General features: G+C 49.9%; 1 protein-coding gene and 1 long non-coding RNA gene across 2 annotated transcripts; both read left to right on the top strand.

The window, feature by feature from the left end:
- The first annotated feature begins 37899 nt into the window (after positions 1-37899).
- Positions 37900-38902, top strand: LOC134413880 (uncharacterized). The gene is made up of 3 exons (XR_010026606.1): positions 37900-38033; positions 38331-38411; positions 38846-38902. It is a non-coding gene; the product is annotated as an uncharacterized LOC134413880 (long non-coding RNA).
- An 18382-nt stretch (positions 38903-57284) lies between these two features.
- On the top strand, positions 57285-58217 carry LOC134413890 (olfactory receptor 14A16-like). The gene has a single exon (XM_063147918.1). It carries the CDS (start codon positions 57285-57287, stop codon positions 58215-58217), a length of 933 nt encoding a protein of 310 aa, XP_063003988.1.
- The last annotated feature ends 13142 nt before the right edge of the window (positions 58218-71359 follow it).

The following is a 71359-nucleotide window of genomic DNA, read 5'->3' as shown; positions in this document are numbered from 1 at the left end:
CCTGGGCTGCAGGACCCTGCTCTGCACGACAGCCCTGGGCACCCCTGGCTGCTCTGCACAAGAGACAATCAGAGAAGGTACTCACAGGGTCATTAGGCATTGGGATGTTCCAGCTTTAGGAGATCTGTCCAGGAGCTGCAGCTGCATTGTCCTGCAGCCAGAGGTTCCTGTGCCAAGAGCTGGCAGTGATTGTGCCCCAGGCACTTCTCAGCCCCTTCCCAGCCCTGACTGATTGAAGCTCTCTGTGCCTCTGTTCTGTTCCTGCAGTGGCTGCAGGCAGTGCCCCAGCCCTGCTGGGCTGGCAGAAGAGCTTCTCATCAAGAGAAATGTGCTTTTGAAGCTCTGCTTGGTTTCCAGGAGCTGCCTCTGTGCCACGAGCCCAGCCCAGCTCATCAGCACAGACACAGCACCAGGACTTTAATGAGCCTCTGGGGCTTTGTGCTCAGGCCCTGAACATCAGTCCCTGAGAGGGAGCTGAAGAAACCTCTCCAGAACTCCAAGTCAGAATCCAATTCCAAACTTTCTTGGACTTTTAATGGGTCCCAGAGAGGGACACGACTGAGAAAGTGTCCCCAGGCCCCAGGCAGAGCAGAGAACTGGAGGCAGTGATGACAGGTGGGGACAAAGAGAAGCCAAGTCTTGGTGCCCTGGAGCACAGCAGCAGGGTCTGTGCTACCAAGGGCTGTGAGGAGACACCTTGTCCTGAGACCCTGGAGCCTCCTGGCACAGCCCCAGCCAGGCTGAGCACTGTCAGCCCCTTGTCCTGCGCTCAGCATCCCCCCCTAGCCCACATCCCAGTGGCTTCAAGGATCTGCTGGAAGGAGTCCCTGGGGAGCCTTGCTCAGCAATGGCCCTGGGGCCTCCTTAATGCTCCCTGCAGGGACTGCAGGTTTTTCAAAGGACTTTGGGTTTTGCTTTTGCCTTGGAGTCTCTGAGAGGTTTATGCAATCCTGGCCTGCAATTATCTGCTGTAATTAGTCCCTGGAGAGGCTTTGTCAGGAACAACATTCATTGTGGCTCATTAATGCTTCAAGGTACTTCAGTTGTTTGAAGGTACTTGGTGTTTCCCTTTTGATACAGACTCTGTGAGAGGTTTGTGCACTCAAGGCCCCAGTTATCTGCTTTAATGAATCCCTTTAGAGCTTTGTACTGACACTCAGTGGGGCTCATTAATGCCTTGAGATACTCAAGGTTTTTAAGATATTTATGTATTTTAGAATACTTTTAGGTACTTTTAAGAATTTTCCTTCCCACGCTGAGTCTCTGAGAGGTATTTGTGCCGTCCTGGTCTCCAATTCTCTCCTCCAAAGGGTCCATGAGGAGCTTGTGTTGGGTATCTTCCCCTTTCTGTTTTACAACCAAGATGGAACTGAAATAATTTTGTAAGACTTTCTAAAAGCATCCAAACAAGCATAGGACAATTAACAATAAAGCAACAATCAGTAAGAAAATTAATAGTCCTGTTTTAGCAAGACATCATCCAATCCTTTAGTCCCTTGGATTGGAAGAGTTTATTGACCCAGTCTTTGTTTTCTACTTAAAGCTTCTTGAACCCTTCCTTCAGTACCTGAATGCTCTTGTGGATTGACTCACTGTGGATGGAGAGGTTCATGCAACACATGCCCTCAGAGTCTATATGGCCATGCCCCATGTGCCCACAGTAAAAACTCTGTCACTGTTCTGCAAGGTGGCCTGTCTGATGGTCTCTATGTCTGAGAGCAGGCCACTCAATATGAGGGAGGCAGCATTGTTTTGCTTACTTAACAGGCACCCAAGATGGTCTAATTGTCCTAAAGCTTTAGCTGCAGCCACCCAAGGTAGTCCATATTGAGGGTGCTACCATCCGATACCTGGATTAAAGCTTGCAAAGCCATCTCTTTGATATCATCCAACACTTCTCAGGGGATACCTGCTGCTTAATCATCTGGTAGGCTGTGTTGTCCTTCTCCAGCTAGATGGTTGATTGTCAATTCAGATCTTGCCTCATTATTGGCATAGTCTGCTATTAATTTATTTAGTAAACACTTCCATCCCCCTTCCCACAGGGTGTATTCTGTAGGTGACAGCAACATGGTCATAATACATTTTAAATCATAGGGGGTTAAGACATGTGCTGTAAACATGGCCCTAATTAGGCCATTAAAAAACAGTAAGTCCTTCCTATGGTCTTTAGGTGCCCTACACAGATCCTTGATTTCCCCGTAAACCAATGGCTGATACCTGGGATTCTGCCCCCTTCTTTTATAACATACGGGGGCAATGAGGAATTTTGAGACTATATGCCAGTCTTCTTACTTTCCCAGGGATCTTCTGGGGTTGAGGGGCAAGGTGGCTCTGAGGAGTCCAAACTGTCTTCTGGGGAGGAAGAATGACTTGGAAGAGAAACATTTGGATTAGAAATAGTGTGGCAGTTGGGCTTAGTACCTTGAACATAGGGTTATATTGTTGCCAGAGGGTGATGCAAAAGGCATCAGGTGTTGGGGAGGAAGGGCCTTGACCTAGGATGGCAGACTTCCAGGCTGGCCTTCTGGAGGCATGGCCCAGGGTAGTGGGGGAATGATTGACCGTGGAGGCATAACCTGTGGTTTTGGGGGTAGAGTCTGGAGGTTCATTCAGGGTGGAAGAGAAGGTTGTGGTAGCAGGAAGTGGAGCAGCCAAGATGGAGGGAAGACAGTCAGGGTCAGGGGCATCTGGAAAATTTTTAATGATCCACTTCATGATTGATTTTAATTTGTTCTTTGAAGATATTTGGTCATGATCAGTGAGAATTAACTTAAAGCATCCATATACGCACCTTTCTACTTTGGACATCCGGCTGCCCATTTTTCTCTTTCTCCGCCTTAGGTGGAACAGCCACTGGAACAGCCTAAATCAGTTTTGAGATGTGGATGCGTATTGTAAAAACACAGGAGCAAAATGGGCATTAATTGTCCTGTATTTCCCCAAACCCGCCTGCAATCCTACGCAGGTGAAACTGTCATTGTCCCTGTGGATCCTGGCTGAGGTCACTCGAAGCATTGATGAATCTGCCCGCCCGGCACAATCCAAAATCCCGGGGAGCACTGGCCTATCCATCAGCTAACCCCAGCTGACATGACTGAATGTCAGGATCCCTGTTTGTGCACCAAATGTCACAATGAGGGTGGCTCTGACAAACCTTTCTGGTTCCCCAACTTCTGGGCAAGGGTGGTGAAAATGAAAAGGAGCAGATGCTGGGGAAGATGAAACAGGAAAGCCTTATAAATATGATTGCCTGGCAAAAGATTTTGAGAATATAGAATCTGTAAGTGAGATTGAAATGAAAGCAAGCTTTTAGATACCAAGCCTTAGTTACTGAACAACTGGAAAACAATGGTATGGCCGGCTAAAGGTAGTCTTCTTTTGATGAAACAATTCCCTCTGCTTGCAGACAGGTCCAAGGGTCAGAGCAGACCCTACTAGCTTGGCAGAAGGGGTCCAAAGAGTACTTTTTAGGATTTAAAATATAACACAGTATGGCAATGTAAAGTTTCTTATAGGCTGTATGTAAATGCCATAAGATTTGTATCTTATACTAGAGTGGTTAGTGAAAATTAGAATATGCGTCACAGAAGAAGATTTATTGTATTGTAATGGGAACTCCTCTCCTCTTTTGGACATCCATTTTGGGCGCCTCTTTTGAGCTCCTCTTTTGGGCCTGCTCCAAGCTGTGTCTGGCAGCTCCAAACAAGGCCCCTGCACCCACACCTGTTGGGATCTCTAGCTGGTCAGATTGACCCTGAGAAAAGTTCAAAAGTTTCTTTTCCTAGCCCAGTGCTTGAAGAAGGAGTCAGGGCTCTTCATTTCTCCATCTTAAGGTTGTTTATTTTATGTTATCTGTAAAAACTTTTCTCCTGCCCTGCCGAGGTCAGCTCAGCAACACTGTCCAAGGCATTCTGCCTGCCCCCGGGGTAGTGTTATGTCTTTATACTAAAAACTACATGTACAATGTTTACAATTACTTTCCAAAACCTATCACCTATGTTAGACAGTGAGCTTCTACTCTAAAGCAATCTCTAAGTGCCAAAATCACAGCAGAAGATGGAGGCCAAGAAGAAGAAGGAGAAAGGCTGGATACACCCAGTTCCCTCCATCCTGCCTCCTGAACCCCCATACCAAAAATTCTAAAATCTACTTTTCTCCCCTGTGCTAACTTCACTGATATTCTACTTAACCTCTTGTGCCCTGCTGTCCTTCATACAATGTTGGTAATTTGCTCCATGGGTCATAATCAAAACCACAGGGGCATTCTGGGCTCTGTGCCAGGGTCTCTGAGACCCCTGGCAGGGGTCTTGGTGCTCAGGACAGCCAGAGGGATGTCCTGGGTCCTGACACACACCCTTTGCAATAAACCACAAGTTCAAGACCTGGCTTCAGAGATCTATCATCTCCATCCATCCCAACCGTCCTACCCCCCGATGCTCCTACAAGCAGGATCAATGGAGTTACCAAAAAAAACTTTAGTAACAGGGTGAAAAACAATACACATGGAGAAGCTGAGCACAGCACGAGGGGTGTGGGATCCAAATATCTGAGATAAAGGCGAAGCAACAATGTATACACTTGGAGGTAGAACACTCTAGCACAAAAACCAAAGAGGGGAAACAAGTAACAAATAGGGGAGGAAAACTTGGACAACTTAGCATAACAACACTAAAGGCATATGAGGGAACTCTCAAGCTCACCCTAGGTTAAACAGATGATTACCAGGGCTTCAAACTTGCGCCCAGGTCTTCCAGGGTAAAATCTGGCTGACTCTGAGTTACAGCCAGGCTAACTCCCACACCGCTGCTTTGCACTGGCCCCTTGGGACCATGTGGCCCAACAGAGCCACAATAATGTCCTTGGTTCCACGAGGCTCTGCAGTGTCACAATGGTCCCTTGGATCCATGGTGCTCTGCAGTGCCGCAATGGCTCCTTCATTTCACAAGGCTAACAAATGTCACTTTGGTCTCCATGCAAAGGAAACCACAGAGCCCCCATGTTTCAGGAGCTGATGAACAGCAACCACCAGAGGCCAAGGCAAGCCTGACCTGTCTGTCCTGGCAGGTTTGCTTGGAGCAACCCTTGGATATTTGAAATTATGGATGTGGAGTCCTAATTTAAAACATTTGTGCATGGAGAAGAGGGATGGGGTTTTTTCATAAAAAGAAAAGCACAGAGGTCTTTCCAATGTTTGGAAAACAGGTGAGTGGTGCCCCTCAGGAGTCAAAGACCAGCCAGACTTGTCTGTCCTGGCAACTTTTGTCTGGCAGCAATCCTTGGATACACAGATATTTGGAAGTGGAATCCAAATTTTGGCCATGCATGCCTGGAAAAAATGGACAGTTCTTTTCCATAAAAAGAAGAGCCCAGAGCCCCAGTGTTTCAGGGGCAGATGGGAGCGGCCTTCCACATTCCAAGGTCAGCCAGACCTATCAGGTGACCCCTGGGAGACCAAGGCAGCCACACTTATTTCATGTTCCCTTGCTTCCTCAGGGCCCTGCAGTGTCACAATGGCTGCTTGCTTCCATGAGGCCCTAAGGTGTCATAATGGCCCCTTGGCTACACAAGTCCTTAAAGGATCTTATTGGTCTCCATGGTTCCACAAGCCCAAGGCCGCACAGTGCCATAATGGACTTTGGGTGTCCAATGGCCCCTTGGTTCCATTGGGGCCCAGTAGTGCAACAATGATTCCCTTGTTTCCACAACTTCTCATAGTGTCACAATGGCCCCTTCCCTCCTTGAGGTCCTGCAGGGTCACAATGGTCTCCATGATTCCATGGGGCCTTGCAATGCCACAATGCTCTGCATTGATCCACGGTGCCCTGCAGGGTCACAACAGCCCTTTGGCTCCACGAGGCCCTGAAATGCAGCAATGGCCTCTTGGTTCCACAAAGCCCTGCTGCTTCACACTGGTCCCTTGGGACCATGGGGCCCAACAGAGCCACAAAGATATTCTTGGTTCCACAACGCCCCACATTGTCACAGTGCCCCCTTGGATCCGTGGTACCCTGCAGGGTCACAATGTTCCTCTTTGTTCCTTAAGGCCCAACAGTGTAACAGGTTCCAAAAGGGCTTGCAGTGTCACCATGGCCCATTGGATCCACAATGCTCCGCAGTGTCACAATGGTCTCCATAGGAAGGAAACAAGTGAGCCCCAGTGGTGCAGGGGCAGTCACCAAAGAGGCAGTCACCAGAGACCACGTCTAGCCAGCCTGATTTTTAAGATTTTCTAAGTCTTCTGATGCTGACATTCTTGTAGCGAACTTTCTCAACCACTTTCTGTAAATAACTCATTATTTTGCATTCCTTTATGGAGGAGGAGAGCGTTGAAGGGCTGTTATTTTGATCAGTGTCATTGGAGAGGTGGCACTGTCACTTTCCAATCCGCTGTCACTTTTGTAAAACTATAAATGTTAGAGTCAGAAAATAAAATATCCCTTTTTCCTTCACCTTGAGAACAGTGGTGTGTGCTTCTGTTCTTTTGTGTTCTACAGTGAGATCTGGTGACCGCCTAAGTGTACTGCAGCCCAGGCTGAGACAGAGTGCAGATTGTCGGTGAGGTTGTATTGTTCCCCCTCTTTGGTGCTTTGCCTGCTGTTCTTGGGGTAATGGCAACCGCTGTGGGTTTCGACAGGGGTCCTGGAGTGGAAACAGGTTTCTGTTTCCTGGGATGATTTTGAGAGATTGTTTCTGTGGGCCCGAGAGCGAGAGCTCTTTTTGGACCCTGCGAAGGTGTTCTCCAGGGAGGCGCGGTTTCTCATGGGGGTCCGCCTCATGCAGGCCCTCTTTGATGATTGCACTGTAGAAGTGTGAGGAGCTTTGGCAGGGGTCTGGTTCTTGCACCTCTCAGATTTCCCAGGGATGCGCTCCTGTCTCAGACATGGACGAGGGAGAGTTTGAGTTTCTGTGTGATGTGGAGCCCTCCCCCTGGACCTAGGATGGTGTTTTGGGAAACAGGTCCAACTGGGGGATGGCTCTGTGGATTTGGCAGGTCATCCTTGCCTCGCCCTGTGTGGGCGGCAGGGCGGAGGGCGTGCTGTCCTCTCTTTGTGCCTTCCGGCCTTTGAGGATCAGCCTCTGCCTCGGATTGAGTCTGATTTGGTGACAACTCTTTGTCCAAACTGCGGTGTTTCCACGACGTTCCCCCTGAGCACGGCAGGAGCAGGTCCAACCGCCTTCGAGTTGGGCTCATTGGTGGGGAGGGTGGCTTAACCCATCTCTGAGTCGGTGCAGTCTGCCAGGGATGCGCAGTCAGTGGAAGCTGTGGGTGTGTGGGGCCATGGACAGTGTTCTGTCTGGCCCCACTCTGGTAGGCAGGCAGCCCGCCCCACTCCACTCGGCCGGGGCAGTGCCCACTGTGGAGTCTTGCGGCTCAGGATGGATGCTCATAGGGGCTGTGCCAGTCTCCCTTGTGCTGCTCTGCAGTGATGTGGCTCCGCGGGTCCCGCCTCTTACGGCATCCCCCTCCTCTCCCATGTTGGGGGCTGGGAGCCCCGCGCCGGTCTCGTCCCAGTCCACACTGGGTTTGGGCCGTGCTGGCACCTGTGCCTGCCAAGGCACCCCCTGCTGCATCTGCGGTGCGACAGGGTGCTGAGGTATTTACCTTTAGTGCGAATGCTGACACGGCCAGCGGGAGGCTGGTGGGTTCCCGGGGCCGTGGCGCCTCCTCGTTGAATTTGTGGATGTTTCCCTCATGCCAGGTGACTGTGTGTCTGAGGAACCCTGTGTGTTTCTGGCGAGAAGCCAATACTAAAACCGACGAGATGTCTGAGCCTGCCTCCTCACGGCATCCGCAGGGTTGCAGAGTGGGGTCCTCTGGTTCTGCCGGTGCTGCAGGGAGTGCAGGGGTGAGTGGTGTTGACCTGCCTCCCAGTCGATCATCTACCCTTGTCCCTCTGGAGCCCAAGGACTGGGACACAGCAGGTGCTGTGGCTTTGCCAGGGGCTTCCCAGGCTTTCCCTGTGCTCAGGGGTGTTACTCATAACACCCATCAACCCCTTTCGTATAAGCTGGAGGGGGAAGTCCGTGATGCGGTTGCTCAGCATGGTTTGGGGTCTGCTGAGGTTATGTAGACTCTCCGGAGGGTTGCTATGGACGTGCTGACGCCTCATGACCTCTGTCATGTGGCGTCCTGTCTTTTTGACCCTGGGCAGTTTGATGTTTTTGAGACCAAGTGGGCTCATTTGGCAGCCAATGCGGTGGTGCAAAATGTTGTGCTGGGGCCACAGGACCCCAGGCGTGTGGATGTCGCTGACATGCTGTTGGGAACAGGGATTTATGAAAATACTCAGGGGCAGAGTGGATTCGATCCCCTTGTGCTTGACCAGTGCCACACACTGGACATGGCAGCGATTGTTCAGACCCTGGAAATGGCTGCTCCGAGGCAGCCATTTGCAACCATCGTCCAGGAGGATGTTGAGCCTTTCATGGCATTTGCAGCAAGGCTGGCTGCCTCTGTGGAGAGGCAGGTGCCTGATCCTGGATCAGGATTGTGATTGCAGACCTTGTGAGGTGTAATTGCAATGATGCTTGTAGGAGGGTCATAGCGGCTGTGCCTGGTTTTCCTGCTGTCTCCCAGATGGCAGAGGCCTGTGCGGACATCATCCCCTCGGGTTGGAAGTTGGCTGCCGTGGCTGCCGCTGTGCAGCCAGTCTGGGCAGCACCGCAGGGCAGGCGGCCACAGCAGGGGACTGCACAGGCTGGCAAGAAGCAGGGGAAGAAAGCACAGAAGGTCAAATTCCCCATGTTCTTCCACGGTCAGTGTGGTAGGTCGAATCACATGTCCATTATCTGCAAGGCCACTGTTCATGTTAATGGCCAGGGTTTACCGGACTCGGGAAACGTGAAGCGGAGCGTGCAGCAGGGACATGTCCAGACACAAGCTTCTCTCCAGACCCCGGAGCCGATGGAGGTCTCCTTTGCCAGCTTGCAGCCAGCACCCGCCGATCAGCAGGTGTGGATGTCTGCACCACAGCAACAGTTGTCTCAGAATCTTGTAAAATACACAAGGGTCTCCTGGATGCCTTTGATCCCTTGGGTGGGGGCATGAGTGCTCTCCTGATGGGGAGGTCTAGTGCCACCCTTCAGGGCATCATTGTGCACCTGGGGCTCATTGATGCAGATTTCACAGGGCAGATTTGTGCCATGGTCTCCACACCCACCTCCTCCCGTCACGATCTCGAAAGGGACACGACTTGCTCAACTTGTGCCTTTTAAGTCCTCTGTTCGCAGGACAGCTGACCAGTTGTGTGGAGCTGGTGGCTTTGGATCCACTGGGCTGCCTCAAGTTCACTGGACTGCGGTCCTGACCAAGGACCGTTCCTAGATGCTGTGTACCCTGTCCGTTCCTGGTGCGACGCCGTCGGAGATCCACCTCTGCAGGCTTCTTGACAGCGGTGCTGACATCCTGGTTCTCTCACTTGCTGCCTGGCCCTCAGAGTGGCCCCTGGATCTGGTGGAGACGTCTGTTGTGGGCCTGGGAGGGACGGCACAATGCTACGTGAGCCTGCAGCCCGTGCTGCTCATGAACCCAGAGGGACAGACAGCCTTGGTTAGGCCTCATGTTACTTCAACTCCTCCCAACCTCTGGGGGAGGGATGTTTTGTCTGTCTGGGGAGTGCACATCGAGACAGATTTTTGATGTGGGCCACTGCGATGAAGGACGCAGAGAGTCCTGCGCCTCCTATACGGTGGCTGCTGGACAAGCCTGTCTGGGAGAAGCAGTGGCCCCTCCCTCAAGATAAATTGGTCGCCCTTCAGAATCTGGTGCAGGAACAGTTGGACCAGGGTCATCTGGAGCCTTCTACCATTCCCTGGAATACCCCGTTCTTCTGCATGAAAAGGAAATCTGGGAAATGGAGGTTGTTGCAAGACCTCCATAAGGTTAATGCCGTGATGGAAAGCATGGGAACATTGCAGGCGGGCATGCCATTGCCTACCATGCTTACCGCAGACTGGCCGGTCCTCATTGTGGATCTGAAGGATTGTTTCTTTACGATTCCTTTGCATCCCGATGACAGATCGAAGTTTGCCTTCTCAGTGCCAGCGATTAACGAGGCTGAACCTGCACAGAGATATCAATGGAGGACATTGCCCCAGGGCACGCACAATTCTCCTGCATATGCCAGTGGTATGTGGCCTGTGCCTTGTGTGGAGTTGGCAAGCAGTTTCCTGATGCGCATCTGTATCATTATATGGACAACATTTTGGTGGCCGTGTCCACTCAGGATGAGCTGCTGAGGATTCAGCCTCGGTTGCTCGATGCTTTGCATGCTCATGGACTGCAGGTGGCTCCAGAAAATATTCAAAAACAACCACCTTGGAAGAACTTGGAGGTCAAAATTCTGGAATGGACAATCTGTCACCAGGAGGTGCAATTTGTGCATTCTGTGAAGACACTGAATGATGCTCAGAAATTGGTAGGTGTCATCACTTGGTTACGTCCGTACTTGGGGCTAACTGACGCACAGCTGTCTCCTCTGTCTGATTTGTTGAAAGGAGACTCTGATCTAAAGTCGCCTCGCACACTGACCCCTGAGGCACTTAAGGCGTTGGAGGTGGTTCAGCAAGCTGTTTCAATGCTTGCCAAGTTCTTCGCATTGATCCCTCCGTTGATGTCACTGTGTTGATCACCACTCCAGATTCGCATCCCACAGGCATCATTGGCCAATGGAGTGACAAATGGTCTGATTCCTTGCACGTTCTGGAATGGGTTTTCCTGTCCCCTGCCCAGTCCTGTCCCGGCAGTTGCATTGTTTGACCTGATTGCTCGCTTGATAATCAAATGCCGGCAATGGTGTTTGCAATTGATGGGTGTGGATCCTGCAAAGATCATACTCCCGGTGCAATGGGAGGATTTTGACTGGAGCTTTGCAAACAGTGTGTCCCTGCAGAGTGCTCTGGAAAATTTTTCAGGGCAGGTCATTTATCATCTGCCCAGTCATAGGCTACTGCATATGGTGAAATCCACACAAATTTCTTTGCGGCCCAAGAATAGTCAGGAGCCTGTGCAAGGACCCACCATCTTCACTGACGGTTCAGGGAAAACAGGAAAAGCCATTGTTACCTGGAGGGACGGATCTGAGTGGCAGGTTCTGGAAGGCCATGAGGATGGGTCAGCCCAATTGGTTGTAACTGAGGGCTGCTATTATGGCATTTGAGAAATTTTCCCAGGAACCTTTCAACTTGGTCACAGATTCTGCCCATGTGGCTGATATTGCACAGCGGTTGGGTCATTCGGTTTTGAAGGAGGTCGGTAATCCTGCCTTGTTTCATTTACTGAAGACCTTGTGGTGTGCCATTCAGGCCTGGGTTCATCCATTCTGTGTTCTGCATGTGAGGAGTCACACCAATTTGCCAGGCTTTATAGTGAAAGGTAATGTGAGGGCTGACAAGTTGGCTAACCCAGCATGGGTAGCGCCTCAGCCTGATACACTCACGCAAGCCAAGGCATCCCATGGGTTTTTCCACCAGAACACACATACCCTGCAGAAGCAGTTTCAGCTGACGCCAGCTGAGGCTCGTGACATTGTCGAGTCATGTGATGACTGCCATGCACTTGCTCCGCCTCTGCCAGCAGGGGTAAATCCCAGAGGCCTTAGGGCCTTGGAGCTTTGGCAGACCGATGTCACGCAGATTGCCGAGTTTGGCTGGCTCAAGTATGTGCATGTCACTGTGGACACGTTCTCCTCTGCTGTGTGGGCTTCTGCTCACACTGTGGAGAAGGCCAGTGATGTTCTTGCCCACTGGAGGCAGGCTTTTGCCGTTCTGGGCATACTTTCTGCTGTGAAAACCGACAATGGTCCTGCTTACGCATTGCAAAAGGTGCGGCAGTTCCTGCAGTTGTGGGGTGTCTCGCACAAGTTTGGTATCCCTCATTCTCCGACTGGTCAAGGTATTGTAGAAGGCACTCATGGTACTCTGAAGCAGGTTCTTCAAAAACAAAAATGGGGAATGCAGAGTGAAACCCCGCACAGTCAGTTGGCAAAAGTTTTGTGCGCAGTCAATCATCTCACAGTGCCACAGAACTCAAATAACCCTGTCATTTTGAATCACCATCTCTCGTTGCAGGCTGCGGATGAGGCACATCAGCATCGAGTGAAGGTTCGGGTGCGGAATTTAGTCACCAAACAGTGGGAAGGTCCCTATGACCTTATCGCTTTGGGGCGCAGGTATGCTTGTGTATCCACAGATACTGGGGTACGCTGGGTTCCTTAGAAGTGTGTTTGCCCTGACCTGCGACCGCAGAGACAGGATCCAGCCGACGAGCAAGATGGAAACCGTGACCAACCTGAAAGGCATCAAGCGGGTGAATTGTCAGATGCAGATGATGAGAGTGATCACTCTGATGATTCCTCTGCAAGTGGGCACTGAACATTGTTCATGTTTTCTTTTTCATATTGTTCATTTTCTCTTTTTCTTTTTTAAATGGAAAAGGGTGAGATGTCGCCCTGGTATTTTAAGATTTTCTAAGCCTTCTGATGTTGACATTCTTGTAGTGAAATTTCTCACACACTTTCTGTAAATAACTCATTGTTTTGCATTCCTTTATGGAGGAGGAGAGAGTTGATGCACTGTTGGTTTGTCCAGTGTCATTGCAGAGATGGGACAGTGACCCTCCAATCCACTGTCACTTTTGGAAAACTGTAAATGTTGGAGTCAGAAAATAAACTTCCCCTTTTTACTTCACCTTGAGAACAACGAGGTGAGCTTGTGTTCTTTCGTGTCCTATGGTGACACTCCTGGGCTAGCGACTCCCTCTGAGTGGGGCCTCTCCCAGCCAGGAACTCTCCCGTTTGCTGCACTCAGGGATCCTGAACAAGGACGGAGCCTGGGCCAATCCCCCCACTCCTCCAGGCTCAACCCTTCACCCGCTGGGGAGATGCCAAAGCATCCGCAGGGAACATTTCCTGCCTTCAGGGGAATTTCTCACAGGTGCCTTGCACTGAAGGTGAGGGTCTGTCCGAAAATCTTTCATTTTTGCCTCACAACTGTCATGAAGAGAAAAGACACTGAAAGGTTAAAAACTATTGAGTCAGTTGGGAAAGAAAGTCTTATGCTTATTCAGTGTGTTCACAGGTGGTGTTTGCAGAACATGCCATGCTGTACTCGAAAGGGGCATGCTGCCCTTTCTGAACAATAGATCTGGACTTTCTCCCTCCCTCCTGACCTGGCTGGTCTGAGCTCTGGAGTGGTTCCCCCTCTCCAACGGAAGACCCCTTTTGCCTGTCTTCAACCACCATGACAGACAAATAGAGAGGTGAGCCTCTTTATCAAGGAACCAAGACAAGACAAGAAACCCCCTTGGCACCCCCCTGGCACCCCCTTGGCACACCCTGGGACTGAACCTCCCCCCAGCTCGGGGGGGGGGGTGTGCACGAAGAGGGGAATACTGCCCAGAGTAAACGCACATGCAATGCATTTGGCCATGAAAACAATGGAATAAGCACCCCCTCCTTTTGCTCCTATTCTTTTCCCCTCCTTGGAAACCTTATTTCGGCCACCCTTCCCCCAACGAAAAATGGTATATTTTGGGGTGCAATCTGACCATGCTTTGAGATCTCCCTGGGACGTGCACCAGTGAGCTTCGACAGCTGGACCCCCAAACGACAATGACACGTTTCGGTAGCTATACCCCACCTGGCCTTCTTTCCTCCCTCTTCCCTTGTCTTACCCTTTTCTTCCCCAGATTCCCTAATCAAACGCTTATTCAGCTGTGGTTATAATCAATAAAATTGCATTTTGTTGATTTGTTACTGCAAACCCCCTGTGCCTTGTTGGTTATTTTGCACCAAAAAATCATTCGTCACCCGTTCACTCGGGCGGATCTTGACAACTGACTCTTAGTTCCTGTGTGCACACAGGAGTGCCTGTGCTGGAGAAATGTGGCAGAAATGCTGCTCTCTGAGAGGTCTGAGTGCCTTGGATAGCTGAGTCAGTCATGCCTGTAAGTAAGGTCAAGTCACAAGGTCTAAGCTAAGGTAAATGCTGCTAAGAGTTGCTCTTTTGCTAAGTTGTTAGGTTTAAGTTATTAGCTAAGTTAAATACTGTTAAATGTCATTCCTCTGTTGAATTGCAAAGTCATAAGTTAAAAGTTAGGTTAAATACTGTTAAGTGCTGTTCTTTTGTTAAATTGTCAAGTTTAAAGTATCAGTCAAGGTTATGTTAAGTCCTGTTAACTTTGAGCTCTGTTAAGCTTTAAGGCCGTATTTCTTTTATCCTTGCCCTCACTTTCCTTGTGTCACACACACACACACACACACACACACACACACACAGGGACAGTTCTCGGGTAATTTCTGGTTTGATTGCCTGGATTTGGTTTGGTTTTGTTGTTCCTTTGTTTCCTTGGTGTGCCTGAAGTGTCCAGTCAGGAGCAGAGTGATTCTTACTGAGGAACTTTGCCATGCTGTCCCTTAATATTAAATCTGGCTTTTGCTGATCCCTTGCTGGGGACGTTTTCAGCGCTCTCAAGCCCTCGTTCATACCAGGGTGAAGGAGCCTTGGCCCAGGCTCTGGCCCTGGGGGACACGGGGACGGTGCTGGGGGGTCCCTGTCATCCCCCTGTGCCACCCCCAGGGCCCCGTCCCCCCGTCCCCGTGTCAGGCTCTGGGGTTGATCTCGTGGAACATCCTCTGGGGAGGCTGCGGGGCTGGGGGCAGGGGGGACCCGGGGGGACAAGGGACCCCACTGTGCACGAGCAGGGTTGGACTGCTCTGGGGGGGAACTGTGAGGGGGGCCGGGGCAGAGTGACCTCCCCAGTGACCTCATAAAGCCCCTGTGATGTCACACAGCCCCTGTGATGTCACACAGCCCTCTGTGATGTCACACAGCCTCCTGTGATGTCACAGAGCCAACTCTGAGGTGTCACCCTGTGATGTGATACTGCTGCTCTGATTTGGTGGTGTTCACAGGTGTCCCAGGACAAGGGAAGAGAAGAGAGTCTTGACTCCATGTTTCAAAAGGCTGATTTATTATTTTATTATATATATTATATTAAAAGAAAATTATATATTAAAACTACACTTAAAGAATAGAAGAAAGTAATTCATCAGAAGGCTAGCAAGGAGTAGAAAGGAATGGAATGATTATAAAATCTTGTGACTGACCAGAGAGTCCGAGAGAGTCCTGTGATTGGCCATTAATTAGAAACAACCACATGAGACCAATCAAAGACGTACCAGTTGCATTGCGCAGCAACAGATAATTATTGTTTACCTTTTGTTTCTAAGGCCGCTCAGCTTCTCAGGAGAAAAATCCTGGCAAAGGATCTTTCATAAGATATGTCTGTGTCACTCTGTGATGTCACAGAAGACTCTGTGATATCACACAGTCACACCGTGACATCATAGTCTGTTTTGTGATGTCACAGCCAGTTCTGTGATGTTACTTAGTCACCCAGTGATGTCACAACCCACTCTCTGGTGTCACAGAGCCACCCTCTATGATGGCAGAGTCTGCACTGTGGCATCACATCCTACTCCATGACATCACAGCCAGTTCTGTGATGTAACAATCCCTTCAGTGATGTCACAAAACCCTCTCTGTGATTTCATACTGCCACTCTGTAATGTCACAACACACACTTTGACATCACAGCCTGCTCCATGATGCCATACAGCCATGCCATGGTGTCACAGCTTGCTCTATGATGTCCCACGATCACCTCCATGTTGCTGTATCTGCACAATGACCTCACACAACAAACTCTGTGATGTCAGAGCCCAATCTGTGACCTCACACATCCCACTGTGCGCTGTCACACAGCCCCTTGCTGACATCACAGCTGCTCTGTGCCTCTATGACACAGCCACAGAGGTGCTGCTGTGACACAGCCCTCTCTGGGACATGCCACAGCCCCTGCCAGTGCTGAGCCCCTGTGAGCTCTGTCTGTGCCCTGCTGCTGTCCCTGAGGGGCCCTGGCAGTGCCCCACCCCTGCTGGGCTGTGCACAGGAGCTGCTCCTGGCCAGAGCTGTCTCTCTGCAGAGCTGCCCTTGCCAGGAGCTGCCTCTGGGCCAGGAGCCCGGCCCAGTTCAGCAGCACAGACACAGCACAGGGACTTTAATGAGCCTCTGGGGCTTTGCTGCTCTTTGCATCAGACTCAGTCCCTCAGAGAGGGCTCAAAAAACTTCTCAAGGACTCAAAAAGAGAGTGAAACACTGAAGTTTCTCATACTTTAAATAGATCCATCTGAGGGACAGGACTGAGAAAGTCTCCCCAGGTTCCAGGTAGAGCAGAACACAAGTGGCAGTGATGACAGGTGGGGACAAGCATGGAAAAGGTGTCTCTGATGCTGAGCAAACCTGTGTCTCTGTCCCTGCAGGCTGTCGGCATCCCCGGCTGCCCCACCTGGCTGGGCCCTTCCTTTGCTGACAGCTCTGCCTCCTGCCTGCGCACACAAAGCCTTGGGCCTCTCCAGGCTCATTCTGGGGGATGTGTTGCACCACAGCCCTGCCCTGGCAGGGAAATTCCTTTCTCCTGGTATCCAGTCTGGGTCTTCCCCGCTGCTCTTGGAATTATTTTTTTCTTTCTCTGGCTCTTCTCTACTATGTGAAAAGGATCCACCATCTCTGAAAATGATAGTGGAGCCCTGTAAAAGGTTAAAGATAGAATCTAAAATGTTAAGTTTTGTGCTTTCCCAGATCAACTGCACCTGCGTAAGCAGTATGATAAGTTATATAATTGTTAGATGTGATGATTGTTTAGTAATTAAATATAATTATCATATAACCATAAGAAGAATAATGAGAAACTATTTTGGAAATTCAGAGAGGGGCTAAATTTCTGTATACAATAGAACAATATAAGTTTAATATTTAACATGAAAGTTATGTAATGATAGAGTATAAAACATGATCATTTTGTATGTATGGTCGGAGTCAGATTTGGGTTGAATATACCCCTGACACTCAGAGCTCTTAATAAAAAGCACTGCATAAAATCCCCCGTGATTATGTTTTTGAACATTAACATTTTGGGACCCCCAGATTGGACACTTGTGGGTGCTGCTGAGCGAGCTCGCGACTCGATCACGCTCCAGCCGGCACCGAGGGATTCTCGGGGAGCCCATCGGCTGTGACCGCTTCCGCCACTCACAAACGTCCCCGGGAGAAAGGTAAGGTGCTTTTTACTTTGGTTTGGATGCCTGCCAATAAGACGAAACGAAAGCTACGCTTGGTTGGGCTAAAGGAATTCCTGTTGGTGTAAGCCTAGGTGCCGTTCCGTAAGACAATTGTGAAAGTGTTGCGGGTTCGGCATTTGTGGTGTATTTGAAATGGAGAAACTTAAAGGGATTTTGGGCAGTAACACCCCTATCCAGCAAAATTCTCCTTTGGGGTGCTTATTAGCACATTGGAAACAGGGTAATTTTGGGGAAGAACTATGTAAAACTAAGTTGATTGATTATTGTAATTCATGGTGGCCAGAATATGCCTTGGAGAATGGTGAAAAATGGCCAAAATACGGTACTCTGCAATATAACACTATTTCATGGTTAATGTTGCTTTTTAAACAAGAAGGAAAATGGGATGAAGTACCATATGTTGATCTGTTTTTCTATTTACGGGGAAAGCCAGAATGGCAGGATGAATGTGGATTATTAGTTAAATCATCTGCAAATTGTGGGGTTTGTGAGGAACGTTTAGAACACTTGGCGTTAAAAGAAAGCTTGAGTAGGGAAAATTATACAGATATTGATTTACAAGTAGCTCCAATAGGAACAAGAGAACCTAACCTTATCCCACCTGTTTCACCTGTTTCATCTGTCCCTATCCCACTGCCTGCTCCTCACCCACCTAGTCCTGAACCTGTCTCATCTAGTACACCTTTCCCTCTTTATCATCCTCTCCCATCATCACCTGATCCCTCTTCCTCGAAAGATGAGCAAAACCAAACTGTGATAGAAAGGAGAAAGAGGTATGCAAGTGAAAAAGATAGCAATGGTAATGAATCAGTGACCCCAATAGCCCATAGAACCCGGGGTCAGGCAAAGCTTGCTCCAGTTGTGCATAGAGATGGCATAAGGAAACAAAAACGGACTGTGATTGCCCCCTTGCAACAAGGTGTCAGAGTGGAAGGGCCAGTATTTATAAAAGTGCCTTTTTCCCCAGCAGACTTAGTCATTTGGAAACAGTCAGCCGGAACTTATAGAGAAAATCCTGATAAAATGACACGCGTAGTAAAAATGGGTATAAAAACTCAAAATCCTTACTGGGATGACATACAAGTAGTATTAGATACTCTGATGGATTCTACTGAAAAAGAAGTGGTACTTAAGGTGGCCAAAGAGAGGGCAAGACAGGATATTAGAAATAAACTAGTAACAGGGAATTTAGATGTGAATTTCCCAATTGAGGATCCAAATTGGGACCCTAATTTATTATGCGATATGAGGAAATTATGGAAATATCAAGAATGGATCCAAATAGGAGTTCAGAACTCTGTGCCCAAAACCATAAATTAGTCCAAACTATATGAGGTCCGACAGGAAAAGAAGGAATCTCCCACTGCGTTTTTGGAGAGGCTTAAGGAAGGTAGCTTGGAAGGTATATAACAATCGCGAAAGAGAAGTTAGTAAAAAGGAGCAGCAGAATGTTTTGGCAGTAATACATGGAAAAGGGAACCCAAATTTCAGGGGACGTAACAGGAATCGTCAGGGTAGGAAACCAGTTACCCAGGGGTCAAGCCTGAATCAATGTGCATATTGCAAGGGGGTGGGACATTGGAAGCAAGATTGTCCAGAATTGTTTCACCAGGACAATCAGTTCCAGCAGGGAAACACTGCCAAAGCCATGGTGTTAGGAGAATATAACTAACTGAACCTGTGGAACAGGTTCAAGAACTCACCACAAATATACAATAGAATTTAACCCACCAATATTTCCAGTAAAGAAACCAAATAGGTGAATATAGGTTAGCGCAGGATTTGAAAGCAAGAAATAAAAAGGGCATTTATCCAGTGGTAACAAATTCTCACCCATTGCTAACATCCATAAAAGGGATATATAAGTGGTTTACTGTAATTGATTTAAAAGATGCCTTTCTCTGCATACCCTTTGACAAAGAAAGTAGGAAACTGTCTTTGAGTGGAAAAACCCAAGGAACGGAAGAAAGACCCAGCTCACCTGGACATGACAAGAACTCTCCAACCTTATTTGGAAACTAACTGTCAAAGGAACTGGAGATTTGAAGCGAAATTGAGCAAGTACCAAGAGACCAATACTTATTGTTGCAGTATGTTGATGATATACTAATAGCTACAGAAGAAAAAGCAACCTGTATAAAGGTAACCACTGTGATTTAAATTTCACAAGGGCAATGAAAACTAGGCACTAACCATATCCAAGCAATTTGTGCTATTCCAGAGCCCCAGAATTTACATGCTGCGAGTCTTCCTTGGGATGGCAGGATGGTGTCGCTTGTGGATCATGGACTAGGGACTGATTGCGAAACCCCTGTATGAAGCTCAGAAGATGCAGCCATTCACCTGGGGCAAACCACAGAAAGAAGCCTTCCTAAAATTAAAGGAAGCATTGATAACTGCTCCAGCATTAGGGTTACCTGATCTGTCTAAAGATTTTTAGTTGTTTGTACAGGAAAGGCTGTGCCTAGCACTAGGAGTCCTGACCCAACATCTGGGAAGCTGGAAAAGGCTGGTGGGCTACTTTTCCAAACAACTCAACAACATAAGTGCCGGGTGGCCCCCATGTCTGCGGGCAGTCGCAGCTACTGTGATCCTGATACAAGAAGCCAGGAAACTTACTATGGGAAGGCACATAGATGTCTATGTACCACACATGGTAACCACTGTCTTAGAACAAAGGGGGGACATTGGCTATCTCCCAGCAGGATGATGAAATTCCAGGTAGTGCTGACTGAGTAGGATGATGTCACATTTAAAACAACCAACCTTTTGAATCCAGCTTTATTCCTAGGTACCACAACTGAAGAAGGCCCATTAGAACACAACTGTGTAGAAGCAATAGAGTACACCTATTCAGCAAGAGAAGACCTGAAAGACGTTCCACTAGAGCAGCCGGAGTGGGAGCTGTTTACAGATGGAGCAGCTTCATGGAAAACGGAACCAGATACACTGGATATGCGGTAGCAACAGTCAATACAGTAGTGGAGGCAAAGACATTATCACCAAATACATCTGCCCAGAAGGCAGAACTGGTTGCTTTAACCAGGGCACTAGAATTAAGTGAAGGGAAAAAGGTAAATATCTGGACTGACTCAAAATATGCTTTTAGAGTGGTGCATGTACACAGAGCACTGTGGAAAGAAAGAGGACTGTTATCTTCTCAGTGTACACACATTAAACATCAGGATGCAGTTCTGCAATTGATAAAGGCAGTACAAAAACCTGAACAAGAGGCAATCATACATTTCAAAGCACACCAATCAGGAAACTCCAAAATCTGTGAGGGAAATCAAAAGGCAGACTGGGCAGCCCGACCGGTTGCTTGAGAGGTACAAACAACAATGGCATTGATATCTTTGAAGCCTAATGTATCCCAATTCAATTTGCCTCCAAAACCAAAATATTCAGTAGAAGATGAGAGACTGGCACGTTTGCTAAATGCACAAAAGAATTCAGAGGGATGGTATGTGACCACACAAGGAAAAATAGTGGTACCCCCCTTGATAATGAGAGAGGTTCTCCAAATTAAACATAACGAATGTCACTGGGGAGCAGAGGCATTGGTAAAATTGCTAAAGCAGAGTTTCATTTCAGTACGGATGTTCACAATGGCAAAATCAGTAATGTCGAAATGTGATATCTGCTTGTAAAACAACCCAGTGGCCAGGTGACAGGCACAGCTAGGAAGAATTCGGATAGGAATAGAGCCAGGAGACTATTGGCAGGTAGATTTTGTAGAACTGCCGAGAACTAGAGGATACAAAAACCTGTTAGTGGGGGTTGACACATTCTCTGGGTTGCCAGAAGCCCTTTCCTGTCGCATGAACCAAGAAAAGGAAACAGTTAAGTGGTTACTACAGGAGATTATTCCCAGATTCGGGGTACCCCTAGGGGTATCATCAGATAGGGGACCCCATTCCATAGCTACAGTAGTAAGAGAGGTAAGTAGGTTGCTGGGGATAACTCACATACCGTGGAGAACCCCGTTCAAGTGGACAGGTAGAGAGGATGAATCAGACACTAAAAAGGCAAATCACTAAAATATGCCAAGAAGCCAAATTGCAGTGGCCCCAGGCTTTGCCAACAGCACTGTTGAGGATTCTCATGAAGCCTAGGAGTGGGATGTCAGTCAGTCCTTATGAGATATTGTATGGGAAACATATGAATCTCCTGAGCCTAACCCTAATGTACACATCACAGGAAAGCGGGAAATATATAATTATGTTCTGTCTCTTGGGAAAACTTTAGCTCGGCTCCGGAGTATCCTCGTGTGGAATAGACCACTGACTCTCGAGAACCCAGTTCATAACATACATCCAGGAGACGAGGTGTACAGCAAGAACTGGAACGAGGAACTGCTGAAAGAAAAGTGAAGTGGACCCCATCAGGTACTACTGACCACCTTTACAGCAGTCAAAGTAGCTGGCGTGGACCCCTGGATTCACTATACCCGAGTGAAGAAAGTCCATCCTGGATCACAGACTGTATAAACTCTGGAATCAACAAAGGCTGCAGATAAGATGTGTTTAATTGCTTTCAGAATGCTATCAGTAATTGTGCTAACATTATGGTCATTAATATCTTTAGGATGTGGAATGCAAAATGATCAACCAACCACTCTTCATTCTAGAGTGAAGAGAGAGGTACAAACAGAAACACAGGTGATAAAGGTTTCTAATGCAGTTTGGGCTGAGAATGTAATGATTGGACTAGTCAAAGATTTTGCCAAATTGCAAAACACCAGTTGAATAACTGCCTGTCTGCCAATACCAAAGGCAGCAGGAGACCCAGTAAATTGGGGAATCATAACATCAAAACTACCTGAAATACAAAAGAACAAAACAATTACATGTAAACAGGTACCTGAATTGAGGCAAGTAATCAAGGAAACTTGGGAGAAAATAGGAACATGGATGACACCCATGAGTGAGAAAGACTATTCTAAGTGATGGCATACTAGGAACCCCTATGGGAGAATCAGGAGACATCACACAATGGCAATGCCATTTACCACACTATAAAAAGATTATAGAAAATATTACAGAAACCACTCTGGTATGGAAATGTGAGGCCAAGGATCGGAAAGATCAGATAGAACCTTGGGACAGTGCGTGGTCTGTGAGTATTCTTCAAAGATTCCAATATATGGCAAATACCTCTTGGTGTATTAAGTGGGAAGGCCCCGAGAATGAAACAAATCCAGCAATAACGAACACTGACACTAGTAAGCAGAACAAGGGCAGACAAAGTAAGTTGGTGGGCATGTAATAAAACTTACGACTGCACTTCAGATGATGTAGAGATAAAACAGATGCCACCCCTGGCAATAGCCCTACAAATTGGTTGTGCTTGCAGAGGGATCCAACATAAACAAGGCAGAGTGAATTATAGAGTAATTATAGGGTGTACCAGGATTACAGTCCGAGGTCCAGGACAATTTGTATGGGCGGCAAGTGATGGTACCTGGACAACACATCTACCTGTAGATGGGAAAGTAAAGAAGATTACTTTAGGCCTCCCAACCTTATGCCCAATTTGGAAAAAGTCCCCATTTAATGGAAAACATGAACTTCTGCAGATAAGAGCAAGACGAGAAGTTCTAGACAATGAAAATCCAGATGACACTTGGCAAGAACCCTCTAGTGGAGTGAAATTTGGATGGGCCTTAGAGTCATTGCTTGGTCCTATAGCAAACTATCAGAGTAGAGAGATGCTGTGCAAACTTACAGGTCAGGTAGATAGACTGGCAAGAATCACCCGGGAAGGATTTAAAGAATTAAATATACAAATACAAGCCACCACAAAAATGACTTTACAAAATCGATTAGCCTAGATTTGTTACTCCTGAAAGAGCATGGAGTATGTGGATTTTTAAAGGGACAAGTTGATCTTTGCTGTGCTCATATCCCAAATGTAACTGCAGATATAGAATATGACATCAATCAGTTGAAACAAATAGAGCATGAAGCACAAGAAGAGCAAGAGGATTTGACTACAAGCTAGTTAGGAAAAATCTTTAAAGGATTAGGGTGGAATGTGAGTTCATGGATCAAATCTATCATTGAGAGTGTGATAATCTTACTAATTGTATTTTTAGCAATTTGGTTAGTTTACAGAATCTTAAAAGGAGAGATACAGAAGAAAACATCCTGGAACCAGAGGATAATAAAGGCACTAACACGAGATCCATGGCCACCATTTTCTGGTTCTCCAGTTCATCCACAACAATGTTTACATCAACTCTAGATTTGAAGAACCAAGTACCAGTTGAGGAATAAAGGACTGTATCATGTGGAAACATTTACACCTAGTGAAGTGAAAATGCTTTCAAAGGGGAGAGAATTATAGTGGAACCCTGGAAAAAGTTAAAGATAGAATCTAAAATGTTAAGCTTTTTCCCAGATCAACTGCACCTGCATAAGCAGTATGATAAATTATATAATCGTTAGATGTGATGATTGTTTAGTAATTAAATATAATTTTTGTATAACCATAAGAAGAATAATGAGAAACTATGTTGGAAATTCAGAGGGGGGCTAAATCTATGTACACAATAGAACAATACAATTTTAGTAGTTAACATGAAGGTTATATAACAATAGAGTGTAAAAACATGATCATTTCAGATGCATGGTCGGAATCAGATTTGGGTAATACCTCAATTCTCACAGCTCCTAAATAAAAAGCACCGCATATAATTGCTCCGTGATTATGGGTTTTTTGAATACTAACAATAGAAGCAAGGCGCCAGTGTGACACAGCCAAGCCCTGAGGAACAAATGGTCCATTGTGATCCTGGGGAGCCCAATAGAACCAAGGGGCCGTTGTACCATTGCGCAGTACCATGGAACAAAGGAAAGAATTTTGACACTGCAAGGCCTCATGGAAGGAAGGGGCCATTGTGTCACTGCAGAGCGAAGAAGACCGTTGTGGTATTGCTGGTCCTTATGGAGAAAAGGAACTGTTGTAAAACTAAAACACATGGCCTCATGGAACCAAGGGGCAATTGTCATATTGCAGGACTCCAGGAATCCAGAAACATGGAAGAGGTCTGCTTGGCTCGGCTTGACTGGTCCAGCTGACGTTGGCATGGGGAGGGTAGCTTCGCATCTAGCCCTGGAGTTCTTGCTTTCCTTCCTGTGGAAAAGAACTCTCCTCCTCTAGGGGTTCATGGCTGAAATTGGCATTCTACCTCCGTATTTGATTAAATCCAAACATTATTCCATATGAAACCTGCCAGAACAGACAGCTCTGGATGGCCTTGGCTTCCTTGGGGGCCACCTCTCAACTGCCTTCAAAACACTGGGAGGCCAAGCTTTTCTTTCCATGGAAAAAACATCTTTCAAGTGCAGGTGTCCATAGCCAAAATTAAGAATCTGCCTCCAAAATTCCCTATATCCAAGGACAGCTCTCAGACAAAAGCTGTCAGGACTGTCTAGGTTCCCTTGGCTTCCTAAGGGCCAGCTCTCATCTGCCTGTGAAACACTGGGGCTCTGTAATTTCCTTCCCATGGAAAAGAACTGTCCTTCTCATCCAGATGCCCATGGACAAAACTGGGATTTGGCCTCCCAAACTCTGTCTATCCAAGGATTGCACCAGACCAAAGCTGCCGATACAAACAGGTCTGGCTGGCCTTAGCCTCCTTAGGGCTTCCTCTAATCAGCTTTTGAAACACTGGGGCTCTGCCCTTTCCTTCCTGCGGAGAAGAACTGTCATTCTGGTCCAGGCACTCATGGCTGAAATGGAATTCCACCTCCAAAACTCCCCAAATATCCAAGGGTTGCTTTCAGACAAAAGCTGCAAGGACAGACAGGTCTGGCTGGCCTTGGCCTCTGGTGACTGCCTCTGATCTGCCTTCAAAACCTGGCACTCTGTGGTTTCCTTCCTATAGAAAAGGGCCCTTCTTCTTGTCCAGGCACCCATGGCCTCAGGTACATGAGCACCATACACGGACAGAGGAGCTCTGTGCTTAGTGGGGTGGAGACTGAGGACAGCAGAGGAGAGCCCTGGAAGGGACTGAAGGGTGGTTTCAGAGATGGTGAGTCCTTTTGGCATAGTAGAGAACATCCAGAGAAAGAATGAATTAATGCCAAGGGCAGATTGGGAGGGCCAGAAAGGACCCAAAGTGAAAGGAATTTCCCTCCCAGGGCAGGGATGTAGTGCAGCACATCCACCGGAAGGAGTCTGGGGCAGCCCCAGGCTTTGTGTGGGCAGGCAGAGGCAGGCAGGAGGCAGAGCTGACAGCAAAGGAAGGGCCCAGCCAGGTGGGGCAGCCGGGGATGCCGACAGCCTGCAGGGACAGAGGCACAGGGCAGGGACACCGTGGGACAGTCTGGGCTCCACAGGGCACAGGGATGGGCAGCAGCTTCAAGACAGCCCTGCCAGAGCCAACTTGGGCAGCACTTTGGCCATGGCTGCTGGCCCTGGGCCTGAGGCAGGAGCAGGAGACAAGTGACTCTTGCAGGCCTGGGGCCTCATTGACTCCTTGTCCCTGCTCAGCAGCCTGGCAAGGCCGCCCCATGCTCCTGCCCTTGCCATTGCACATCCCCACATGCCAGTGCCCATCCCGGCAAGAACCCTGAGCAAGGAGGGAGGGACAGGATCTGCCTGGCCAGGGGCTGGGGCTCAGGCCTTGGCCCTTTGCATTTCTCAAACACATCCAGCTTTGCTCAGCACCAGAGACACCTTTGCCTTGTTTGTCCTCAGCTGTCATCACTGCCTCCAGTGTTCTGCTCTAACTGGAACCTGGGGACACATTCCCAGTGTGGTCCCTCAGTGGGACCCATTAAAACTTCAAGAAACTTCAGAGTTTCAATTTAATTTTGAGTTCTTGAGAAGTTCTCTGAACACTCTCAGGAACTGAGTCTGATGTAAGCAACACCAAAGTCCCAAGAGGCTCATTAAAGTCCTTGTGCTGTGTCTGTGCTGCTGAGCTTTAAAGGAACAGCTCTTCCCAGGACCAGCTCCTCTCCCAGCCCAGCAGGGCTGAGGCTCTCCCTGCAGGTACTGAGGGGACAGGAGCCAGGCAGAGACAGGCTGAAGGCAATCAGGATTGAGAAGACATTGAGCTGAGACTTCACTTGGGGAAAGATCTTCACAGCCCTGTGCATGGCGAGTGTGTGCATGCAGGGCAACGTCCCCTGTGCTCCTGGAGGGATCTCCTGAAGCCAGCACACCCCACAGCCTGGGGGATGTGTCAGGAGGACTCTCCCAGTTTCTCTGTGGCACAAGAGGAGGAGGAGGAGGAGGAGGAGGATGTGCTGCAGAGTGGGGCTGCCCTGGGCACCGTCAGAGGGACAGGGCAGGACGGCTCCTGCTGCCAGGGACAGCTGCAAGGGCTGAAGCTGGGGCTGCACCCAGGGCTGCCCAGGGCTGTCCTGCAGAGCAGCTCCTGCAGCCCTCAGGGCTCTTGGCCAGCCCAGGGCATGTGCCACCTGCCAGGGGCAACTCTCAGCCTGCTGGCAGCTCCCCATGGACGCTGCAGGGGAGAAGTTGGAGGTGGAAGGAGAGCCACCCCCATCAGGGCAGATTCCTCCTGCTGTGGAGATGGTGCTGCATGGCCAGGGCTGCTCTCAGCTTTCTCCTGAAGGGAAGGGAAAGGGGATGTCAGCTTTGGCTGTGTCACTGAGACTCCTGCACTGTCACCCTGGGCATCAGCAGATGAGCCTCAGATCTCCCTCAGAAAGTGCCTCCTCAGCCTCCTCTCCCTACAGACAGCAGCAGCAGCACCTTGGCTTGCAGCATCTCTGTTTGTCTGGCCTGCCCTTAAGGCCCTGGTGCCAGGGAGATGCCCCTGGGCAGTGCCCTTTGCTGGGGGGTGTCTGCAGGGCAGAGCTGAGCCCCCAGGGCTGGGCTGGGCTCTGGCAGCACTGGCAGGGACAAGGCTTGGATAGAGAGAAACAGATCCCAATAGGCAAAACTCAAGGCAGCAGAGAACCAGTGGAACCCTTTTTATTCCTTCCTATCCAGAAGCACAGGGAAAGAGAGAAGGGTTTGAATAAAATTATTTTTTAAATTGTGTTTTAAAAAAATTCCACTTTTTATTTCAAGCAAGTTTCAAGGGCAATCATCCTGAAATAGTGGGAGGTGAAATGGGCAAAGGGCACCTTTGTGGGACCACCAGTTCTGACTGCACTGGGGCATGGGAAGCCTTTTTTCCACTTTGGGCTCCCCAGTGTTCAAGTTGAGAGCAATGCAGAACCTGAAGCAGCTGCACAAATAAGAGCTCAGAGATAAAAAGGTTGAGCAAAGTTCCCCAAAAAAAGAAGTGTATTTGAGGGGATTCCAAATAAAAAGCATAACACAATTAAATCTTTCCCAGTTTGTCAGTGCATTATTTTAACAGCCCACAATGCTCAAATGAAGAAATGTCCAACAGTACCTCCATCACGCACTTCCTCCTGCTGGCATTGGCAGACACGCGGCAGCTGCAGCTCCTGCACTTCTGCCTCTTGCTGGGCATCTCCCTGGCTGCCCTCCTGGGCAACGGCCTCATCATCAGCGCTGTAGCCTGCAGCCACCACCTGCACACGCCCATGTTCTTCTTCCTGCTCAACCTGGCCCTCACTGACCTGGGCTCTATCTGCACCACTGTCCCCAAAGCCATGCACAATTCCCTCTGGGACACCAGGAACATCTCCTACACAGGATGTGCTGCACAGCTATTTCTAGTTTTCTTCTTCATCACAGCAGAGTTTTCCCTCCTGATCATCATGTGCTATGACCGCTATGTGTCCATCTGCAAACCCCTGCACTATGGGACCCTCCTGGGCAGCAGAGCTTGTGCCCACATGGCAGCAGCTGCCTGGGCCAGTGCCTTTCTCAATGCTCTGCTGCAAACAGCCAATACATTTTCATTGCCCCTGTGCCATGGCAATGCCCTGGGACATTTCTTCTGCGAAATCCCACACATCCTCAAGCTTTCCTGCACCAAACCCTACCTCAGCGAACATGGACTCATTGTGGTTGGTGCATCCTTAGGTTCTGGTTGTTTTGTGTTCATTGTTTTCTCCTATGTGCAGATCTTCAGGGTTGTGCTGAGGATCCCCTCTGAGCAGGGATGGCACAAAGCCTTTTCCACCTGCCTCCCTCACCTGGCCGTGGTCTCCCTCTTTGTAAGCACTGCAGTGTTTGCCCACCTGAAGCCTGCCGCCATGTCCTCCCCATCCCTGGATCTGGCCCTGTCAGTTCTGTATTCTGTGGTGCTGCCAGCTCTGAATCCCCTCATCTACAGCCTGAGGAACCAGGAGCTCAAGGCTGCGGTGTGGACACTGATGACTGGATGGCTTCAGAAGCATTAAACTGCTGGCCAATTTCGGCAAATCACTTTTAATAAAACTAATTGTTCATAGACGGATTGGTTTGGTTTTTTTTCTCCTGATCCTTTTCTTTTTAATATTCTTTCTAAAGCAAAGCTACTGCTTGTGCTGCTTCAACCTTTGCTGTGGCCTCAGTCTTTGTCAATTTGGAACAGTGCTCTCAGTGCCTTTAAATGAAATAAATGTCTCCCAGCACAGTTTTCACCAGAGATCCCCCTTTTGTTCCTTCTCTGGAGCTGCAGCAGCAATGTCTGTGTGCAGAGCTGGGGGCAGATCAGTGCTGGCCCAGCAGCTGTGCCCAGCAGCAGCAGCAGCACTTGGTGTTGCCTGTGCTGCTGCCGTGGCCCTGCCCTGCTGCCCTGGTGACCCTGGTGTTGCTGTAGGGCCTGAGTGCTCTCGGGGCCGGGCACAGCCCTGGGGGTGGCAGTGCCGGGGCTGCAGCAGGGACAGGCCATGGGCACTGCTGGGGCAGCGCTGACGCCTCAGCCCAGGCCCTGGGGGCTCCAGGCTCCTTGCCCAGGCTCTCTCAAGAACATGGCCAGGCCAATGCTCAGCACAGAAAAGCCCCGTGAGCAGCCCTAGGCTGGCTGTGGGCAGGCTGGGGGAAAACAGCATGGCTGGGGCTCTGCAAGGGCCCTGGGGCAGACAGGAAGGAGCAGCAGAGCAGGGGCTGATCCATCCCCAGTGCGCTGCACAGCCCAGGGCAGTGTCCCAGAGCGTCCTCATGGAGCTGCCAACAACATCCCCCTCTGCAGCCCTGGCGTCTCCCCCAGCTCACACAGGTGCCCCATCCTTGCAGGCACAGACACGGCAGCACTGGCTCAGGAGCCCCTGTTTGCATTGCACAGAGCAGGGGGAGAATCCTGCTGTTGTTGTGGGGAAATGAACCTGAGGGAGCACAAATGCCATCAGCCCCTGGGGCCAGCAAAGGCTGGGGGACACTAGGTGTAGTAAAACCCTCAGGTTTTGCCCGGGCCCCTTGGAGAATAGAATGCTGACACAGCGGCAAGGAAGTTTCCTGTCTTCAGGGATATCCACCTTGTACCTTATCCCTATACCATGTAAAACAATATTGTGTTAACCCTACTATTGGTCACTTATGGTCACTCTAACACCTTTGCCATTGGTCAGGATTGAATCCAGGCCAAGTGTATAAAAGTACATACTGTACCCCTACTAACTCGGAAGAAAAAGAGCTGAGACCCTTCACGGACCCTCCAATAAAGCCATACACGTGGAACTGCCGGCGTCTTCTGCTTCTCCTCTCTCTACCGTCTGCTGGAGCCTTAGGCCAAGGGAAAAGCTCCCTAGCAAGCAAAGTTGAAATCACAAGAGCTGCCTAATCACTAAGAGCTGGATATTCCCTGCTTGCTAGGGCTGTCCCGCGGCCTTGGTCTGAGAGCGAGCTGGCTTCTGGCACCCAGTCCCCTTGGGGACTGAGCTCTGGAGCTGTAACAGCTTGCATAGGATAAGACCAAGCAAGGCTCATTTAAGTGGCCGCCCAACGTGTCGTTGGACCCTGGCCCCCAGGAGGGAAGCGTCACCGGAGCATCGGAGCCTTTCAGGGCCTCCTGTTATTGCCAGTTCGGGAAGCCTCTCCTTCTGCGAAAGGACTTTTCATTTTAGAAAATCCTCTCTGCGGAAGGCTCAATTCGACCCTCAAGAAACATCTGGACGAGACAAAGTCTGCGTAGAATTGAGGAGCAGACACCCTTCCACAGACCCCTGACCCTAAAGGACGAAAGTATTAAGATTGCGCGCATACCTTTGGGTGCTCTAAAAAACCTTTTTTGTTTTATTTTCCTTTTTTCTCGTTTTTCTGTAAAAAGGGCTTGAAAATCATAGGTACTTGTTTAAGCACCCTAAGACTAACCACACTTGAGAGAGAGTTATATTTAACCATTGTAGGAACCTTATCTGTTAACAATTTCTCTTTTTCTAAAGGTAGTCTGTCAAAAAAAACTCTTGAAAAATTTGTAACTTGGATTGTGCTACATTTTCCTGAATCTGATAAGACCACAATTACTGAAAATTCTTTTTGGGATACAGTTGGAAGCACCATTTATATGTCTCAAAAAAACCAGGACTTTTCTGTTACTAACTTCTTACCTTTATTTCATATAATAACAAAATCGATTGAATAATCGAACTCTGAAAAAATTCCAAACTAACAGATCTTTCCTCTTTATATGCTAATTGTGCTGATAAGATAACAGAGGAATGTGCCTTGCAGGCCAGAGAGCCGCTGGGCTCTGCAGAGCTTCCAGCAGATCCCATTTCGCAGGCAGAAGTCAAGCAGCCCCCCCCCCCCCCAATTCCCCCCCCTCGCGGGACCCTCGCTGCCCAACTCCCCGTTTCCTGCAGCCCCCCACCTCCCCGGCTCCGCTTCCTTCCCGTGTCCGGCCCCGGGGGCCCCGCTCCCTGTCCCTGCCGCCGTACCCTCCGCTGCGACCACCCCTCCCCGTGCGCCGCTCTACCCCCTCCTCCCTCCCCCCGCGCTCGTGCTGCCGTTGCCGCCTCCCGTCACCGCGATCCCGGTCCCCCCCCCCCCGCGCTGCCGTTCCCCGCCCCCGCTTGTTCCGTCGCGGTATCCCCCGCTCCCGCTGCTGTCCCCGCCCTGCCCCCCGCTCCCCCCGCCGCGCCTGCCGGGTTCCCCGGTCCCGTCATCGCCGCCACCCCACCCAACCCTGCGCTGCTCCCCCCCGCCCCCGCGACCGCCCTCCCCGCCGTCACCGCCCCCGCTCCCGCCCCCGCCGAGACCGCCCCGGCCCTCCCGGCCCCTCCCGCCGCTTTCCCGAGCCATGCCCACACCCTGTCCTCCTGCGCCGAGCCGCACACATGTGCAGTAACACCAGCTCACCCTATACCTTTAGTACCCCAAACCAGCGGCATTGCTTGCGTACCCCCAAACCCCCCAGGCGTGCAACCACAGCCCCCATACCCCCCCTGCCCCCACCCGTCCCTCCAACCCCTGACCCAACCCTCCTGCCACCCGAACGGATCAGAGACCACCTGTGGCGTCACCCCCCCCCCCACCATATCCGGTCCCTGCTGTCTTGCTACCCCTCATCCAATAGCGCTAACTTCTGACCAGTCACTGAAAACCATGAAAAATGCTTCTAAACGAAAAAAAAAAAGGAATTCACGGGTAGCATATCCCTCACAGCGTTCCTCAGACAATGAGAGCTCTTCTGATGAATCTGATTTCGATGCGATTAATATAGACCCATGGGCTCTTATTAAGATAGAAGCTACGAAGTCTGGGAACTGGGACCTAGCACAGAAAATCACAGCCTTTCCAGTCAAGTACAGGGAAGGAAGGAATGGTGGGGAATCTAATATCAAGGCAAGGAAACCAATTTCTAATAAAGAACTGGTACAATTGAGAAATATAGCCAAGGAACATGGACGTAGTTCACATATCTTTAGAAATTTCCTAGAAGCCATGTTCTCTGCACATGTCTTGCTTCCTCATGATGTAAAAAATATTTCACAATGCCTTCTGTCACCAGCAGAATATTTGTTATGGGATAGGCATTGGAAGAAACACTTAAAAACGTTATCAGATTCATATACTGCTGATGCTACTAAGACCAACTTCACAGTAGAACAATTGGCCAGTGAAGGAGACTTTCAAAAGCCTGCAGAACAAATGGAAACACTGAATAAAGAAGTGCTGCAGGATGTAGCAATTGCAGCGAAAACCTCCTTGCTTCTTATGCAGGATGAGTCAATGCCAACAATGCGTTTTTCTACTATAAAACAAGGCATTGAAGAAAGCTATATAAAATTTGTGGACAGACTTAGAGATGCTTTGAAGAAACAAATAGAGAGTACTGAGGCAAGAAAGGAACTCTTATGTAAGCTTGCTTTCAGCAACTCAAATGAGAAATGTAAGGCCCTTTTGAGGTCTTTACCCGTGGATACAGACCCCACTATAGAGCAAATGCTAGAATGCTGTACACGTCACCTGTCCACTGAAAATACGGTGGCCCAAGCAGTAGCTAAGGGTATTGCTGAAAGAGTTTTGGGTGCATATGCAGTCATAACCTCTAAGGAACAAGTTAAATGCTATCACTGTAGAGAGCTAGGACATTATACAAAGGACTGCCCGGAGAGAACACCCCCCCAATACCATTGGAATTATAATCAAAGAGCCCAACATCAGCAACGTATCAACCGCGTCCTTTAAACCCCTTGAGGCACCTGTTCGACCTTCGGGCGCGGAATACAAATCAAAGGCCACCAAGACCCAATCATGCACAAACCCAGGCTGCTCCAGACCCAAAGGAGAAGCCCCAACCCACGGGACAACCCAGAGAGGTACCCGCCGGCAACTGCTAACTGCTTTGTCCATTGACTTTAATGATAAGAATGTTCACCATGTTCCTACAGGAAAATATGGATCTCAAGGGAGTCCTTTAGACATTTAAATTACAGGTGATTTTGTTAATACTCCAAAGGAAATCTTTGTTGTTCTGGAAGTGCTGACAGCGCAGCCGGGACAAGAGATCCTCGTGCAGGTATACTGCATAGACTTACCATTTTTTCTTTCTAAGGGAACTCCAATAGCTCAGGCATTTTTACTCCCAAAGAATCACAGGGAACAGATTCCTCTCAACCCTACAGCTATGTGGGCACAAGTCATGGGACCATCCAAGCCTACCATCGAGTGCGGCCTCTCCCACAAAGGAGAGAAGACCCACCTGCCAGGGATGCTGGACACCAGTGCAGATGAGACCATCATCGCCCGTTCAGATTGGCCAGCACACTGAGATCTACAACCTGTTGCAGGCATGATATCCGGGATTGGTGGAACTACAGTATCCATGAAGAGCAAGAACAACATCCTGGTTGAAGGGCCAGAAGGAAGCTGGCAACCACCCGTCCATTTGTGGTAAGGGCCCCCATCACCCTTTGGGGCAGAGACGTTCTATCCCAGTGGGGAGCTTCCCTACGTATTCCCATTCAGGATTTCTGACTAGGGCCACTGAGTTGAGCGTGCTGCCAGAAATATTCCATCTCACCTGGAAAAGCTACAAGCCAATCTGGACTGAGCAGTGGCCCCTAAAGAAAGCCAAGCTGCGCGCCCTAAACGCCCTCATGGAAGAACAGCTCAAAAAAGGCCACATAGTGGAGTCCAACAGCCCTTGGAACTCTCCAGTCTTTGTTCTACCAAAGCCTGGTACAAACAAGTGGAGGCTTCTCCACGACCTTCGCAGAATCAACAAGGTTATTGAGGACATGGGCCCTCTTCAGCCTGGCCTGCCCTCCCCATCAATGCTGCCTAGAGACTGGACACTTGCTATCATAGATATTAAGGACTGTTTCTTCAGCATACCACTGCACCATGAGGATGCTCCACGGTTTGCTTTCTCCGTTCCCTCTATTAACAAGGAAGCTCCGCTCGAAAGATATCATTGGCGTTTTCTTCCTCAGGGATTAAAAAACTCACCGACTGTCTGCCAGTGGTACGTGTCTCACATCCTGTCTCCCATTCGGAAACCATTTCTAGACGCCATCATCTATCACTATATGGATGACATTCTGGTGTGTGCCTCAGACAAAGCTTACTTGGACAAAACAGTCGAAAAGACTATTGAAGCCATTGAAAAGGCAGGAATGGAAATTCGTGAGGACAAAATCCAGTACACCAAGCCATGGACTTACCTTGGAGTCCAGATCCGGGAAAGAACCATCGTACCTCAGCAGATCGTCATCAACGACGACCCAAAAACCCTCAGGGACTTACACAGCCTGTGCGGATCCATCAACTGGGTACGTCCACTGCTAGGAATTACATCAGAGGACCTTGCTCCCTTGTTCAATCTTCTTCGTGGACCCAAGGAACTGGACTCTCCCTGCACTCTCACAGAGGAAGCCAGAGGTGCCATCATCAAAGTCCAGGAAGCCCTGTTTTCACACAAAGCCCATCGCTATGACCCCAGTCTGCCTTTCCAGTTCATCATTCTGGGAAAAGCACCCAGATTCCATGGACTGATCTTCCAATGGGACCCTAAGCTGCGAGATCCTTTGTTGATACTGGAATAGGTTTAAACAAGTAGCCAGCCTACAAAGACAATTACCACCTACCAGGAGATTATAGCACACTTAACAAAAAAGGCTAGGACTTGTCTTTGCTGTCTTTCAGGTTGTGATTTTGAATGCATATATTTGCCAATAACCCTTAAAGACTTTGAGGATTTGATCAAGACCAATGTGAGTCTACAGTTTGCTCTGGACAGTTATACGGGTCAAACTTCATCAGACATCCCAGAACACAAGCTTTTCAACCAGAATGAAACTTTCCATTTGATTCCAAAACGAATACAAAGTAGAAATCCTCTCAAGGCTCTAACCCTATTTACAGATGGCTCAGGGTCATCCCACAAGTCGGTGATTACTTGGAGAGACCCCAAACACAAGAATGGCAATCTGACGTGCAGACAGTAGAAGGATCGCCACAGATTGCAGAACTAGCAGCTGTCGTCAGAGCCTTTGAAAAATTTAAAAACGAGCCTTTCAATCTGGTCACAGATTTAGCATATGTTGCGGGAATAGCTATGAGAGCAGAACATGCTCTTCTCAAAGAGGTCTCTAACCCAAAGTTATACCACCTGCTCTCTACATTAATACACCTGATCTCCCACAGAAAGCAACCTTATCACATAATGCATGTGAGGTCTCACATGGACCTCCCAGGTGTTGTTGCAGAAGACAACAGGAAAGCAGATGCATTAGTAATGGCAGCAGAAACTGCTAATGTTCCTAACATCTTTGCTTAGGCAAAGCTGTCACACGCGTTCTTTCATTAAAATGTACCTGCCCTTATGAGAATGTTTAAGCTCTCAAAGGATCAGGCAAAAGCTATCGTGGCTACCTGTCCGAACTGTCAAAACTACCAGATACCATCAATGGGTACAGGAGTCAATCCCCGAGGTCTGAATTGCTGTCAGCTGTGGCAGACAGATGTAAATCACTATGCACCTTTTGGAAGGTCAAAGTACGTGCATGTTTCAGTCGACACATTCTCAGGAGCAGTGTTTGCATCATCACATGCAGGAGAAAAGACCATGCACGCAATAAAACACTTTCTCCTCACTTTTGCCACCCTGGGTGTACCAAAGGAGATTAAAACAGATAATGGGCCAGCCTATACCTCCCACAAGTTGAAGGAGTTCTTCAATGAATGGGGCATAGCACACAAGACGGGCATACCTGTAAACCCCACAGGACAATCCATCGTGGAAAGGACACATCAAACCCTCAAAAGAGTCCTCGAGCAACAGAACAGGGACATGAAAATCACATCTCCAGTGGAGAGACTTTGCAAGGCTCTCTATGTCATCAACTTCCTGAACTGCACAGCATCAGAGCCTGACCCACCAATACTTCGCCACTTTGCAAATACCACACAAGCAAAGCTCATGGAGAAACCACCTGTGCTTGTGAAGGACCCTGAAAAACACCAAATTTCAGGGCCTCATCAGTTGATTACCTGGGGTAGAGGTTATGCGTGCGTGCTACTTTCATCAGGTCCAAGGTGGTACCCAGGAAAACACGTAAAACCATACTCAGGCACAGTGAACACTACTGCAGACAAGGACAAGAACTCTCCTGAGGCAAACACAAGACCACCTCAAAACCAAACCAGCTCAGCCTGGAGACGAAGGCGTCGCCAAACACTCACAAACACAAGAAGAGACCTGTGGAAGGGGCTAGCAGCGGGCCTGTTAGCTAAAGGAGCGAGAAGTAAGAAGAAGAAGAAGCTGATAAGGAGCTTTCTCCAAGGCTGTAACCAAGGAGATCGAGAGAAGGAAGATAAGAACATTCTGCAGCTGGATGAAGCATTTTTAGAAAGTTAGGTGGAGTCAGAGTAACTTTTCACCAATGGCGTGGTATTGAATTATTGTGGCCAATAGCTAAGGTAGAGGAAGGGTAAACAACTGGAAAGTGTATAAAAGATCAGCCATTTTCATTAATAAACTGTTGCCAAGTGTTACTAACTGAGACTGCTTGTGGTCTCTGCTTTATGTCGTGACCGCCTCGACTGCGACAGAGACCGCCCCATTACATAGCAGCAGACAAAACAGAAAGTTAAATAACAGACTGCTGTAATAGGCCACAGATAGCCTTAACAAAAAAGTGTTCTCTGAATTATGTGTTATTACACTGTGTTGTATTGTAAAAAACATTATTATTCCCTCTTCCTAACCTTAAAACCCCTTAACCTTCTACCCACTCCTCCTCCCGTAGTGTAGCTTAGAAATGAAAAGAAAAAAGGGGGGAGGAGGGAAACACAGAAAAGAACAAGGCAGAAATCCCTCTCATCATAAAGATAACAAATTGTGCTTATATTCCCTATCAGAAGCCCTAATTCTGCCCAAAGATGAAAAATATTTCCGTCGGTGCTGTCCTCACCGCTGCCTGGATGCTCTACACTGTACCACGTGCCTTTGGCTGGATTAGCCCTCAGCCCAGCCATAATGTTTGGGTAACCTTAGCAAAAACATTAAAACAAGACAACATGTGCTTGTCTATGGGAAGCATAGATAATCCACTTTCTACATGTCTAGTAGGAATTCCCTTTGTAGCAGACGATTGGCCTGTCTATAACTCAGAGGTTCTCCACACCACAGGTAAGAGACCCAATGGGGCTGACACTTGGGACGAGTGGACGAAAATTCTGCCAGATGCTCGAGAGGAACCCCAAGAATTGGATCTATTGGGATTCTCCAAGGACACATATTGTGTCAAATTTTACTTTAGGCGTCCAAAAAACGATTGGCCAGAAATTGACCAACACAAAAACACATATCGAAAAGATGCGCCACCAATTAACAAAGCCTATAACCCACATGATTGGTGCAATTACACCGCTCATGTAATTTCTGTGTCCTCTCTCCATCCCAAAGTATTACCCAAGGGATGGGATCTTGCCGCAACCAGGTCTACTGGAAAATGTTCCTTTACCTGTCCTTGACTGGGGGTGAAATGAGATGATCTTTTAGGTCCCTTCCAGCCCATGCCATTCCAAGACTCCATTAATCTATGACTTCATGGGACCCACTGGCTCCCAGGAGTGGAGTGGGGTGCGTTGCCTGGAAACAGGAGTTGTGTTGAGGAGGGGCCTCAGTCCTGCAAGGGATTCGGAAGGAGAAGGAGCCTGCTGGCTGCTCGTCCTTTTTATCATCGCTTTGCTCATTGCTTCTATCAACCCTTTTGTTCACCCTGTTTGTCATCCATTTTGCTCATCCCTGACAGACCCAACTGGGCAGAAGGCTTGTGACAAATCAGGGACAGAGTGTGTGCAGACATGGCAACATGCCAGGACCCACTCAGCCTCTCCCAGATGCTGGATGTCGCCATTGGGACACCAGAGAAGGGAGCCATTCACTTTGCAGCCATGAGAAAACTGCTGCAGGCCATGCTGGAGAACCTGAACGTGCAGTATCTGACCAGTGAGGAGCCGTGGCCAGGGCAGCTGAGTGGCTCCTCACTTGCTGATGTTAATTATGAAGTGAAAGTATTTAAGAAAGAGATGGAAAACTACGAGAAACACATGTCCAAGGTAGAGGCTTTTCCCAGCCCCCCAGGCACTCCCCCAGCAGACAGCCCCTCCCTGCTCCCTCAGACAGCAGTGCTTGGCTCTGCCCTCACTGCCCTGGCAGAGCCGCTGGCAGGGGCTCTTTGCTGTCTGGTCGGGCTTCAGTGCTCTGGCACTGAGCCCAGCTGGGGCAGGTGGCACTGGGACTCTCCCTGCTCACCTGGCTGTGCCAAGGGCTGCCCATGGCAGGGTGAGGCTCTTTGGGGTGTTGCTGCCCTGGCTATCACCTCTGACATCCCTGTTTCTGGGCCTGTTTCACAGGTTCTTCATGAGGAGATTGGTGGGATAAAGGCAGAAACTTCCCGCATATCAGAGGACTTGAAGAAGTTCCAGGAGGCACAGGTTTGTGCAGATCACTGTGGTTCTAAGGTCATGTTTCCTAAACACCCTCACCAGAGACTTGTCTCTGACAATGCTTTCCCCTAGACCATGGAGACTTCCCAGCATCTTGAGGAGCTTTAAAAGTTAAAGGCTGGCCAGTGTCACATGGCAGGGGAAAGGAACAAGGTCCAGATGTCGCAGGACCAGGTGAACTGCTGCTGGGAGCAAGTTTTGGGTCTGAGACAGCAGCCTGTACCCTCTGCTCTGCTGGCTGGAGGCTCAGCACCCTTGGCCCTGCTTGATGCATGGACCGTGCTGCCTGCAGAGCCCTGCCAGCCTGGCTGAGCCTGGCCCTGCCCTGTCTCCAGGGCTCCACAAACCCCAGCAGGGATCAAGGGCTTGCGGGTCCCCATTGACCCTCCCAGAGGCTCACTGCTACCACTGCTCTCCCCTAGGACATGGCTGTCACCCAGGATCTCTGTGAGGAGGTTGACAAGTTAAAGACAACCCACATCCTCATGGAAGAAGGCATAAAGAAGCTTAAACAGTCTCTTGCCTTAGTGAGATGTTGGGTCATGTAATCTTTGGGCTCTCATGGGGAACTTCAATGTGATTCCAAGAGCAGGTTTTGGGATCAGGGTCTCAGGACTGGGTGGAGGACCCTGGCTCTGCCCATGCAGCTAAAGGGCCCCCATGCTGGGACAACATGATGTCTGTGCCCTGACTCTACCGTCACTGACCTTTCCAGATGAAGAAACTGGGGGAGGACCTTAAAAAGCTGAGGGAGGATTTTGCCAAGTGGAAAGAAGAGAGCAGGAAGTAGATCTCTCAGCATATTGAGTAAGGGGACAGGAGTGGATTTCATACCCTGGGGGGCTGGCAAGGGAGCCCAGGGTGTCTGTAGCATCCTGGTTTGTGGGCATGGGATGCCCAGCAGCCCTTCAGGGGTAACCCTGCCCTTGCCCCCATCCCGCTGGCCAGGGCTTTGCGGCAGGAGACAAAGTCACAGCTGAAGAAGATGGGAGAACATCAGGTGATGAAGAATGCCATGCTGGAGGAGCTGGTGACTGAGACAGCCGACCAGCTGAACATGCAGGTGAGGAAGCATGAGGAACGTACTCCTGGGGAAGCACTCCCACCACTCCTGGCTCAGTCCTGTTGGAGGTCCATGCCACATCCTCATGCTGTCTTGTGCTTTGCTGTAATCATTTGGGAGACCCAAACTGCCGAAATTGGCCTGGATCAGTCAGCAGCATGGACAGAAACTAAAGCCTTGATGCAAACGTCCTCTTGACATGGTGGGTTCATGGCCAATGGCTGAGTAATTGTCACAGTGGTTACAAGGGTCTTCAGGGTGAAGAGAGACGAGAATGTTGACTTCATGTTCAGAAGGCTTGATTTATTGTTTTATGATATATATATTACATTATAACTATACTAAAAGAAATAGAAGAGAAAGTTCTCAGAAGGCTAACTAAGCTAAGAACAGAAAAGAATGAATAACAAAGATCTGTGTCTCCACAGAGAGTGAGACCCAGCTCTGCCGTGAGTGGTCAGTAAATCTAAACATCTACAGGAGACCAATCATGGATTCACCTGTTGCATTCCACAGCAGCAGATAACCATTGTTTCCACTTTGTTGCTGAAACTTCTCAGCTTCAGCAGGAAAAATCCTAACAAAAGCATTTTAATGAAAAGATGTCTGTGACAAGTAATGCGGGTCTTCCCCTGTGGAGCAGACAGACCCCTTTTGGTCAGCACCTTATGTTTTTTCATCCCGGGAGCAGGATCAGAAGCTGAGACAGGACATGGAAGCCAAGTTTTTGGAGATCCAAAGAGACTATGAGAAACTCAGCTTTGCCTCAAAGAGAATCCAAAAGGACTCTCAACAAAAGCAAAAAGATATCACGGTGTGTGGGTGAAACATCTTTTGGGTCAGAGCATCCCCCAAGATGACTCCAGGCAGGAGACAAAGTCATATCCAGGCAGGGATCACAAGGAATCTCCTACTGCCCTCCTCACAGCTTTGTTCTGGTCCCAAGTGCCCTTCCTCGAGGTTTTTGGGCAAGGGGAGAGGGGTATGCTCCTACATCCTGGGGTGTGCCCCAATCTTGCTGTGGTGTCATGCATTCCTTTCTGTGCTGAAAGATGCTGGAGAAGCTGCAGAAGGAGAAAGCAGATCAGCAGGACATGATGGTTGCAATGGACATGGTACAGTCTAAGGGGCCTCTGTGCCAGCCCAGAGCTTCCCAGGCAGGGTGAAAAATGCCCCTTGTCCCTTGGGGTCTGGGTGGCAGAAATTGTCCCCTTGGGAGGGGGCATTTCCTGAGCTCATGGGGTCCCTCACACTTCACATGGTGGGACCAAGCTCACAAGGGTGATGGGGCAAACGGGGCCACAGCAGCCTGAAAGGGGCATGATGGCCTGGAGGAAGCACTCCTCCCTCTGCCCCTCACACGCATGCCCTGCCTGGCATTCCTCATCCCTTTCCCCTCCGCTCTCCTGCTGTTCCACTCTGCCAGAAGGCAGACAAAGCTGCCTTGGACAGCAAAGTCGATTGCAGCCAGTTTGGAGAGAACATGGAGGAGCTGGATGAGAGGATGCAGGAGTTGCAGAGCCAGATTTCAGGCCAGGAGCAGCACTGGAACAATATGCAGCAGCAGTTCAGCAATGCAACTGAAGACAAGGTGAGGGGTACCTCGTTCCCACCATGAGGAACTGGCACCTTTGGGACTTGACAGCCTGCAGCAGCATCCCTCTGAGGATCCCTCTCCAGGCTTTTCCCTGGAGAGCTCCATGTCACATCCTGGAGCAGCTGGCTGAGGCTGTGCACCTGTTCACAGCTGGATCGCCTGGATCTGAAGACTTTCCGTAAACACCTGGAGGACTCCTGGAACAGGAACATGGAGGAACTCGAGGATAGGCTGTTGCGTGAAAACGCCACTGGGATTAAGAAGTGAGTGCGATGGAGATTCTGATGGCTTTGGCAAACAACTGTTTCTGACAGCGATGGCAACTGCTCCTCCCAGGCAGGGCTGTCAGATGCAGTGACCCAGAGCTGGGTCGTGCCCTGCCCTCCTGGCTGTGCACATGGGGGACTTTGGTGCCAGAGAGGGGCTGAAAGCGCTGCAGGGGCTGCTTGAGATGGTGGCATGGGTGCCTGTGCCCTTCACCTGGCATCAGCCAGCACCTTGGGGATGGGGAGAAATAGGCTCAACAGCCCACGGTTCACCCTGCAATCACCATGACCCTGTGCAGTGACCTGCCCAACACCTGGCTGCTGCAGGGAGCTGCTGCCTGTGTGCTGCAGGCCTGTGGCCCCAGGAGCTCAGCCAGCCCTCTTCCCTCACCCTCCTTAGGCAGCTGCCAGTCCCTTTCATGTGCCTGTCCTGTGACCGCATGCTCAGCGTGCAGGTTCCTGGCCAGTGAGTAGCACCCATGCATCGCGGGTAGCGGGGCTGGCATGGGGGGAGATGGGTGCCAGCAGTGACCCGCTGTGCTGGGCACAGGGGTGACAGTGTCGGCTTGGGAGGGGCTGATGTGGGGAGCCCCCTCTGCAGCCCTGCCCATCACCAGGGCCTGTGGGAGCTCATCCCAAGCGCTACAGGCAGCGAGATGCCATGGGCTACAATCCCATGGCTTTGGGGGTGCTGCCTCCAACAGGAACAGGTTCGTTGTCCCCGGCCACACACCTGTGACTCCTGCCCTCCCCAGGTACCCCAAAAAACTCCCGTATTTGCACTCAATGCCCCCCAGCAAGGAGCCACTGCCCAGCCAAAGGTAAGGGCCCTGAGGACACATTCCCCGCGCCTGCGGTGCAGGGTAGCCCTGACACGGCAAGGAGGGCTCTGCACCTGGGCTGGGGCAGAGGAGCCTGGGGGGATGGGGCAGGGCAGGGGAGCAGAAGGCAGCTGTGGAGGGCCAGTGCTTGCCCCAGGGCTGGGGGCTTTTGAATTCCTTGCCTTGTACTGCCCTGTCTGGCCCACCTCTCTGTCCCAAGGTTGCTGAAAGCACATCTGATGAGCTGTGTCTGTTTTCAGTCTGAGCTCAGGCTTGCTGGGGAGTTGTGTGCCTCCTGTGAAGGGAGTTGCCAAAACTGATCCCTGCAGCTGGGACAGCGCAGCTCCTGCCAGCTGGTGTCCTGTGCACAGGGACCTGCCATGGCCATGGCCAGCACACCTTGCTGTGGGGACAGAGCCAGCAGATCCAGACTGGTGGGATGGGTTTGAGGCTCCTGCAGCAGGTGGACAGGAGCTGGCAGGGACATGCCCCTGCAGGCAGCACTGCCAGTGCCCTCCCTGGCACAGCAGGGTGATGCCCTGCATGCCATAGGGCTGGGCACTGAGCCTCCTCTGTCCCATCACACAGGAGGCTGCTGGTCTGTGCCAGTGTCCCCCATATGCCGCAGATCTCTGGGGACCATCAAAGCAGCAGTTTCAGGATGCAGAACATCAAGGCTTCCCCACATACAAGTGCACAGCTGCAGCCTCTCCTGGTACACCTCAACAAGGAAGGTGTGATGAAAGTGGGGACACAGAATGGTAACTGAGGTTTGATGGTATTGCTGACTGTCCAGGGGGAATCTGTGCCTTCAGTGCCCAGGGAGACCTGAGTTGGGAGGATTATTGGGGGGTGCTGGATTGGGCCCTGCATTACAGCCAGCTGCCCCCTCCTCCTCAGCCCAGTGTGACCCTGCTGCACGGTGAAGGACAAATCTCGAGAGGCCGTAATGACGAGCATCGTACAGCGATCAGGACACAGGATGTGTCAGATATGGCCCTGTCAGGGCGAGGGGGTCAGTGACGACAGGGGGCTGATTATCTGCAGGGTGCTAGCTGGGGGATGAGTGGGGTTCAGTGTACAGAGCTGGGTAATGTGGCATGGGTATTTTGTGTCTGGGGCAAGAAGGAAGGGACAGAATGGAGCAGGAGGACTGGCACATGGGGCAACTGAGCTTGGAGCTGGAGTAACGTGGGAGAACGGCCATGCCCAGTGTGGGACAAGAGCTTGAGTCGTGGTGTGGTGGGGCCAGCACCTGTGGCGGCTCACCCTTGTCCTTCACCGCCCAGGCCCTGCCGCCTCAGGAGAGCACTGGCCAGGCACAGCTCCTCAACAGGTCTCATGGGCCCCAGGGCTCGAGCAGCCTCTCCAGCCCCGCCAGACATCAACAGCCCCCGGCCAGCTGGAAAGGACTCAGTGCCCAATGCTCGACCTGGGACATCTTGTCCAAAGCGTGAAACGCCTGCGACAACTGTCATAAGAAATTTGGCTTTTTACTTGTATATCGTTATTAAGTTAGTTGTATATAGTTATTAGGTTAAGAAAAACTGTTAAAATTAGGGGCAGAGCCTTGTCTCACAGCCTGTCTCTCCCCGGGCTCCCTGGTGCTCCTTCAGCTCCTTCCCCCCTGCTGTGGCTCTGCCCCCGGGCTGAGCAGATCGAGCCCCGGGCCAGGCCCTGAGGCCGCTGCTGCTCCTGCGGTGCCTGCGGGGCAGCCCTGAGGCTCCGGGCCTGCTGTGGGAGCAGGAGTCGCGCTGCAGAGCCCGCGGCCCTCACGGGCTGCGAAGGCACGGGCAGATGGCCATGGGGCCCGGCTGGCAATGCCGGCGCTGCTGCTCTCGGCTGCCGCCTGCAATCCTTACAGGCAGCCCTCATGCCGGCTCAGGAGCCGCTCGGAGCCGTGCCCAAGGGCTGGCCCCGACCCGCGGCCCCCAAGGGCACTTGTCCCTTCATCTCTGCACTGCCACATTCTGAGCTCATTTGTCAGTTCCCTCCTCCCCTTCCTTTCTGCGTGGCAGTGTTAGGGGAGGGCCCAGCGGCTTTCCTCCCGCACAGCCGACAGCCTCTTGCCCACAGCTCCCTGGTGGGAGCCAGAGCTGCTTTCCACCCGGGCAGCCCCGCCGTGTCCCACAGCCTGGGCCGGCTCCTGCCCACTGCCGGCGAGGCCCAGTGGCTGGGCCCGGCCATCCCGGGCCAGAGCAGCTCCCTGGCCCGGAGAACACAGCCGGACATGGGGGGACACACGGCAACACACGGGGGACACACGGCGGGCACCATTTCCCCGTGTCCCCATTGCCTCAGAGCAGCGCCGTGTGCGGGGCTGGCACGGACCCGGGCACAAAGGAATGTCTTTGCTGTCACCGGAGAAAGGACACGGCAGGGGTGCTGCTCACAGATGAGGCTGCTCGGGGCTGGGGGGGCTCTCCGACCTTCTCACACCTGCGGAGGTCGGGGCAGTCTCTGTCCCTCTCAGCCCTGGTGTGACCCCACCCGATCATCATCGGGCTCAGAGGGACAGAGACACCCCCAAACCCCCAGAAGGGCTGAACCCGGGATTTGATTTGGGGCTGAGGATTTAGGAAGGGGCTGGAATTGGGGCTGAGCTTGGAGATGGGGCTGAGATTTGGATTAGACCTGGGATTGGGGTTAAGGCTAGACATGGGATTGGCTTTGGGCTGGGGTTGGGATTGGGTCTGGGGCTAGATGAGTGTGACACTGGGATGAGATTGAATACAGAATTGTGAGTATGTCTAAACATGGAGACCAGGATCAGGGTCAGGTTTGGGACTGAGCTCACCCAGAACAGGACAGAGGGGATGTCACTGCAGGATGTCCCTGGCATCATCCCAGCCCTCCTCAGGCACCTCCAAACATGGGAGGCAGCTGGGTGCTCCAAGATCCAGGTCATCCCATGCTGCCCCTCAATATCATGCAAGCATTCCCTGAGGGCAGCCCTGACTGTGACCCTTGGGGCTCTGGGATCAGCCCTCACATCCCTGTAGGAGCAGCTGCAGACAGGATGAGAGATCCCTCCGCTGATTCCTGTGGAAAGGTGAAGCTCAGCTGCCCTTTTCTTCTGGTGCATCCTCCACTCCTCAGTTGAGGATGTCAAACTCCCCAGGAGCAGAAAAATCCTCGTTCCCGGTTTTGTTGTGGCTGCAGCCTTGAACATCCATGCAGAATGAAGGGCTTTCTGACAGCCCTGCTGAATGACACCAGCAAGAGGTTTGTGAGAAGGGGAAGGAAATGTATTTTAATAGTAAATAAAAGGTGCAAAATTATTTCTTTCTGTCATATTCCTTTTCAGTCAGTTCCAGGTCTGTTTTCAGAGTGCCACCTTCTCAGCTGATTGTGTTTGTGCCCTCCTTTCTCCCCTCCCTTTCTTTGTCTGCTCTGCTTCTCTCTCTGTCTCGCTTGACCCAGGTCAGCTCCCACCAAAGACCCTGCCCTGATTTAATTCCCAATCCACGAGCTACAACAACCATGGGTGAAGTTATGAAGACTGGCAGTGAAATGTCACTGTAAGATCTTGCCCCATTTGGCTTTTCACTTGTCCATAAGAGCTTTGTGTTCAAGAGCAGGAATATTATTTCCTGGCTGGGAACTGGAATTCCAGCCCCTGGGAGTTTGTGCCACTGATCCCAGAGGGGCATTCCCAAGGCTCCCAGGGTGCTGTTCCTGCCATGCCTCCCAAGGAGCTGTGCAGAGCCAGGGGACAAGGTCCAGCAGCTCTGTTGGTTCTGCAGTTCCACAAGGGCCCCTGGGTCCATGAGTTTCCCTACTGCCCACAGAGGTTCCTTGGTTCCCATGATGCCCTGCTGTGTCACCATGGATATTTGGTGCCATAAAGTTCTTCAGTGTCACAATGGCCTCCCTCGCTCCATGAGCTTCCTCAGTGTCACAATGGCTTCCTTGGATGGGCATTGTCACCATGGACCATTGGCTCCATGCAAGCCTGCTGGGTCACCATGGACTCCTTGGTTCCAGGAGGTTCTGGGGGTGTCTCCATGGTCTCCTTGGATCCACAGTGTCACAATGGACCACTGGATCCACCTGGACCTGCTGTGTCACCATGGCCCCTTGGCTCCATGGGACCCCAGGGTCACAACTGACTCTTGCTTCCACGTCACCCCCTCAGTGTCAAAATGGCCCCTTCATTCCATAAGGAATATGAAAGTTTTGTAGAAACATTGAGCAAATCCTGCTCAACACACCTGGGAACATCTGTTTGCATTCAAGAGAGAGGTTAAAGGTGAGGATGGCACCAGCAGCTTCCATCTGCAACAGAGATCCAGGGAAAGGACAGGGACAGAGAATTCAGCTGCAAGACTCAGAATTCTGCTTCCAGAGATCATTTCTGCTCACACTGTCCCTTGGAGAAAGGTGACACTATTCCAGTCAGCCTGGCCTGAGCAGGTGGTTCCTCAGTGGGGTTTGTTTTTTAGGAAACCTGCTCAGGCTTTTCCATTCTTTACTTTCCTTCAGCCAGGGCCTGTGTGCAGACAAAGCCCTGAGGAGAGCAGGGGGGACATGGTGCAATGGGCTGGGACATGGACCTGCAGAACTCAGGGGAAAAGGTTCTGCTGCAGGGCACAGGGATGTCAGTGTCAAGTGGGCCATGTCAGACATGGTGAGGCTGGGGGTGAGGAATAGCTTGTCCAAACAGGGTCAGCCCTCAAGGGGCTCATTGTTCTCTGTGCCCAGACCTCCTAAGGAGACATTCAGCATTAGGATCACCTGGGGAATGCTTCTATGAGCTCTTCTCTGAACTGGGAAATAAAAAATACTCACTTGATTAAAGAAAACAAGTCAGGAGGTGCACTTTGAAATCTTCCTTCTTAAATGAACTCCAAACTGACTCCAGTGGGCTGCACTTGATCTGGACACATGAAGAGAGCTGAAGGAAGATAAAGAGCCCCCGAGGGCTTTCTGTATTTTGATGATCCCCGCAGTGGATTTGGGGCTGAGTCCAGGACCCTCAGGCACTGAGAGAAGGCTGAAGAAGCATCTCAAGGAGTCAGAAGCAAAACTCCAAGTCCCTTGAAGCATCACTGGGTCCCACTGAGGGCAGGGAGTGCCAAAGGCTCCCCAGGGACTGCTGAGAGCAGATCCTTGAGGCCAGGATTGCAGGGAGCCAAAGGCTCTGAGCAGGGAACTGCAATGCTGAGCAGCAAGGCCTTAGCTGGGTGGGGGAAGCAGAAAGGCCAAGCCCTGAGCCCAGCCTGGGACAGCAGGGCCTGTCCCTCACAGGGGGCTCGGGGCTGTTTGTGGGGCAGTGGGATGTGAGGGGCAGCAAGGACAAATGTCATAAACCTGTGTGGCGCTGCAGATCCTCATGGAACCAAGGGGCCGGTGGGACACTGTGGGGCCTCATGGAAACAAGAGGCCATTGTGAGCCTGCAGGGCTGGAACACCCCAGAACACTGAAATGTTGGGGATAACCAAAGGTTCCTTTCCTTGAGTTTGGTGCAGAGGAGAAACACCAACCAGATGTTGTCAACATGGCCAGATGCAAAGAATAGTCTTGGTAGGAAGGGACCCACAAGGATCATCAAGCCCAGCTCATAAGTGAATGGCCCACACAGGGACTGAACCCACAAACTCAGTGATACCAGCACCATGCTCTAACCAACTGAGATAAGAGGTCAGAATGACACAAAATTTTACTGGCAAAATGTGGACAGTCAAGGAACTTTGGCAAAGGTTTTAATACAACATCCACTTCAACATAAACCTCTTATCATAGCATTAACTTCACGAACTTAGCCCATTTAACCTAAAAACCTTTAACTGTTGAGATGTTATGTTACCCAAAAATGTTCCAGGTAAGTAGGATTAGAAGGAGAAGAAATAGAGAACAACAGAAAGACAGAAGATCTTTAGAAAGACACACACATAGGTACCAGCTACTGGGGTTCCAGCACTGCTAACAGAAAAACTCCAGGAGAAGACAGGATCCAGATCATGGGCTGGCCTCATGCTCTGGCTTTTAAACTCCTTGGCCTTCATGGGCCCACCCCTGGGGTGGGACTGCCAATTGCTTGTCCAATATGAGCCAGGATAAGACCAGCTGCTACTGTGTGATTGATTGACAGCTCAGCCAATCAGAGTGGGGTTAGCACAGCATTTGCTATGTGATTGACAGCTCTGCCAGGTGAGGGCTGGGGGCGGGGCTGTGTCCCACCACAAACCAAGTCCTGACCCGGCCCTGGCCCCACACGAGCATTCCGAGCATCCCAAGGTGTCTAGGGACATCAATGTCGTCCAGCCTCTGACAATGACCACGGTGACACTACAGAACCTCATGGAGCCATGGGTCGGTTGTGACAATGTGGGTCCAAGGACACTAAGGAACCTCATGGAATCAGGGACACCATTGTGCAACTTAGGGGCAGTATGGATGCAAGGGTCAGTAATCAAACAGTTGGAGCCCATAGAAACAAGGAGCAATCGTTTCACAGTGCGGCTGCGTGGGGCCAATGGACCCTTGTGACTCTGTTGGGGCTCATGAAACCAAGAAGCCATTGTGACATTGCCAGACCTCATGTAATCAAGGAGAATACTCTGACAGTGTGGGCACTCATGAAATCAATGGAACATGGAACAGGTCTGCCTGGTTTGGCCTCCTGGGGCCTGTCTGACAGGTTCCACTGAATTTGACATGTCAAGGGCCACTTCCCATCTGACCGTGAAGCACTGGGGCTCCATGATTTTATTCCTGTGGGAAAGAAGTGTCTTTCTTGTCTAGGCACCCGTGGCCAAAATTGAGATTCTGCATCTAAAATTCTCTATATCCAAGGGTTACTCCCAGACAAAATCTGCCTGTACAGTCCAGTCTGGCAAGACTTGGCCCCTGGTGACTGCCTCTTATCTGCCCCTCCACCACTGGGGCTCACTTGTTTCCTTCCTATGGAGACCATTGTGACACTGCTGAGGATTGTGGAAACGATAGGCCATGGTAACATAACAGGCCTTTGTGAAACCTGTTACACTGTAGGAAGTTGTGGAACCAAGGGGAACATTGTGACGCTGCAGGGTACCATGGATGCAAGGGGCCACTGTGACACTGTGGGGCCTCGTGGAACCAAGGACATCACTGGGGCTTTGTTGGGCCACATGGTCCCAGGGAGCCAGTGTGAAGCAGCAGGGCTTTGTGGAACCAAGAGGCCATTGCTGCATTTCAGGGCCTTGTGGAGCCAAAGGGCCGTTGTGATCCTGTGAGGCACTGTGTATCCATGGAGAGCATTGTGGCATTGCAAGGCCCCATGGAATCATGGAGACCATTGTGACACTGTGGGGCTCCATGGAACCAAAGGGCCACTGTGACCCTGCAGGGCCTCATGGAAGGAAGGGGCCATTGTGACATTGTAGGAACTTGTGGAACCAAGGGGATCATTGTGGTACCACTGGAGCCAATGGAACCAAGGGGCCATGGTGACACAGAGAGGGTTCATGGAACCAATAGAGCATTATGGCACATGAGGCCTTGTGGAACTATGGAGACCATTAAGATCCTCAAGGACTTGTGTAACCAAGGGGGCATTATGACACCAGAGGGCATCATCGAAGCAAGAGAACCATTGTGACACTGCAGGGCCCTGTGGAACCAAGGGAACATGAAATAGGTGTGGCTGCCTTGGCCTCCCAGGGGTCACCTGACAGGTCTGGCTGACCTTGAAATGTAGAAGGCCACTCCCATGTGCCCCTGAAACACTGAGGCTCTGGGCTTTTCTTTGTATGGAAAAGAACTGTCCATCTTTTCCAGGCATCCATGGCCAAATTTAGGATTCCACCTCCAAATGTTTGTGTATACAAGGATTGCTGCCAGACAAAAGTTGCCAGGAAAGACAAGTCTGGCTGGTCTTTGGCTCCTGAGGGGCAGCATTCACCTATTTTCCAAACACTGGAAAGGGCTCTGTGCTTTTCTTTTTATGAAAAATACGCATCGCTCTTTTCCAGGCACAAATGTTTTAAATTAGGCCTCCACATTCATAATTTCAAATACCCAAGGGTTGCTCAAAGCAAACCTGCCAGGACAGACAGGTCAGGCTTGCCTTGGCCTCTGGTGGTTGCCATTCATCAGCTCCTGAAACATGGAGGCTCCGTGGTTTCCTTCCTATGGAGACCAATGTGACATTTGAGAGCCTTGTGAAATGAAGGGACCCTCATGGCACTGCAGAGCCTCATGGAATCAAGGACATCATTGTGGCTCTGTTGGGCCACACGGTCCCAAGGGGCCCGAGCAAAGCAGCGTGTGGAGAGTTTTTGTGCAGACATAGCTTGAGGGGAAAGGCCATGATCATATACAGCTGGTTAAGGAGTAAAAATGCAGCTGTAAGCAGTAAGTTCTCAGCCTTCTGATTACAAGAAAACAACAACACTGTGCCCTTGAGCAAGTAACTGTAAGACAATAATAACAGGATGTAAAAACAGGTACTAGTCTCAACAGAAAACCACAAAGCATCCTGAGACTATAGCTACAAAAAAGGAGCTGACATTTAACCTGTAGCCAATGATGAGCTTAGCTTTTGCAATATGTATGAGCTTAATTAACACTACTATAAAAGCATGTAAGACGGATCAATAAATTTGTGACTTGCTGATCATTGGATGTTTATGTCTCCCTTCGCCCCGTCAGCAGCAATGTGGGAGTTAGCCCAGTTGCAACTCAGAATCAGCCAGATTTTACCCCAAAATAATTGGGCATGAATTTCAAGCCCTGGGAATCATCTGTTTAACTTAGGGTGAGCTTGAGAGCTCTCCAATAAGCCTTTAGTGTTGTTATGCTAACTTGTCTAAGTTATAGTCCCTTATTGGTTAATTGTTTCCCCTAGATGGTTATTGTTCTAGATGTTCTACCCCCAAGTGCATGTTGCTTCTCCTTTGTCTTTGGTCTTTGGATCCTCCCCCTCTTAATGTTCTCGATATCTCCATGTTTATTGTTTATCACCCTGTTATTCAAGTTCCTTTTAAACAACTCCGTTGATGCTGCTCCTTTTCATTTTTGCCACCCTCATCCTGAAGTCAGGGAACCAGAGAGGTTTGTTGCAGCCACCTTCATGTGACATTTGGCGCTCAAACAGGGACCATGACACTCAGGGCTCCTTGTGTCAGTCATGTCAGTTGGGGTTAGCTGATGAATAGGCCAGTGCTCCCCAAGATTTTGGATTGTACCTGGCCCGGCGGATTCATCGTTGCTTCAAGGGACCTTGCCCAGGATCAGCAGGGACAGCAACGGTTTTACCTGCATAGGATTGCTGGTGGGTTTGGGGAAATACAGGACATTTATTGCCCATTTTGCCACTGTGTATTTACAATATGCACCCATGTTCCATAATTGATTTGGGGTGTTCCAGTGGCTCTTCCCCATAAGGCAGAGAAAGAGAAAAATGGGCAGCCAGATGTCCAAAGTAAAAAAGGACCATATATGGATGCTTTAATTCTCACTGATCATGACATAATATTTTCAAAGAACGAAAAAAAATCAATCATGAGGTGGATCATTAAAAATTTTCCAGACTCAACTGCTGACAAAATCCATACCACTGAATTTTGGGACTCACTGGGAGTTAAATGGTACAACCTTTCAATCAAAAGGGATCCCATTGCACCTCACATGCTCTGCATTTTCCACACTATCCTTGAGACCCTTCACCAGAAAGCAGTGTGTTGAAAATTCAATCTGATGGTCACTCCTAACTCAGGACCACCCCTCAAACCTGCCTTTCTCAGACCTTCCATGATGGTCCAAGATGGCAATGGCCATGCGGTCTTGGAGCATCATGCCCTGGAGACTCGAGATGAAAGGAGCCCAAATGGGGCTTGGGAGCCCAACCATCCTCCCTCCCTCTTGGCTCCTCCACTTCCTGCTACCACAACCTTCTCTTCCACCCTGAACAAACCTCCAGACTACACCCCCACAACTGCGGGTCATGCCCCACTGTCAATCATTCCACCTTCACCCTGGACCATGCCTCCAGTACTCCCCTCTGGAAGTCCGCAATCCTAAATCAAGGCCCTTCCTCTCTAACACCTGACAAAATGGCAGTGCCGTTTGCCTCACCCTCCAGCAACAATATAACCCCATGATCAAAGATACTAAGCCCAACTGTCACTCTATTTCTAATCCAAATGTTTCTGTTACAAGTTCTTCTTGCTCTCCAGAAGACAGTGTGGACTCCCCAGAGCCACTTTGCCCCTCAACCCCAGAAGATCCCTAGGAAAGGATCCGGTAAGAAACAGTTAAGGAAGGAGACTGGCAAATAGTCTTGAAACTCCTTGTTGCCCCTGTATGTTATGAAAGAAGGGACCAGAATCCCAGGTATCAGCCATTTGTTTACGGGGAAATCTGTGTAGGGCAGCTAAAGACCATAGAAGGCATTTACCTTGTTTTAATGGCCTAATGAGGGCCATGTTTACAGCACATGTCTTAACCCTTATGATTTAAACTGTATTATGACCATGTTGTTGTCACCTACAGAATACACCCTGTGGGAAGGGGGATGGAAGTGTTTACTAAATCAATTAATAGCAGACTATGCTAATAATGAGGCAAGGGCAGAATTGACAATCAACCATCTAGCTGGAGAAGGACAACACAGCCTACAAGATGATCAAGCAGCAGGTATCCCCAGAGAATTATTGGATCAATAATATCAAAGAGATGGCTTTGAAAGCTTTAATCCAGTTATCAGATGGTAGCACCCCCAGTTTGGACTATCTTGGGTGGCTGCAGCTAAAGCTTTAGGATAATTAGACCATATTGGGTACCTGCTAAGTAAGCAAACCAATGCTACCTCCCTCACATTGAGTGGCCTGCTCTCAGACATAGAGACCATCAGACAGGCCACCTTGCAGAACAGCAATAGAGTTTTTACTCTGGGCACATGGGCATGGCTGTGTAGACTCTGAGGGCATAGGTTGCCTGAACCTCTCCAGCCACAGCGAGTCAATCCACAAGAGCATTCAAGTACTGAAGGAAGGGTTCAAGAAGCTTCAAGTCAATAACAAAGACTGGGTCAAAAAACTCTTCCAATCCAAGGGACTAAAGGGTTGGATGATGTCGAGCTAAAACAGGACTATTCATTCTCTTAGTGGTTGTTGTTGTTGTATTGTTAATTTTCCCATGTTTGTTTGGATGCTTTTAGAAAGTCTTACAAAATTCTTTCAGTTCCATCTTTGTTGTAAAATAGAAAGGGGGAAGATACCCAACACAAGCTCCTCATGGACCCCTTGGAGGAGAGAATTGGCAGCCAGGATGGTACAAAAACCACTCAGAGACTCAGTGTGGGAAGGAAACAACTTAAAAGTACCTAAAATTATTCCTAAATTCATTAAGTACCTTAAAAAACCTTGAGTATCTTTAGGCATTAATGAGCCCCACTGAGTGTCAGTAAAAAGCTCTCCAGGGACCCATTATAGCAGATAATTGGGGGCATGATTGCACAAACCTCTCACAGTCTGTATTAAATGGGAAACAGCAAGTGGCTTAAAATAACTGGAGTACCCTGAAGCATTAGTTAGCTCCACTGAGTGTTGTTACTGACAAAGCCTCCTCAGGGACTAATTACAGCAGATAATTTCAGGCCAGGATTGCAAAAACCTCTCAGAGACTCCAAGGCAAAAGCCAAACCCAAAGTCCTTTGAAAAACCTGCAGTCATTGCAGGGAGCATTAAGGAGCCCCAGGGGCATTCCTGGCCAAGGCTCCCCAGCGACTCCTTCCAGCAGATCCTTGAGGCCACAGGGATGTGGGCTAGGGGCGGATGCTGAGGGCAGGACAAGGGGCTGACAGGTCCCAGCCTGACTGGGGCTGTGCCAGGAGGCCCCAGGGCCTCAGGACAAGGTGTCTCCTCACAGCCCTTGGTGGCACAGACCCTGCTGCTGTGCCCCAGGGCACCAAGACTTGGCTTCTCTTTGTCCCTACCTGTCATCACTGCCTCCAGTTCTTGGCTCTTCCTGGGGCCTGGGGACACTTTCTCAGTGGTGTCCCTCAGTGGGACCCATTAAAAATCCAAGAAAGTTTGGAGTTGGATTCTGCCTTGGAGTTCTGGAGAGGTTTCTTCAGCTCCCTCTCAGGGACTGATATTCAGGGCCTGAGCACAAAACCCCAGAGGCTCATTAAATTCCTTGTGCTGTGTCTGTGCTGCTGAGCTGGGCTGGGCTGCTGGCACAGAGGCAGCTCCTGGTAACCAAGAAGAGCTTCAAAAGCACATTTCTCTTGATGAGCAGCTCTTCTGCCAGCCCAGCAGGGCTGGGGCACTGCCTGCAGTCACCCCAGGCACAGCACAGAGGCACAGAGAGCTTCAATCAAGGGCTGGGAAGGTGCTGAGAAGTGCCTGGGGCACAATCACTGCCAGCCCTTGGCACAGGAACCTCTGGCTGCAGGACAATGCAGCTGCAGCTCCTGGAATGATCTCCTAAAGTTGGAACCTCCCAATGCCTACAGACCCTGTGAGTACCTTCTCTGATTGTCTCTTGTGCAGAGCAGCCAGGGGTGCCCAGGGCTGTCCTGCAGAGCAGGGTCCTGCAGCCCAGGGCGCTCTGCTGTGGCAGGGACTCTGCTGCCTGCCAGGGACAGCTCTTAGCCAGCCCTGGCAGCTGCTCCCAGCGCTGGAGAGAAGCTCTAGGGGTAAGGAGCCACCCTGAGCAAGGCAGGGGCTGCTGCTGAGAGGGGCTGGGTGGGGCAGGGCTGTTCCCAGCTCCAGACCAGTCTGGGCACAGCTCCAGAGGGCACTTCCCAACGAAGGTAAGCCTGGGATTCCTGTAAAGATCAGGAGCTTTCCTGAGAGTGTTTTGAATTTCCTGCTTGGAGAAGGATGGAAAATTGGGGTGATGACAAAAAGATTTTTTCATTTTATACATTTTTCATATATTTGTAGCTCTTTAAATTACTATTACATAGTATAAATCTATAATCATTATTAAAGTCTATTCAACTCTTAATGAACTGTATTGCTATTATAATACTTCTATAGCTACAATCCTGTATTAACTCTATTATTTTCCCTAAGCTTTTTCTTTGATTTTAGAAAAATAAGCTGATTGTCTAAATGCATTCCTGAAATACATATAGTATACAATACATATAGTATCCTGTAAAGTCTTATTATCAGGAACAGGACCTACAAGAACATTGTGTTTTTTGACCAGAATGTGAGCAGTCATAACAAAAATTGAAGGCAAAGAAGCCCTTGGACTTACTGCAATGGATTGAGCCAGGGCTATGTAACTGGGGTGAGTGAATCTCTTATTGGATGTTCCTGTTAAATTTTCTTTATTAATCAACCTTAATAAATTGTGTAAATCAGGGCCCGGGTGTGCCCCATCCCCACTGGGACACCTGGAAGCTTCCAATAAGTGTCTGGTTTTTACTTTACTGTTCTAACACTGTTGCAAGGGTTTTTTGGTTTTTTTTTTTTTTTTTTTTTTTTTTTTTTTTTTTTTTTTTTGTTTTTTTGTTTTTTTTTCTCTTTTGATTATAAAAAACAAGGGGATGAGAGAAGAAGAACAAGAATTGTAATCCCAGAATCCCAGGACATTCTGAGTTGAAAGGGACACACAGGATCATACAACTAATGTTTGAACATTTACAGGGACTGCAGAACTGTAAATTAAGCAGGTCAGTCTCTCTGCTGGGAGCCTCCCAAAGGGCCCTCAGCCACTCCTCAGCCCTGGACAGCAGCAGCATCACCTCTGCAGGGCCCAGCAGGGCTCTCCTGAGCTGCCCTTGCCCAGCTGCACACAGAGCCTGCCCCAGCCCGGGCCCTGCACACAGGCAGGTTTCTGTAGGGCCCCAGATGGGCTCTGTGAGCGCTGGCAGGGACAAGGCTCCTCTCAGGAGGGCATGTCCAGGCCCAGGGAGATGCTCAGGGAAGGAGAGGGGGCTGAAGAGAGCAGTGCTGGGGGCAGGATGAGGGCACTGTTGGTGTGTGGGAGGTGCCGGGCACAGCTGGGCACAGGAACACTGTCCTGAGTGTCTGACTGTCTCTGTCCTGCCCTCTCAGGCACAGCACCACAACATCTTCTCTTGGTTCTGCACTGCCCTGATATTGTCGCTGTTATCTGCTGCTCTCAGAGAGGCTCTGGGATTTGCAGCAGCTGAGTCAGGCACTGCCCTTGGCATTCTTGCCAGGCAGGGCTGTCCATGGGAATGGGGTGTCCGAGCTTCCCTGGCACCTGTGGGGCTGTGGGCAAAGCAGTCCATGGGAAAGGGGAATGAGCTGAGCCCCCTCCCTGAGATCCCATCATGGGCACAGCCAGGGATCTCCTTGCTGTGCCCTTCCAAGCTCTGAGCTGCCCTCCGGGGTGCAAATCTGTGCCAGAGCCTCTGGGAGTTCCCTGATTGTCCCACAGGGAAGGGCAGAGCTGCCAGAGCTGAGGAAATGCTGTTGGGTTTGCCAAGGGAGCTGTGAGTGTCCTTGGCAGAAGGGGGTGCTAAGAGCTTGCTCAGAGACCTTTAGAGAGGGTGAGACATTCAGGGATCCCTCTGCTCTGGGCAGGGTCTGGTTTATCCCAGGCTGACCCGAGAGTGTGATTGTGCTCTGATTGCAGCCAAAGGTGCAAAGCCAGAGCAGCTGGGAACAAGCCCATCCAGCCCCTCACCTTCCCTCAGCCGCAGGGAATCTTTGCCTCTCACATCTCTCAGTGGCAAACTCTGAGTGCAGCAGAAATGCTGGGGATTTCTGACCTCAGAGACCCAGGAATGATGTGTATATAGGAAAACAATTCCTAAAACCAACTTCTGCCCTCTATTTCCATTAGAACTGGGAGTGCAGATGCTACCAAGCCTCTCAGCATTAGGAGTGATTTCCCGGACAAATCCTGAATATCCAGCCTTGCCCCTCTGCCACATGGCCACAAACCCAGGGCACAGGGACAGGGATGGCTCCTTGAAAGGCCCCTCGCACAGACCTGGCTGCTCCTGGCACACTCAGCGAGCACAACTGGAGCTCAGGCAGGGACCTGGGTGAAGGATTTCCCAGAGCAGGAACAAGGGTGGGTGAGTCCCAGTGGGACAGTCTGCAGGGAATGGCCCAGGTGTGGCTCCAGGCAGCCTCTCCTGACTTTTCACTGTCCTTTCTCCATGAACAGTTCCCCATGTGCAGCCTCAGCAAATGTCCAACAGCAGCTCCATCAGCCACTTCCTCCTGCTGGCACTGGCAGACACACAGCAGCTGCAGCTCCTGCACTTCTGCCTCTTGCTGGCCATCTCCCTGGCTGCCCTCCTGGGCAACGGCCTCATCATCAGCGCCGTAGCCTGCAGCCACCACCTGCACACACCCATGTTCTTCTTCCTGCTCAACCTGGCCCTCAGCGACCTGGACTCCATCTGCACCACTGTCCCCAAAGCCATGCACAATTCCCTCTGGGACACCAGGGACATCTCCTACAAAGGATGTGCTGCCCAAGTCTTTTTCTTTATGTTTTTCATTTCAGCAGATTTTTACCTTCTGACCATCATGTGCTATGACCGCTACGTGTCCATCTGCAAACCCCTGCACTATGGGACCCTCCTGGGCAGCAGAGCTTGTGCCCACATGGCAGCAGCTGCCTGGGCCGGTGGCTTTCTCAATGCTCTCATGCACACAGCCAATACATTTTCCCTGCCCCTGTGCCATGGCAATGCCCTGGGCCAGTTCTTCTGTGAAATCCCACAGATCCTCAAACTCTCCTGCTCACGTTCAAACTACAGGGAACTTGTGCACATTGCAGTTAGTTCCTGTTTAGCACTTTGCTGTTTTGCGTTCATTGTTTTCTCCTATGTGCAGGTTTTCAGGGCTGTGCTGAGGATCCCCTCTGAGCATGGACGGCACAAAGCCTTTTCCACCTGCCTCCCTCACCTGGCCGTGGTCTCTCTGTTCCTCAGCACTGCTGTGTTTGCTCACCTGAAGCCCTCCTCCATGTCCTCCCCATCCCTGGATCTGGCCCTGTCAGTTCTGTACTCAGTGGTGCCTCCAGCCCTGAACCCCCTCATCTACAGCCTGAGGAACCAGGAGCTCAAGGCTGCAGTGAGAAGACTGATGACTGGATGGTTCCAGAAACAATAAACGGCTGTAAAACTCTTGTCAATCATTTGCAATAAAAGTCATCTTTCATACTACTTGTTTGTTTAATTTTGGACGATGTGTTTCTTTGTTTCACTTTTTTTCATATTGTCCACAAAGAAATGTCATTCCTTGTACCATTTCTCATTGTGTTTCTCTCCAAATTCCCTGTAGCCCCAGACTGTGTCAATGATGGGCCGCGCTCTGGGTGACTTGAAAGGAAATGAAGGATCTCCCAGCAGAGTTTTCACCAGAGGTGCCCCTCTTGCTGCCTTCTCTGGAGCTGCAGCAGCAATGTCTCTGTGCAGAGCTGGGGCAGATCAATGCTGGCCCAGCATCTGTGCCCAGCAGCAGCAGCACTTGGTGTTGCCAGTGCTGCTGCCATGGCCCTGCCCCGCTGCCCTGGTGGCCCTGGTGTTGCTTTAGGGCCTGATTGCTCTCAGGGCCGGGCACAGTTCTGGGGGTGGCAGTGCCGGGGCTGCAGCAGGGACAGGCCATGGGCACAGCTGGGGCAGTGCTGACGTCTCAGGCCAGGCCCTGGGGGCTCCAGGCTCCTTGCCCAGGCTCTCTCAAGAACACGGCCAGGCCAATGCTCAGCACAGAAAACCCCTGTGAGCAGCCCCAGGCTGGCTGTGGGCAGGCTGGGGGCAAACAGCATGGCTGGGGCTCTGCAAGGGCCCTGGGGTAGATGGGAAGGAGCAGCAGAGCAGGGGCTGATCCATCCCCAGTGCGCTGGACAGCCCAGGGCAGTGTCCCAGAGCATCCTGATGGAGCTGCCAACAACAATCCCCCTCTGCAGCCCTGGCCTCTCCTCCAGCTCACACAGGTGCCCCATCCTTGCAGGCACAGACACGGCAGCACTGGCTCAGCAGCCCCTGTTTGCATTGCACACAGCAGGCAGGAGCACCCCCATGCTGTTGGTGTGGGGACATGAGCCTGAGGGAGCACAAATGCCATCAGGCCCTGGGGCCAGGAAGGGCTGGGGGACACCAGGGAAACCACTCAGCTTTGTCCTGGCGTCTGCAGTGAGCCAGAAAGTTTGTTCCCATCAGCTGGGAGTTTCCTGTCCCACTGCAGACGCTGTTGCTCAGAGCCAGGGCTGCCTGGAAGCCACCCCCAAACTGCCCTGAGTGTTTCCTTGGCTTCATCCTTGTTTTCTTGATTCTTCCTGCTACATATTTCTTCCCATTGCCCACTCCAGTGGGCCCAGAACTGGACACAGCCCTTGAGGTGCTGCCCAACCAGTGCTGAGCACAGGGGAAGAATCCCTGCCCTGCTCCTGCTGGCCACACCATTCCTGATCCAGGCCAGGAGCCATTGGCCTTCTTGCCCACCTGGGCACTCTGCTGGCTCATGCCCAGCCTGCTGTCCATCAGTCCCTGCAGGTCCCTTTCTGCCTGGCTGCTGTCCAGCCACTCTGTCCCAGCCTGTAGCACTGCAAGGGTTGTTGTGGCCAAAGTGCAGGAGTCAGCACTTGGTCTTGTTCAACCTCACTGTGTTCGATTTGGGCCCTGGATCCAGCCTGTCCAGGGCTCTTTGCAGAGCTCTCCTACCCTCCAGTAGATCAACTCTCACACACAGCTTGGTGTCATCTGCAAATTTGCTGATGCTGGACTCAGTCCCCTCATGCAGATCATCAATGCAGACATTGAAATCCACGCTGGCTGGCTCTGACCCCTCGGCCATCCTGTGGGTGACCTGTGATGGCACTCACCGTGATCTGTTCCATAACCTTGCTGGGCACCCAGGTCAGGCTGACAGGCCTGGAGTTCCCCAGCTCCTCCTTCCAGCCCTTCTTGGGCATGGGCTCACATTGGCACCTCCAGTGCTCTGGGAGCTCCCTGCTGAGCCAGCACTGATGGTGAATGATGGAGAGCAGCTTGGAGAGCTCATTCACAGCTCCCTCATCCCCCTGGGATGGATCCCATCTGATCCCATACACCTGTGAGCACCTGAGTAGCTCACCAGGTCACCAGGTGCTTCCTCCTGGATTACTCCTGTGCCCATTTACCAGCTCAGGAGAACTCTTGTCCTGAGGGCAACCTGTCTTTATATGGAAAATTGAGACAGACACTGTGTTCAGTAACTTAGCCATTTCCTTATCTTTGGTTACTATATTCTCCACTGCATCAAAAAAAGAGTAGAGGTTCTTCCTCTCCCTACTTTTGCTATATTTTTTTTTAATAAAAACAATTTAATATTCTTTTTTTTTTACAGAGGTGGCCAGGTTAAGCTCTAATTGAGCTTTCATCTCTCAGCTTTTCTTTCTGCATAATGTAAGGGCATTCTTAAAGACTTACTCAGTTGCTGGTCCTTTTTCCCCTGAGTTCCCAAAAAAGTTCCATGGGCAGCCAGGCCATATCGCTGGCCAGGGGCTATTTACAATTCACAAATAGGATGGGACAGCTAGGAACTTTCCTTGAGCTGTTTTATTTTTCAGCATCAGTCTCATTACATGGTTATGGCAATGGGAAGATGCCATCAGTCCACAGGCAGTAGACAAAGAACTTAATGTTACAACTTATTTTAAAAGTTTTTTTACCAATCACACAAAGTAAAAGCATATTGACAGCAGTTCTAGCCAATCACTTTAAGCACAAGTATCTTTGGTTAAAACAATGCTTGCTTATTTTGAATACAATACCTGCATGTAACCCTTAAAACACAATGCATAGAGCTCCATTATTAATCTTCAAACTTCCTAATATCTTGCTAGATAAACTTCTTTGTAGCTTAGGGAGTTATTCTAGACAAGCGTTAATACACAGTTCATTGTTCTATTTCTCCTTAGTTTTCTACTTTTTACATAATTTTCCTGCTGACCTATCTCATGGCTACTGCTTAGCTCAAATCACAATTCTGCTGTCTCAGTGGCCTGCTTTTTGCAGCTTTCCAAAAACCCTCTGATTTTAAGGATTCCCACATGGCCAGTCATTTTCCTCACCAGCTCATCTTTTGCCACACTGGGACAGGCTGCTCTTTCCCCCTTAAGATTACTTTCTTGAAATGTGTCCATCCTTCTTGGACCTCTTTGTTTTTAAGGGCTATTTCCCTTCAAAAAATCAGGACCTGATTTGGTACTCCCCAAATCTGCATCCTAAATAGGCCAGAGTCTGCCCTTCCTAATTAAAGTGCAGAAATTTTATTGCTGCCCCTCCTTCTCTCACAGAAAATGGAAAACTTGATTATTTCATGGTCACTGTGCCCCAGGCAGCCTGCGAGCCCCAAATCTGCCACCAGCCCTTCTCTGTTTGTGAGCAGCAGCAGACAGAGCTTTCCGTGGCAGTAAAAATGTTACCAAAATTTTGGTAAAACAGAAAATTCCTTAATCCCAATGTAGCATAAAGAAGCAGCATTCTTTATTCAGCTAAATGCAAGGGGGATAGCTCCTCCCAAAGCCGTGCATGCTGAGTACAGGAAAGTTCTATTTATTTCCTGTATTTTGCACACATATGCATTGATTTTCCCTGACTAAACACACATTTAATAATAATTTCCCAAAATCATTAACATATTGCCCCTCTCCTTAACCCATGTGTTGTTCTGTCCTGGGGGGTCTCTCTGGTGGTCCCTGGTGCTCGTGGGCCCCAATGTTCCAGTGGGCCTGGCTGAGCTGGAAGGACACTGAGGCTGCTGAACTTCCAGTTCCCCTTCTCACACAATGGGCATTGTGTGGTTTCCATAGGCCTGGGGTATTGGAGAACAAGGTCCAGGTGTCACCTCAGCTGCTGGAGACAATTGATCATCTGGTAACATGAGGTCACAGAGGGCGCTATGACATCACAGAGTGGCTTATGTGAGGTCATGGAAAAGCAATGGCATCATGAACTGCCTCTGTGACATCAGAGAGCCAACTGTGACATCACAGGGCAGAGGTCTGACATCACAGGTTCAACTATGACATCACAAAGTTGGCTGTGACATCAGAGACCAGCTGTGTGACATTAGGCAATGGGCTGTGACATCACAGAGCAGAGGTCTGACATCACAGGGCAGACTATGACATCACAGAGTTGGCTGTGACATCACAGGGCAGAGGTCTGACATCACAGAGGAGGCTGTGACATCCCAGCAGGGCTGTGTGACATCCCAGCAGGACTGTGTCAGGTCACTGGGTTGGTCACTCTGCCCCAGCTCCCCCTCACAGTTTCTCCCAACAACTCCAATGCTGTTCATGCCCAGCAGGGTCCCTGTCCCCCAGGATCCCCCCGGCCCACCTGGAGCCACAGCCTCCACCAAAGGATGTTCCACAGGATCCACCCCAGAGCCTGACAGGGGACAAGGGGCCAGGGCTGTGTGACCAGGACATCAAGGACAAGGATTATCCAGATCATTGTGGCCTGGGTTGGGTTGCCCAGGGCAGGAAAGATGTCTGGCAGCTGGAGCAGGGTCTGGGAAGGGCCTCAAAGGTGGGGCTGGAGCCCTTGGGCTGTGAGCAGAGGCTGAGGGAGCTGGGCTGGTCCAGCCTGGAGCAGGGAAGGCTGACGGGCTCCTCACCCCAGCCTGGTAGTGCCAGGGGATGGAGAACACAGAGCCAGGTTCTTCACAGGGGGCTGGGGGGAGACAAAAGCTGATGGGTGGAAGGGGAAAGAGGAGAGATCAGCCAGGGCATGAGGAGATGAAATGAGTCAGGCTGGTTTCAGAATTTCCTCAACACCAAGAGCAGCCTGACTCCCTTCTCCTTCCACCACTGACAGCTTTGCAAATCAGGAATTGTTGGAGCTGTTTTTCCCCCATTCCAGGGCGAGCATCCTGATACAAGAACTTAATTGTGTTTATATCTATCACACAGCCCCATTTGTCCAAAATTCCTTTTAATATGGAAATCACCTGTGGATGGTGCACTAATCAGACACTGCTAGGACATTGTACATAGCTCAGGAAAGAGGGTGATTGTTATTAAATTGTGTCCTGTTCAACTGTGGTCTGTTGGCCATGAAGAGAAACTTTGTGTGCCTCTGAGTCTCACCAGTTCCTGATCCCTCAAAAGACACAAACCTGATGAGTTGTGGTTCCCTCTCCAGTGGTGGCACTTGGACATCCCTCCCTATCCAGAACAGAGCTCCCTTGTCCCAGAAATTCCCTGGAAAAGGAAGAGTGAAGGAAACAGGACAGGCTGTGGGGATCAGGGACAGGGCAGAGCCAGGGAGAAGAATGATTTTTGCATTTGATGGAGCTGAGCCTTCCCTTGGCTTTGTTGGCTGGCAGTAAATGAACATCCCTCTGTGTCTCGGGCAGCTCCTTCTCCAAGGAAAGCAGGTGGGAGTTGGAGCCAAGGAGCTGAAAGCTGCAGGCGCAGCCTGGGCTTGAGGGAGCTCAGATTTGCACAAGGCTGCTCTGAGTGCCAGGGCTGGGATGGGGGAAATGGTGGGGTGGGAGTAGGGACAGAGTCTGATTGACTGTCAGCCATGAAGGGTCTTGATTTTTATATCTATTCCAATTGTATGAGGAGGTACTTGGATTCAGTGTGAATTGGAGATTGCACATATCAGTGAATTAACAATAAAAAAATTACAGGACCTAAAAAAAATTTTCTTGCTGTCTTTTTAAATATAGTGTATTCACATTGAACAGGCCTCTGAAATCTGTCTAATCAAGATTTGGAATTTAAAATCAAATTATCCCCAGAGGCTTGGCTTGTGTTCTGAATGCTAATGAGCCCGGGGACACTAAATTCCTGCACTCAAGAGCTGAAGGCTGAACAAGCCTCTGGAGCAGGAAAATTTAGCAGCAGCCTCCAAGGTGCTGAGGATGTCAGCAGCCCCCACTGAGGCCATCCCTTCCCAGAGACCGTGGGGGAATGGGCAGACAAGGAGAGCGTCCCTGGGGCTGGGGCAGCACAACTCAGAGGCAGCAGCGGCTCCAGCTGGGAAATGGAGTGTGGAATGTGGCTGGGAAAGCCCTGCCTGGGCTGTGCCAAGCAGGACACACAAGCCCTGACCCCTAAACGCCAAACAACTCTCTCAAGGTGATATTTAAAAGGAATTACAATTGCTTGTGTACTGTGAGTTGGACTCCCTAGAGATATACGAACTGGAGATTCTCAGGAACTCAAAACAACAAAACAGGCTTTACTGGCAACTTTGGAAAATCAGAGAAACTTTGGCAAAATGTTTTTTATGACACTGTAGTGCTTTTTGTTTGTTAATTATAGATCTTTCTAATCTTGAGATTTCTTAATTAATGTACTGATGAGTATGTTGTGTTTTAGTGCTGGTTAGTTATTTATGTATTTATCTTGTTGTGAGATAGGACTACAAGAAAGGTATAGTGGGCTTAAAATTTTAAATGGGTATAAATAAAAATTTATTAAAAGTAAAATTAAATAAAAGGTAGTAAGAATTAAAATAAATTTTTTAGAATACTTTTTTTTTCTTTTCATCTTCTTCATTTTACTAAAAATTTAAAGAAAGTAAACCAGAAATTTCTAGTCAGTTCACTATTTCTAGAATTGACTTTTTTAGTTTACTGTGGGGAGAAGTTTTTCTTGTTAAGGTTATGGAGATTTTTTTACAAAAATAGGTTGTTTTTTGTTCTTAGTTTTGTCATGGATAACAGTTGTCTGGGGATCTTTGTTATTGTGATGCTGTTTTTATTGCTACAAGCTTTTTTACAGCTTGTTGATGGGTCATGTCAACTTAAGGGGTATTGTTTTGAAGATGAGTTTTTTAAAGGTAAAATTTTTTATTATTTTCTTTTAAAATTATTTTTATATCTGACAATGGAGATCTTCTTTTGGGGACACTGGATTACTTTTTTCCCCCCTGTTTAAACTTTTTGTAAAATTACAGTTATTTTAACATTTATTTATTTAACATGCAGGTTTTTCTTTGAATAATTTGAAATATTTTGATTAATTTGAATTTTTTTATAGTTTTATGTGTTATAAAGAAAAAGAGTTTTTCTTTATAGTTTATAAGACGATTTTAGTTTTAAGATTAAGGTATTTTTTCTTCTTTTTTGGGGGAGGGATTTAACTTTTTACTGAATTTTTTGGTTTTATGTTTTTCTTTTTTTATATTTATTTTTATTTTTTTTTTAGTTGAGGGAGGATTGAAGTATTGAAAGGATTTACACCTGACCCACCGATAACTTGTGGGGGAAGTTGTGGTTGAGTTGTATTAGGATTGCTTTTATGACTAGTTTGGGGCTTTTTATTGTGTTTAATATTAGTTGTAGGGTTATTTTGTATGGGTTGTCGGTTGTAGGAGTTTTTAGTTTTAATTGTGTTGGGGGAGGGGACTTGATGGTAAGATTTTAATTGCTGTGGCCAGCTTTGTTCTGGTTGGGGTTTTGTAGCCTCTTTTGTTTTCCTGTTTAAGAGTTGTTGGGGTTTGGTTTGGTTAGAATAGGGCCAATGGAGGGGGGCAGTCTGGGGAGGGGGGAAGGGGCTCAGCCCATGGCAGGGTTGCTTGGTTTGGTTTGGTTTGGTTTGGTTTGGTTTGGTTTGGTTTGGTTTGGTTTGGTTTGGTTTGGTTTGGTTTGGTTTGGTTTGGTTTGGTTTGGTTTGGTTTGGTTGAGATGGGGGCCAGGGCAAGGGCCCACTTCTTCTTTGTTGACTGGAAAAGAAAGAGGAGGTTCCTGGGTTTTTTAATCTTTAACATATGTGTTTCACAGAGGCGTGTTCAGTATCTCAGTGGTTTAACAGATTGTCAGTTACACAAAAAGTTTTGTACTACTTTTAAAAATTCTTCTCATGTCAAACTGCAACAGACATTCAATCAACAAAAACCACTTGTGAAAGCAATACCTTGGCCCATTCAACTTCACAAACTCAAAGCCTGTTCAATTTAATGTTAATCAAAATTTGCAGGAGCACAGAAACAGAAGAAGATGACACAGAAAGAGAGCAAGGCAAAAAAGATACAGAGGAGCACACACGCGGCTACCAACTCCTGGATTCCAGCAGTGTTCAGATGGAAATTCCAAGAGGAGGGAGGGTCAAGATGTGTGCTTGCCTTGTGGTCAGCCTTCAATATCCCTTGGTTTTCATGGGCCCTTCCCCCAGGTGGGACTTGGGCTCATTTGGTCCCTCAGGAGCTGGGCTGGGGCTGCAGAGGTGGCTGTGGAGCATTGCCTGTGCTGTGCCAGGGACTGGCAGCCACTGCTGGCCTGGGACAGAGGCTCTGGGGGGATTGGGGTTCCAGGGCAGGGCAGGGCTGGGGTTCCAGGGCAGGACAAAGCTGGACCTGCTCCCTTCCTTCCCCCCACACATGAAATGTTTCGAGCCAACAATCTCCTCCAGTCTGTCACAATAGGGAATGTTGGAGGTGGAACCCAAATTCTGGCCATGGGCACCTGGATGAGAAGGACAGTTCTTTTGCACAGGAGGGAAAGCAGAGACTCCCAGTGTTTGGAGAGCCTCACTAGGCCAAGTCCAGCCAGACTTGTCAGTAATGGCAGATTTTGTCTGGGAGCAGTCTTAGGATTTAGGGAACTTTGGAGGTGGAACCGCAATCTCGGTCATGGGCACCTGGAGAGGCAGGACAGTTCTTTCCCATAGGAAGGAGGAATGGAGCCTTCCCCAATGTTTTGGGAACAGATGGGAGGTGAGTCATCTGAAACCATTGCCAGCCAGTCTTGTCCTGGCAATATTCCTATGGGAACAATCCCTGGATAGAAGGAATGTGGGCAGTGAAATCCCAATTCTGGCCATAGGTGCCTGGAGGAGAAGGAGAGTTCCATAGGAAAGCATGGGGCCCCAGACTTTCAGCAACAGATGAGAAAAAACCCTCAACATGCCAAGGTCAGCTGGACCAGTCAGGTGGCCCCCAGGAGGCCAAGCCAGCCAGACATGTTCTGTGTTCCCTTGGTTTTATGGGGCCCTGAAGTATCACAAGGGTGCCTTGGTTCCATGAGGCCTTGCAGTGTCACAATGGTCTCTGTGGTTCCTCAGGCCCGACAATATCACGTGACTCCTCTATTCCATGAACCCTGCAATGTCACAATGGACCTTTGGACCCTGGGGATTTGCAGTGTCACAGTGGACTCTTGTGGCTCCTCAGTGTCACAATGGACCATTGACGACAGGAGACCCCTCTGTGTCACTCTGGAGCTTTGTTTCCATGCAGCCCTGCAGTGTCACATTGGTCTCCTGTAGTTCCCCAGTGTCACAATGGACCACTGATGACATGAGGCCCTGCAACGTCACAATGGACCTTTGGTTCCTTGCAGCCCTGCAGTGTCACAAAGGCCTCTTGGTTTCAAAAGGCCCCACAGGATCACAATGTTCCTCCTGGTTCTGTGGGGACCTCTAGGGCCAATATGTTCTCACTGGTTCCATGAGGCCTCACAGTGTCACAATGGTCTCCTTAGTTCCATGAGGCTGTGAAGTATCATAATGGTCTCTCCATGATTCTATGAGGCCTTGCAATGTTACAATTGACCTTTGAATCCATGGGGTGTCACAGTGTCACAATGATCCCTTGGTTCCATGACACTCCAAAGTGTCACAATGGTCCCCTTGGTTCCATGAGGCCCCGCAATGTCACAGGGCTCTCTATGATTCCATGAGTCCCTACAGTGTCACAAAGGTCCCTTGGTGCTGCATGGCCCCACAGTGTCACAATGGTGCCTTGGTCTTACAAGGCCCCACAGTGCCATATTGGCCCCTGTGTCTCAAGGGGCCCCACAGTGTCACAATGGCCCCTTGGTTCCATGACACCTCAAATCGTCATAATGTTCTCCACAGTTCCATGAGGCCCCGCGGTGTCACAATGGACCCTTGGTTTGATGAGGCCTCACAGTGTCACAATGATCCCTGCATTCCTTGGAGCCACACAGTGTCAGTACAGTCCCCTTGGTTCCATGAGGCCCAGCAATATCACAGTGCTCTCCATGATTCCATGAGGCCCCATAGTGTCACAATGGTCTCTTGGTTCCATGGGCCCTGTGCTGCTGCATTCCCCCCTCCCTTTCTCAGGCTGCCCTGCCAGCTGAGAAATGCTCCTTGGGCCTTGGCCTTGGCCACCAGCCCCTGGGCTCAGCTCCTCTGCAGCTCATCACAAACACTGTCTGCTCCAGGCACTGCTGCTGCCCAACCAGCTCCTGGTTCCTTAAGCAGCAGCCCTGGGAACTGTTTCTGTTCCCTCAGTGGCACAACATCCCTGTTCTCACACTGCCAAAGAAAGCTGTTGATGCCAAGTGTGACCAGGATGAGCCATTGCTGGGACTGCAGCCCCTCTCTTGGGGCCCGGCAAACAGCGCTCCAAAAGGAGCCCTTGGAGCTCTCCTGGGCCAGCGACTCCCTCTGAGTGGGGCCTCTCCCAGCTGGGAATTCTCCTGTTTGCTGCACTCGGGGATCCTGAATAACGATGGAGCCTGGGCCAATCCGCCCACTCCTCCAGGCTCAACCCTTTGTCTCCTGGGGAGATGCCAAAGGATCCACTTTTGGCACTGGATTTAGTCAAATCCAGTGAGCATTTCCTGCCCTCAGGGGAATTGCTCACAGGTGTCTTGCACTGACTCCTTCTGTCTGTGTGCACACAGGAGTGCCTGTGCTGGGGAAATGTGGCAGAAATGTTGCTCTCTGAGGGATTTGGATAGCTGAGTCAGTCATGCCTGTAAGTAAGGTTAAGTCAAAAAGTGTAAGCTAAGGTAATTGCTGTGAATAGTTGTTCTTTTGTTAAGTTGTTTAATATAAGTTATAAGCAGAGTTGAATACTTTTAAATGTTATTCCTCTGTTAAATGTCAAAGTCATAGGTTAGAAGTTAGGTTAAATACTGTTAAGTGCTGTTCTTTTGCACAATTGTGAAGTTTACGGTATCAGTCAAGGTTAAGTCCTGTTAAGTTTGAGCTCTCTTAAGTTTTTAGGAGGTATTCCTTTTATCCTTGCCCTGACTGCCCTTGTGTCACACACCACAGGGACAGTTCTCTGTTCATTTCTGGTTTGATTGCCAGGATTTGGTTTGGTTTTGTTGTTGCTTTGTTTCCTTGGTGTCCTAGAAGTCCAGTCAGGAGCAGAGTGACTCTTGCCAAGGAACTTTGTGCTGCTGTCCCTTAATATTAAACCTGTTTTTTGCTGATCCCTCGCCAGGGACTTTTCAGGGCTCTGAAGCCCTTTTTTGTATCAGAGTGAAGGAGCCCTGGCCCAGGCTCTGGCCCTGGGGGACATGGGGATGCTGCCAGGAGGTCCCTGTACCCCTGTGCCACCCCCAGGGCCCTGGCCCCCATCCCCGTGTCAGGCTCTGGGGTCGATCTCGTGGAACATCCTCTGGAGGAGGCTGTGGGGCCGGGGGCGGGGGGACCCGGGGGGACAGGGGATCCTGCTGTGCACGAGCAGGGTTGGACTGCTCTGGGGGGAACTGTGAGGGGGGCCGGGACAGAGTGACCTCCCCAAGGACCTCACACAGGCCCTGTGATGTCACAGAGCATCCTGTGATGTCACACAGCCTCCTGTGATTTCACACAGCCTTCCTGTTATGTCACACCCTCTTGTTATGTCATGCAACCTGCTGTGATGTCACACAGCCCCTGTGATGTCACAGAGCCAACTCTGAGATGCCACCCTCTGATGTGATACAGCTGCTCTGTGATGTCACAGAAGTCTCTGTGATGTTACAGAGTCACCCTATGATTTCACAATCTGTACTGTGATGTCACCTCCTGCTCTATGACATTTCTCAGTCACCCAGTGATGTCACAACCCCCTCTCTGATGCCCCAGTTCAACACTCGGTGATGGCAGAATTTGCTCTATGGCCTCATACCCTACTCTATGACATCACAGGCAGCTCTGTGCTGTCACAATCCCCTCAGTGATGTCACAAACCCTGTCTGTGAAGTGATACTGCCACTCTGTAATATCACAGCACACACTCTGACCTCACAGCCAGCTCTATGATGTCATACAGCCATGCCATGGTCTCACAGCCCGCTCTGTGGTGTCAAACAGTCCACTCTATGATGCTATAGCTGCTCAATGACCTCACACAACAAACTCTGTGATGTCATAGCCCAATCTGTGACCTCACCCAGCCCACTTTGTGCTGTCACACAGCCCCTTGCTGACATCACAGCTGCTCTGTGCCTCTGTGACACAGCCACAGAGGTGCTGCTGTGTCGGGACCATCCCACAGCCCCTGCCAGTGCTGAGCCCCTGTGAGCTCTGTCTGTGCCCTGCTGCTGTCCCTGAGGGGCCCTGGCAGTGCCCCACCCCTGCTGGGCTGTGCACAGGAGCTGCTCCTGGCCAGAGCTTTCCCTCTGCAACGCTGCCCTTGCCAGGAGCTGCCTCTGGGCCAGGAGCCTGGCCCAGCTCAGCAGCACAGACACAGCACAGGGACTTTAATGACCCTCTGGGGCTTTGGTGCTCTTTGCATCAGACTGAGTCCCACAGACTGTGCCAAAGAAATTCTCAGGGACTCAAAAGGTAGTGAAACTGAAGTTCCTCATACTTTAAATAGATACATCTGAGGGACAGGCCTGGGAAAATGTCCCCACATTCCAGGTACAGCAGAACACAAGTGGCAGGGATGACAGATGGGGACAAGCAAGGGAGAGGTGTCTCTGGTGCTGAGCAAACCTGCGCCTCTGTCCCAGCCCAGCAGTGTCTGCCAGTCCCTGGCACAGCACAGGCAATGCTCCACAGCCACCTCTGAAGCCCCAGCCCAGCTCCTGAGGGACCAAATGAGCCCAAGTCTCACCTGGGGGAAGGGCCCAGGAAAACCAAGGGGTATTTGAGGCTGACCACAAGGCAAGCACACATCTTGACCCTCCCTCCTCTTGGAATTTCCATCTGAACACTGCTGGAATCCAGGAGTTGGTAGCTATGTGTGTGCTGCTCTGTATTTTCTTGTATTACTTTCTCTCTTTCTGTGTTTTCTTTTCCTTCTTCGAATTTCCTCTTCTTGCCAATTTTGAGTAACTTAAAATTGATCAAGCTAAGAGTTTGTGAAGGTAAAGGGGCCAAGTTAAAGCTTTGAGAAGTGTTTTGTGTTGATTGAATGTCATATTAAACCTTTTCCCAATGTTTCTCTGTTATTCTAAATTTTCCAGTAAAAGCTGTTTTGTTGTTTTGAGCTCCTAAGAATCTTTTGTTGGTATTTCTCCAGTGAGTCCAACTCAAGAACGCAAAGAACTGTAATTAATTTTAAATTTCTCCTTGAGAGAATTGTTTGGGGCATGGGAGTCAGGGCTTGTGTGTCCTG

Source organism: Melospiza melodia, unplaced genomic scaffold (assembly GCF_035770615.1).
Source record: "Melospiza melodia melodia isolate bMelMel2 unplaced genomic scaffold, bMelMel2.pri scaffold_55, whole genome shotgun sequence".
Lineage (NCBI taxonomy): Eukaryota > Metazoa > Chordata > Aves > Passeriformes > Passerellidae > Melospiza > Melospiza melodia.
The sequence above is the reverse complement of the archived record's forward strand: the minus strand, read 5'-3'. Positions and strand labels throughout refer to the sequence as shown.

Bases quoted from the DNA above. Each gene is read 5' to 3' on its own strand.
- LOC134413890 (XM_063147918.1), top strand. From the start codon at position 57,285: ATGTCCAACAGCAGCTCCATCAGCCACTTCCTCCTGCTGGCACTGGCA.